The 65,899-nt window shown below is 45.5% G+C and overlaps 1 protein-coding gene and 1 pseudogene across 2 annotated transcripts; one reads left to right on the forward strand and one right to left on the reverse strand.

Moving 5' to 3' along the window:
• The first annotated feature begins 1,255 nt into the window (after positions 1 to 1,255).
• NR1D2 (nuclear receptor subfamily 1 group D member 2) lies at positions 1,256 to 30,659 on the forward strand. 2 transcript variants are annotated; one of them, XM_040963615.1, is made up of 8 exons: positions 1,256 to 1,460; positions 11,166 to 11,429; positions 12,041 to 12,129; positions 14,240 to 14,384; positions 16,868 to 17,493; positions 20,257 to 20,442; positions 22,551 to 22,761; positions 27,368 to 30,659. In XM_040963615.1, exons 2-8 carry the CDS (start codon positions 11,372 to 11,374, stop codon positions 27,562 to 27,564), a joined length of 1,512 nt encoding a protein of 503 aa, XP_040819549.1. In that variant the 5' UTR covers positions 1,256 to 1,460; positions 11,166 to 11,371; the 3' UTR covers positions 27,565 to 30,659. The 2 variants fall into 2 exon arrangements, with proteins under 2 accessions (XP_040819549.1, XP_040819543.1); XM_040963609.1 differs by lacking the exon at positions 1,256 to 1,460 and adding an exon at positions 1,879 to 1,944.
• Positions 19,138 to 19,700, reverse strand: LOC121144995 (annotated as a pseudogene).
• Positions 30,660 to 65,899: the final 35,240 nt, after the last annotated feature.

The raw sequence follows: 65,899 nt of genomic DNA on the forward strand, positions 1-65,899 counted from the left end.
AGGCCTTGTCAAGGAAGGAGGGGAAGGGAATCTTACCTCCTTTGCAGTGTCCTTTCCACTTACATTCTTTTAGGATCTGCGTTGGTGGTAACAGTCTATTCATAGATTCTATTCTTTTTGTTGTTGTTGTTATTCGCTTTGTTTTTACAGCAGCTCAGAGCAAAACTGGATGTGAAGTCCACAATTCTAATGATCTCCTCTCCTACACCATCAGCACCCTGCCCCAGGGTGGTACTTGGTTATCCTCCAGGGGCCTACACTAACGCATCATTGTCACCCCAAGCCCACGGTTTACAGTAGAGTTCACGCCTGGTCTTGACAAATTACACTGAAAACAACCTTCTGTGCATGCACGCATTCCTCCCTCCCCCTCTGCCCCGGGGCGCCCATTGATCTCTTTACAGTCTCCACGGTTTCGGATTTTTCCTTTTGCACAATGCCATGTCCCTGGAATCATGTAGAGCACAGCCGTTTCAGAGCGCTAGCCTCTTCTATGATTTCCTTTCTGCCTTCTAGACCATTGCCATTAACCTCAATTTACCTTTGAAGAAGTGGCTGACACATAACAATGAAAAAGCAAACTACAAAGTGGCCCGGGGAGCTCCGGCATCAGCATCAGAGAGTGGTGAAAAAGCCCTGAGGCAGGGAAGAAAAGAGGTCTAAGGTGGTTAGAGAACCGTGCTGGGGGGCGGGAGGGAGGGGGGAAAGAGACGCTGGGTCCAGGGTCCACACAGCGCTGTGCAGCGAGGGCAAGCTGACGGATGTTTTTCAAAGTCGAACAGGAAGCCAGCAAAGGGTTTGAGCAGTTATCAGATCTCCTCTCTCTTAAAAACACCGCAGAACCGCTAGGGAGAAATGACTGCGGGTGGACCTGAGGAGCTAGTTCTAGTTAGGGAACTGCTGCAGCAGCCCAGCCAGGAGAAAGTGAATCGCTTTAGAATAGGACTGATGTGGGTGCTGAGACCACAAGCGTTGCAGGTGGACCATCTTGTGCGTGAGCCTGGGGGAGAGGAGGTCCCACGTAGCTGTGTGTTTCATACACTCCCCCCACCAATATTCCAAAGAACACTGGAAAGAAAATGTCAGTAAATACGTGCATATCCACCATCTAAATCGCACATGTTAACTACACTTAGGTTTATCTGTGCACGGTCTCTTCCTCCAGTCCAGCTCATGTTTAGAAAGGATACAAACTGCAGACTTGGCTTTGAAGCCTCCTCAGTACAGCAGTGTTTCCGTTCCTCCCTACCCCCTTGGGTTCTAACATCTACACCCAAGGTGAAATGCACAGAGATCTAAAGTGCTGCCAGTCGTGTCCGGACACATCCACCTAGCCACTTAGCCACCCCTTCCATCTGACAGGCAAGGGCTGACCATCCATCACCACGCCGGCTGCTGCTGCTGCTGCTGCTGCTGCTGCTGCTGGGACTCATGCTCCAAACACAGGCTTTGCTTGGAATGTGAGTGTTTGCAGGGACCCGGCCCGGGTGTGCTTCGGCGGCGGTTGCCGGTGGGCCGCGGTCACCCAGGGGCGGCGGTGGCGGGGCCCCGGGCGGGCGGGTCCCGGGCGGCGGGAGGGCGGAGCCGCTGCGGCGGGCGGCGGGCGGCCGGGGCGGGCCGAGGGAGGGGGTGTGTGCGCGGGTCACATGGTCGCGCTGCCCTCCCCGTCAGCGCCCTCGCCGCCGCCGCCGCCGCGGTGCGCTGGCTGCAGGCAAAAAAAAAAAAAAAAGAAAAAAAAAAAGCCTCCGCCGCTTTTGTTGTCGCGGTGGGGAGAGAGCCGGCGAGCAGCGGCCGCAGCCCCGGGGCGGCTCGGGGGGCCCTCGGCCTTTGCCCATGAGGGGGCTCGGCGATCCCCGCCGCCGCCTGCTGCCCGGGCCGGCGCGGCGCTGAGGCGGCCGCCCCTGTGCGGGCCCCTCCCGGAGGGCGCCATGGAGGTGAATGCGGGTAAGAGCCGGGCTGCGGCGGCGGGTGGGGGCGGCGGCGGGGCGCGGGCTGGGGCGGCGGCGGGCGCGGGCTGGGCCGGCGGGGTGAGGGAGGGTCCCGGGCCGTGTCCCCCCCCGGCTCCCCGCCTCGCCGCCGCAGCAGCCCGGCCGCCTCCGGCCCGGCCCCCCCCTCACATGGCCGGGCCGCGCGAGCCACGTGCGCGCTGTGTTTACGTTCGGCGGCGCGCGGGCGCCGGTTGGCTGGGCGGCCGCGTGACGCGGCATTACATAATGGGAGCCGAGGCGGCGGCGGCGGGCGGGGACACGTGAGGCCGCCCGGCTCGGTGACCCACATTCCCCGGGGCCGCAGGGACGCGTGGGGGCGGGCGCGCGCGCGCGCGTGCGTGTGCGTGCGTCCGTCCGTGCGCGTTCGCCCGAGCCCGCGGGGGGGCGCGCGCCGGCGGGGAAGCGCCGCGGCCTTCCCCCCCGCCCCCCGGAGACCCCGCCCCCTCGGAACCCTCGGGCTGTGACGTGGCCGCGGGGTTGCACACTGCGGAGGAGGCCGCGCGTGCGCGCCCGCACCACGCTCTCCCGCGCCGGGGCGTCCCCGGGGCGCTCCCGGCCGCCGCACTGCAGCGACTGACACCCGCACGACCGCGGCGTGACCCCGGCGGCCGCAGGGCTCGCTGCTGCTGAGGAGGGTGATGCACGGGCGCCAGGGGTGCCCGGAGGAAGCCGCACGGCTCCCCTGACACGGTTGGGGGGACCCTTCTCGCAGGAGTTCTGGGGGCGCCCAGGGGCGCTTCCTGCCCTTGAGACGGGGTCACGTGGCTGTGGACAAACGCTGTGTGCTCTGGCACGAGACGAATGTATTTACAGACACAGTTTTTCTGGAAAGAGCTCTAGGATGCCCCTTGGCTGACACGTTACACATACCAGGTCACACCGTAGCTCATCGTTAAGTCAGCTAGGGGAAGGAAGATTCTAGTCATCTTTATAGAAAGACTGGCCGCTTTTGATTAAGGAATTACTTAGAAACAAAACCAAACCTGTGTGTGACCCTTGCTGAACCTGATCAAGAGAGTTTGGCTTTATCTTTGTCTTGATAACCTTGCCCAGGAACGATACCGTGCCCCTTTCTCCGCTTTTGTCCGCCTGTGTGAGTCCTTTACCTGAAGCAAGGGAGATTCCAGGAGCAGCTCGGTGCAGTGGGAAGTGCAGCTCTGAGGAGGAGCTTGTCTGTTTTCAGTGTTTAGGGGACTACCTGCCAGCCTCTGAAGGTATTCTTAAGTCAGCCACTCTAGCCAGGCATTAGGCTTTGACATAATGCAAGTTGAAAGGCTACCCGGTTCACCGGCTCACTCTGCGTGCGGCGTGCAGTGGGAATTTTTCCAGCCTTGCAGCCTGAGAAGGTGAGCTGGCTCAGGTGGATAGGAAGTTACTCTGCTCTGAGCCTTTCTGGTTGGGGATGGCTGTGGCTTCATCCTGCCTGGTGGAGGCAGAGGTTATAAAAATGCTTCTGTTGATCCTTAGCTGTTTCGTTTCCTGGCTCTGTCCCTTGGTCCTTGCTCTGTTGTCCTGCCCGGTCACTCATCGTCCCTGTAGCACCCACTGGTGCACAGGCTTCTGTGGAAGTGCCTGGGTGATTTCCAGGTTCCAGGTTGCCCTCTGTCTTGGACCCACTTGCAAAAACAATTGCTTGGCAGGCTTAGCGCTTAGCTTTTCTTTTTTTGCAGTTGGCTTTGCTGACTCACAGTAACCTTGCACGCACTGGGGACCTTTTCATGTGAATTGTGTAGAAGCCAGAGGCCAGCCATCATGCTGATAATTGTCGCAGTGTAGGAAGTTGAGGTTGCTCCTGAGTTTTCGCTTGTTTACTTGTCCCCAGTTAGGAGCTGGGACGTCAGTCATTTTTTCGCCGTGGGTGATGTCTGTCAGTGGGAGCTTTAGTAAGAATTCCCCCAAACTTTCTTCAGATGGTAGTAAACGTGGCCCCAGGGTGGGGTCAGATGCAGTGCTGCATGGCTCACAGCTGGCCCTGCCCTCTGGGTAGGTGGTTATCGGCGGGTACACATTGAGTCAGGAACCATTTCCTCTTACTGCCCTACAGTGCGTGACACAGTTCTGGTCTTGTTAACTAAGTGAAACGAGAAAAATGATCGCATTTTGGTCATTGAACACATTGGATTGTGCCAACTTCCTTGAGATACCAGGTAACTGATTCCACACACTTTGTTCACAACCATGGCTGTCTGTAAGAATTAGGAAAGCATTCCACACCGTTATAAACCAGTTATCTTGCTATGTTTTTTCCCCCAGTTGGCAAAGTGTCAGAGGGATATAAAGGGAAACAAACTTAGAGCGAGGAGTAGTGAGTCGTGGGAACAGTTAGAAGTGAAGTAGGCAGTTGTTTGACTAGTTATTGGAGTTGTGGAGTTCAGAAGGATGTGTGGGGATAAACCAGAGAGACACGGGGTCCGGAGGGTACAAGAGCTGCTGTTGACCATGTTGGTTCCGATGTCCTTGTCCTGGTTCTTGCTTCCTGCTGACCTACACGAGCACAGACAGCCCTGTGTTTCCCGTGGTCACAGCTGCCGCCCGGGTGGGACACCTGCACCCAGCTCTTGTTTTCAGTGCTCTGTAGGTGTTTGCGGAGGGAACCTGCATGGAGGAGTGCAGTCTTTCTCTGACTTTTTTCCTCTTAATTTTTTTTTTAACATGATGGCAATATAAGAGGATCAATTTGAACTATTTTGATTCAACACCCTAGTATAATGGTGTCTACTGGACCATTATATGTACTTCTGAGATTCTTTTTTTTTTTAATTTGCCTTTTATTGGAAATGCAGATTTACAGAGAGAAGGAGAGACAGATTTTCCATCTGCTGGTTCACTCTGCAAATGGTTGGAACTGTTGGGGCCAAGCTGATCTGAAGCCAGGAGCCAGGAGCTTTTTCCAAGTTGGCCACGTGGGTACAGAGTCTCAAGGGTTTGGGCCATCCTGCGTTGGTTTCCCAGGCCATAACAGAGAGCTAGAAGGGAAATGGAGCAGCTGGGACATGAACTGACTTTCTTATGGGTCGCTGGCACTTGGGAGTGGAGGATTAGCTGATTGAGCCATCATGCTGGCCCCTTCTTGCATTACATCTGTGGTGGAAGTTACTCTTGCGCCATCCTTGAGGTAAGGGATTAATTTAGGGGCAGTTGTTTGGCCCAGGTACAACCATAGAGGAGGAAACAGTCTTAAAATGGCTGCCTTTTTGGGCCCGATGTGCTAGCCTAGTGGCTAAATCCTCACCTTGCATGTGTCAGGATCCCATTATAGGCACTAGTTCTAATCCTGGCTGCTCCACTTCCCATCCAGCACCCTGCTTGTGACCTGGGAAAACAATCAAGGGCGGCCCAAGGCTTTGGGACCCAGCACCTACATGAGGGACCTGGAGGAGGCTCCTGGCTCCTGGCTTTGGATTGGCTGAGCTCTGTAGCCACTTGAGGAGTGAACCAGTAGATGTAACATTCTTCTCTCTCTATCTCCTTCACTCTGTATCTCTGGCTTTCCAGTAAAATAATTTTTTTTAAGGCTGATTTTAAAAGTGGTGCAAGGGCAGGTTTGTGGCCTCTCCATCAGTATGCCTGGCTTGGAGTCTTGGCTCCGCCTTTGGTTCCAGCTTCCTGCGAATGTGTACATTAGGAGGCAGCACGCAGTGGTCCCCGCGTGGGAGAGCCAGATTGAGTTGCTGCAGTGTTTGGGATGCAAAGCGGTAGAGGCAGGATCTGTCTCTGTCTCTGCAAACAAGTGAACACGGGTGGTGAGGGGTTGAGCACGGCGATGCTGTGCAGCTTACGGAGAACAGTGTTGGAGCCAGGCGGTGACGCCCTCACGCCGTCTGGGGTGTGCAGACTGCTTACCTTCGGAGCTGTGAGGGGCAGGTCGGTTATGGACAGTGAGGGAGGCGTGTTTGTGTAAGGGCACAGGAGACGGGCCTCTCCTTTGTTTACCATGCTGTAAGGTCAGAGCTGCTGTGCCATCTGCAGCTCCTCTGAGTTTCAGAATTGGTGTTTTTTTTTTTTTTTTTTTTAACGTCTTGTGGCTAATGAGATTGGCTTTCCCCCTCAAACACTGGATTACATCTGTATTTGATCTCTTGACCCCTCTTTTCCAGCAGTTGATTTTGGGACAGAAACACTAGACCCATTTTTGTCATTCCCATTTAAAAAGTTGTCTTGTTATGCAGTGCATCTTTTAGTATCTTAGCGGTTCCCAAAGGACTCCCTCACTTTTTGTGTTGTTGCCTTGACAGCCTTTGCCCTCCTCGGGCTCTTACTGCTCCCACAGCCGCAGCTGAGTCTTCGCAGGTCTCTGGTATAAGCCATTGCTCACACCAGTTTCCCTGCCGGCCTGTTAGGCTTTTAAGGACAGGCGCATGCTGTTCCCTGGAGCCCTTCCACTTAGGACACAATGGGAACTTCAGTACTTTAATCCCAGCTGCTCTACTACCCCGAGGGTAGGAATTGTTATCAATGACCTGCTTTTGAGCAGAGAAGGCTAAAGCTTGTTGGAGCTGAAATGTTTTATTTTCAATCAAGAAGCAGAAAAAAATACATTCAGTCAGGTGGATTTTCTAGGACTGTGAACAGTCCTGGGAAAGGGCTAGGAGAACCCCAATATTTGCAGAAACAGAAGAGCTAGCCAGCAGTACCACATTGGGTGCTGGCTTCTTGCTGGTCTGAGGTTGGCTGCTGGGTAAGTCCTACCCCGAGGCACTGGCCCTGCTCCAGGGCCCTTCCAGCTGAAAATAGAGAAGACTGCCTCAGCTAATTTTAGCACAAGGCGTCTGGAAGTAGCATCAGCCTGTTTCTGGAGGTGCTGGGACTTGCTGGTTTGGGGATTTTTCCTTTCTTGCCTTATCCAAAGCTGTGTGCAGAGAGCACCTTAATAAGCCTTTCTGTGAACGTCGTCTCAGTGCCCACCTACAGTAATTCTGACCAATACTTGTTTTTGATGGGAAATGGCTTGTATGCCAGGTCTTCTCACTAGGAAATAATAGCCTGGACTTGGGCAGCCTTGACTTTTCACTCCCTCCCTGCCACTTAGTGACTGTGTTACTAAGTCCCCCTGAACTCCAAGTTCCTCATCACCTACAAAACTGGGTGATCAGAATCCTTGGGAGATTCAGTTGTGATGTGAAATTGTTACTGTTGTATGCTTGGATTTTTATTAGAGACTTGGTAACTTAATTTCACTTCCCTTTCTCTCAGGTTGAGGAACTGCTTAGATGTACCTTCTAGGAAATTAAAATGCAGCCTGTTTGTGTTGTGGCCCCTAAGGTTGATGAATTGATGTTAGTAGTTAAGAGTAGATGCTAAGACAACTCAGTGGCAAAGTTTTTCTGGGAGAATATAGCTGCTTCTAGATTCTAGTTGGGTTATCTTTGTTTCTGTGGTGCCTGGAGCAACTGCTTGGCCTCTGGAGGATGAGAATTGTTTATTTTTAATTTTTAAAGATTTATTTATTTGCAAGGCAGAGTTACAGGGAGGGAGGCGTCTGACCTGCTGGTTCACTCCCCCTAAATGGATGCAACAGCCAGGGCTGTGCCAGTCCAAAGGCAGGATCCAGGAGCTTCATCTGGGTCTCCCACATGGGTGCTGTGGCCCAAAGATTTGGTCTGCCTCCCGCCGTTTTCCCAGGCACGTTAGCAGGAAGCTGGATTGAAGTGGAGCAGCCAGAACTTGGTACTGGCATCTCAGGTGGCAGCCTTAATTGCTGTGCCCGAACACTGGCTCCAGGAATTGGATCTTAACTGGATTGAAGCCCAGTAATTTTTCCTAGGTTGGGTTTTGGAATTATTGCTGATACATGACCACTTCAGCCAGGGCTGGCCTGGGCCAGCATCAGGGGCCTTGAACTCTGGGTCTCTAAGACATCTTCGACTCCTTGACACATTGGCAGGGAGCTGGATCAGAAGTGAAGCAGCCAGGACTTGAACCAGCTCTGTTACAGAATGCCAGCCCTTTTAGTTAATCCTTGAACTACCTGGTTAGTCCTGATTTCTGTTTCCTTCCTTCCTTCTTTTTTTTTTTTTTTTTTTTTTGGTAAAGACTTACTCATTTTTATTGGAAAGGTAGATGTACAGAGAGGAGAGACAGAGGGATAAGATCTCCATCTGCTGATTCATTCCCTAAGTGGCCACAATGGTCGCAGCTGAGCCAATCTGAAGCTAGCGGCACGGAGTTTCTTCCAGGTCTCCCACCAGGTGCAGGGTCCCAAGGCTTTGGGTCATCCTTGACCGCTTTCCCCGGACACAAGCAGGGAGCTGGATGGGAAGTGGGGCAGCTGGGGCACATACCATCACCCATATAGGATCTTGGCACATGCAAGGCGAGAATTTATCTATTAGGCCTTCATGGTGGGCCCTGCAAGTTTATTTGTAAGCTAAGGTGGTCAGAGACCTGTCGGGGGGAGAAATGACTGTCTTAAAATTCTTGTTCTAGAAAAGTCTTATTTCCAAGGAAAAAGCATGAGTTTCTTATCTCTTGCCCACCTGATGTTGGGAATGGATTAGTGCCCAAGGCACTGATTGAGAGAGTACCAATAGCTCAGAGACCTTCCTAAGGGAGTTCATTGAGTGTTTGCTAACACCTGTGATGGCCAAAGTGAACTTCAGAGCTCTAAAGTTTTATGAGGCAGATGCACAGTGGTTTTTACTCAGTAATATCACAATAGGGTTCAATGTTTTCTGTTTAGATTCATGCAAGATTGAAGAGATTAAGGTAGTCATGTCATTGAAAATACAGGCCTTTAAAACTGCCCTCATTTCGTGAACCCTGGGAGTGGGGGAATCTGGTGGGGTCCGGATTGCCTGACGGGGTCCTTGGGCCTGCATGTGTGGTGGGTGCCAGGTCCATGAGCTTCCCGGGCAGGAGGGAGGTCTGGCGGGATCTGGGTCGCCTGGGCCCTTGGGCCCACCTGTGAGAACTGGTCCTCCTCAGTAAAAACGGCGGAATAGTGGACGGCTGGCTTGGACCCACACAGAGGTCATTGTGGCCCATGGAGGCCTGCAGAAGACATCTGTTACCATAGCAGAGGAAGGAGAACAGAACAAATTGGACACCTGTTTCAGCCCGATGATGACAGCAAATATCCACAAATGGAGACTCTAAGGTCACCCAGTGGACACTGAAAGTGTTTCCTCATCCTTGGATTGATGAGATCAGCAACATTTCAGAACTATTGAAACCACCTGGGCTGAACCCTTGGCGTGTTCGCCACATTGGGACCCCGGGTGCTGAAGTGGGTGGGTAGCTCTCCCCTTGTCTCTCCCCAGATACAGGAAAAAGAAATAGAAAACCTGGAAACAATGATCACATCCACTTTTCCCCACCACTTGATCCCCCCGCCCCATAGCTATGTAAGCATCATTTAAAATAACAAACAAACAAACAAAACTACCCTCATTTGTGTTTCAGTTCACTGCTTGCAGCCTCCCGCCCTCCCCCTCTTCCCCCGCCCCCACACCCCTGAGAAGATTGCTTATTTATTTGAAAAGGAGTGTTGGAGAGACACACAGAGAGAAGAGACACAGAGGGAGATCTTCCATATATTTCTCTACTTCCCAGATGGCTGCAGCGGCTAGGAGTGGGCCAGGTCAAAGTCAGAAGCCAAGAACTTCATTCATGTGTAGTGCATTGGTTGCAGCAGCCCAAGCACTTGGGCCATCTGCTGCTTTCTCAGGCACATTAGCACGGAGCTGGATTGGAAGTGGAACAGCAGGAACTTGAGCTAGCTCTCACATGGAATGCTGGTGTCACAGGTGGCAGCTTAAATTGCTGTGCCACAACACTGGCCTCATGTTGCCATTGTTAAGCTTCAGACTACAAAGAATTGCCTGGACAACTTCTGAAAAAATGCACATTTCTGGGGCAGGCATTTGACACAGGTTCAAGTCCCTGCTTGGGACTCATGTGTCCCATATTGAAGTGCCTGGTTCAAGTCCCAGCTGTTCCCTTTTTGATTCAGGTTCCTGCTAAAGCACATCCTGGAAGGCCACAGGTGATTAAAGTGCTTGTACCCTTGCCACTCAGATGGGAGACTGCATGGAGCTCCTGGCTCCTGGCTCCAGCCAGGCCTATGGGGGCTCTTGTAGGCATCTGAGGAATAAACCAACAGCTTGAAGATCTCTCTGCCTTTCAGATAAAATAAGAAACTTCATTCCAGAGGGGATCCTTCTCTAATCTGGATGGGGTCCTTGAAATAGGTATTTTAAAGAGCAACAGGGGCCACACAGTGGGTCAACAGACTAATCTTCCACCTGCAAGTGCCAGCATCCAAAATGGGTGCAGTTCATGTCCTGGTTTCTCTACTTCTAGTCCAGCTACCTGTCTGTGGCCTGGGAAAGCAGTGGAGGCTGGATCAAGTCCTTGGGACCCTGCACTCGAGAAGGAGACCTGGGAGAAGCTCCTAGTTCCAGATTGGTTCTGTGTTTAATAGGCAGGGAGAGGAAAATAGACAGAGTTAGGTCTCCTGTCTGTTGGCTCACTCTCCCAAATAGCCGCACTGGACAGGCTGGGCCGGTGCTGAAGCTGGAATCTGAAGCTGCCTGGGTGATGGGGTCCCAGTGTTTGAGCCCAGGGTACATGTTAGTGGAAAGCTAGGGTCTGGAGTCAGACCAGGAGTTGATCCCAGGTATTCTGACATAGGATGGAGGTATCTGAACCTGTGTCTTAATGTCTAGGACAGCCATCTTCCCTGTCTCACTTTTTAAATCAGTGAGAGTTGGGTGCATCTTGAATTTCTGGAGCAGAAAGAAAACCAGGAAATTCGGGCCCGGTGCGGTGGCGCAAGTGGTTAAAGGTCCTCGCCTTGCACGCCCAGGATCCCATATGGGCGCCAGTTCTAATCCCGGCAGCCCCACTTCCCTTCCAGCTCCCTGCCTGTGGCCTGGGAAAGCAGTCGAGGACGGCCCAAAGCTTTGGGACCCTGCACCTGCGTGGGAGACCCGGAAGAGGCTCCTGGCTTCGGATCGGCGTAGTATCGGCCCGTTGCGCTCACTTGGGGAGTGAATCATCGGACGGAAGATCTTCCTCTCTGTCTCTCCTCTGTGTATATCTGCCTTTCCAATGAAAAAATAATAAAAATAAATCTTTAAAAAAAAAGAAAACCAGGAAATTCGTTATTATTTTTGTCTATAAACTAACAATGTCAGTAGCCTTTTCTAAGGCTGTGTGTGATTCCCTTCGTTCCAGGAGGCGTGATTGCCTACATCAGTTCTTCCAGCTCAGCCTCCAGCCCTGCCTCCTGCCACAGTGAGGGCTCCGAGAATAGTCTCCAGTCCTCCTCTTCTGTTCCATCTTCGCCAAACAGCTCCAACTCTGACGCCAATGGCAATCCCAAGAACGGCGAGCTCCCCAGTATTGAAGGCATCCTGAAGAATGATCGGATAGATTGTTCCATGAAAGCAAGCAAGTCAAATGCACCAGGGGTAACAAAGAGTCACAGTGGTGTGACAAGTAAGGCATTTTACTATTTGAGGTGGGCTTATTTTTTGGGGTTTTGGATTGGGAACCAGTGTATTTCTGGGTTTAGTTTTTAGTAATGGTTTTACAGTACAGCTCAGGGACTGCCTTGTGTAGTTACGTCCCCTTTGGGGACCTAGTATACTTCACTTTAAGTTATCTTTTTTTTTTTTTGTGGGAAGGGGTTTACTTTTATGAATCTGAATGGGGATATTTGGGACTAGGAAAGCAAGCAGGATTAATAAAGGTAGAATAGTGAGATTTGGGTTCCTGAATGAATGTGGACATAACAGTGGCTGGGGCAAGACTTTGTCAGTGGGTTGAACTGGCACAGCTGCCTGCAGAGGCAGCTTATAGACCTGATGGCTGTCGTGGCCATTTGGGGATGGAAGATCTCTCATTTTCTCTCTGTCTCTTCCTCTCTCTCTGTAACTCTATCTTTCAAATTAATGAAATTAATATTTTATCTTGTATATTACGAAGTAGGTATCTGTCCTGTTAAAGCACCTGTATGTTGAAGGAAATAAAATAATTCAGTTTGGAAAGAAAGTTGAAGAGCCGAGATGCTTCCCTGAGTTTTTAATTTATGTTTGTTTTCCCCTTAGAGTTCAGTGGCATGGTTCTACTGTGCAAAGTCTGTGGGGATGTGGCGTCAGGATTCCACTATGGAGTGCATGCGTGTGAAGGCTGCAAGGTAAATCATGTTTTTCTTTCTTGAATCTACTGATTCTGGGCTTTAGGAAAGTGGCGTCAGGCTTGCCACTGTCTGCAGTTGTTAATCAGGGATGGAGACTAGAAGTCAGCTGTTCCCTGTTAGGTTTATTTTTAAGTCATTTAAAGAGGTGTGTAAACATAACTTGAATATTCTCAATTCTTTGTAATATCAGTCTCGATTGGACTGATATTATCATGAGACACTAAATGCTCAGGTGTGGTTCTCTGTGATGGGAAAATGGCAAGAAAACACCCTTATAGGAACTTATGCTAAACCTGGCTTTGATGAGGCCCTGGTTCACTTTGTGCTACTATACACAGTAACAGAATAATATAGACTGTGTGATTGATGGATGAAAGAAGCTTATTTGATGCAGAGTTCTGGATGCTGGGAAGTGTTGGTCCTGAGGGCTGTGTTTAATGAGAAGCTCTTCTCACTATGTCATAACATGGTGGAAGGCGTTGTGTGGTAAGACACCTGCAGACACACAAGAAGGGGCTCCCTTACCAGGGAGGCATGCTAACATTTGTCCATGTGTGAGGACAAAGCCCTGCCTGGTGGCCTTGTCACCTCTGCAAGGTCCTACCTCTTCACGCTGGTGCCCTGGGGGCTAGGGTGCCAGCACATTGGCTTTGAGGAGACAGCTCAGCCATAGCTGGTCTGACAAGTCAGGTACTTGGTGCTGGGAATACTTCTCAGATAACTTGTAAAATTGGGATGTCTGAAGAAATAAAGTCAAATAAGTGAAATAATCTTGTCTATAAAAATTTAACACTTGGGAAGCTACATTTAATTTGTAAGTTTTGGTGCATATTTCCCAGCTAGTGCTAACATGAAATGATCTCTACTTTTCTGCTTGTTTCTAAAAAATCAGTCCATCTCTCTCTCTGCCCCTCCCTGGTATAATTGTTTCTCCTGAATATTAAACATTGATGTGGCAGAGGCTCATGTTCTTGCTATTTTCCCAGTTAAGGCCAGAAACAAGGAAAATATGGTGGATCAACATGATAATGACTAGAGATGATGAAAGAAGAAATAATTTCTAGGATGCTTGTGAATAGATTGTGACTTTAGTATCTTTTGGTTGGCAGGGTCACTTCACAAAGACTAGTCGGTAGAACAATTGAATAGCTGTTGCACTTTCCTACTGTTTTTAACAGTTCAATGAACGCTGGGTATTTTTGCTTTCTTTATAAAATGTGAAGTAATTGGGGGGTAGGCATCATTCTTTATTGCTAAATAATAAAGGAAAACATGAAATGAATTGAATTGTATGTTAAAATATACTTATCTCTCCAATACCTCTTAGTAATATGTCTAACTTTGCTTTTGTAATGTCCAAGTCAAGCATATTTGAAATATAAAAGTGTTGTGTCCTACAGCCACTTAATACAGAGTTATGACATGTGTGGTTATGAAAGTCCAGAAAAATGAATTTAAAATAATTTGGGTAATTATGTGATTGAAGTCTCTGCTGTCCCTGAAAGCATTAAGCTAGAGAGCCTTGAGCCTGGCTGCGGAGTGTGGACTTACACTGTTTGTGGCTATCTGTCCAGCAGCTGTCTTTCCTTAGGTCGTTAGCTGCTTGGTGGGTGTGTGCTGTGATGCCTAGCCCGCTGTTGACATGTTTCTGTGACCTGTGCCACATGTGAGCGGTCCTTGTCAGTGTCAGCCACAATGACCAAACTCTCCTAAATATAGTTCAGACTTTGAGTTAGTCAGTTAGAGGTATTAAATGCAGTATTGGCAGTCTTTTAGCAATCAGTCCTTCATATTACAGGAGTTTTGCAGTTTGAATGTGGTTTAAAGTATGAGCTAGGAAATGTGGCTGCGGGCAGAGTATGGTGACAGGGTTCAGGATAGTTAAAGGGGTGCTTCTGTAAAGCACAGACTGTCCAAAAGAAAGAAAGAGTTTTGTATGACTAACGGATGCAGTTTCTTCCCAGAACCAGTAAGAATCCTGTTAGGTTGTGGACATCAATATTGTATTTCCAAGGTATTTCCACGGATATCTAAGTATTGAGATGGCTTTAGAAGGGGTTCATTTGGATGCTTGTAAATGGATGGGTTCATCTTCCTTTGTTATTAGGGTTTCTTCCGGAGAAGTATTCAACAAAACATCCAGTACAAGAAGTGCCTGAAGAATGAAAACTGTTCCATAATGAGAATGAACAGGAACAGATGTCAGCAGTGTCGCTTCAAGAAGTGTCTGTCTGTTGGAATGTCGAGAGATGGTAGGGCCCTGTTAGAGATGGTAGGCGTGTGGAGTTCTGCCCAGACTAAACCCTTTGTACTTAGAACGAAGCAGGTTTCAGGGAACACGTTTTGAAGCCTTGGGGACATGAGGTTAATTAAAGTAAAATTTTAGCAACTTCCCTGATAGTGTTTGACTCTGTTTCTTTTGTTGTTGTTTTTACTTCTTGTAAAAAGACATATATTTTACAGATTTGTTTATTTGAAAGGCAGAGTTACAGAGAGAAGGGTTGGTCTTCAGTCTGCTGGCTAACCCCCTGGAGTTCCACAATGGTGAGGGTTGGTCCAGGAGGCAGGAGCTTCACCTGGGTCTGCCATTCAGACAGTTAGCAGGCAGCTGGATCAGAAGTGGAGCAGTTAGGACACAAACCAGTGCCCATATGAGATGCTGGCATTGCAGGATGGCGGCCTTATCCACTACCCCACAACACTGACCCAAAAGACCTATTTTAAAAATATACTCTGATTACTGTGTCCTTAAAAACATTGTTATCGCTGATATACAGGAGGCTTTGGTTTCTTAGCATTACTGAGGAACCACTTAGGTGAGTTCTTCTTACCGTCTTTAGCCCTGAGATGATGATGTGCGTTTGGGACAGATTCTGAATGTCTGGGAAGGAGATAGGAAATAAAAGTATCGTGAGCTGCTGGAGTGGAGGTGGTTGTTCAGCTGTGGCCTGATCCAGTTTCATAAAAAATAGAAAAACTGTAATTTCTGGCTTCGTTAGTGTTAACCTGTGGATGATGTCATTGGAAGACCTGATTAGTGTGGCTAGAAAAGTCATGTTCTGGTGCAGTTTCTCTCTGTTTGAAGTAACAACAAATATGTGGTTTCCATAGGGATTAGGTTATAAAGTAGTTAAAAATTGCTAGGCATGAACTTCATGTTTAAAGCAAGGTCATTTAAGCAGCGTCCTGTGTTACTCTTCTACTATCTTACTGATACAGATATAGAACATTGTAATAAGGCATTTCTTGAATAACAGATTTCAGCAGCTGAAGTTTTGTGTTTTTAATTGCCTGAAAATTTTGCAGAATAGCATTTCTGTAAAAGTGATGAATGTTTTCATTGCCCCACAAGGAGTAATGCAATGAGCAGTCCTTTGTGAAAGTAGGGGTGAAGAAGGAGACATGACAAAACTGTCTGTCTTTGATAATATTGGAGATTGCAGTCAGACCAGCGAGTTTTGCTTGCTGGGTGGGTATATTGAATTTGTGTTATCTCACTATAAATATTGGACTGGAAGGAAGCCTAGCTTTTCTTTTCTTCAGAAATAGGATTATTAGAGACAGGATACTTTGCAAGACTCGTGTCCAAAAGAATGGAAGACAATTGATTCATTCTGAATTCATTGATGTGAATTAAAATCCATCAAATTTATTTTCTAATAAATGCGTTTCTATTGATTGTGGTACTTTTTTTTTTTTTTTTTTTCAAAAAAAGATCTTCTTAAGCAAGATGGCAGATCATTTAATGGGGTCATAAGAGTAGAGTTACAAGAATGGTTTGACACCAGGGTCTGATGTTCAGGGACTGATTGATGTGGAAGATGTGGGTAGCTGAGTCTGGAAGACCTGCTTGAGAAGGGAGCCCCCAATCTTGTTAATATAGAGGTGGGTGGTAGTGCTGGTCTGCTTCAAACTGTGCTTTTCATTAGTTATTTTAGTAATTCTTTCTTGGCTTTTATCTGTACAATGTCTAGGATTCTCCTTAGTTTTGTTTTGGAAGAAAATTGGAAAATTTCACCTCCTTTGTCTCTTTCTCTGGTACATTACATCTATCAGGTTTAGAAAAATTGACCCAGAGGTGCTGGCACTGTGGCATAGTGGATAAAGGTGGTAACACAGGCACCATAGGGGCATTGGTTTCAGTTCCCACGGCTCCACTTTTGATCCTGCTCCCTGCCTGTGGCTTGGGAAAGCAGAGAAGGATGGCCCAAGTCCTTGGGCCTCCCTGCACCCACATGGGAGATCCAAAAGAAGCTGCTGGCTCCTGGCTTTGGACGAACCCAGTTCCGGCTGTCCTAGATGTTTAGGAAGTGAATCAGTGGATGGAAACTTTATCCTGTGTTTCTCTCTCTGTAACTCTGCCTTTTAAATAAACAAGTGAATTTTATTCTTACAAAATGTATTTCAAATTGCTCAAATATAAAAAACCAACACTGTGAAGTAATGCAGAGCTCCCTTCTGCCTCTCCCCATCTACTGCTGCCAACATTCTATATTATACAATCTATTTGTATAATGAATCATATCCAACTCCTCTCCCTTCCCTCCTTTTTAAGTAAATCCTTTAAAAAATAAAAACTCTTTAAGAAAAAAAAAAGAATAAGAAAATTTGAGCCGGAGATCTGTTGGTATCCATTACTTGCATACAGGCCACAGCTGTCAGAAAAAGTCTGTGCTACTTTTGTATGGCAGGTCTTATTTAGACAACGAATGTTAACTATCTTTTTCTTTAATAGCTGTTAGGTTTGGTCGCATTCCTAAGCGTGAGAAACAAAGGATGCTAATTGAAATGCAAAGTGCGATGAAGACCATGATGAACAGCCAGTTCAGTGGTCACTTGCAGAATGACACATTAGTAGAACACCGGGAACAGACGGCCTTACCACCCCAGGAACAGCTGCGACCCAAGCCCCAGCTGGAGCAAGAAAACCTGAAAAGCTCTCCTCCTCCCTCTTCTGATTTTGCAAAGGAAGAAGTCATTGGCATGGTGACCCGAGCCCACAAGGATACCTTTATGTATAATCAAGAGCAGCGAGAAAATTCAGCGGAGAGCATGCAGCTCCAGAGAGAACGGATGCCCAAGAACATCGAGCCATATAATTTAAATCATGACCATTGTGGCAGTGGGCTTAGCAGTCATTTTCCCTGTAGTGAGAGCCAGCAGCATCTCAATGGACAGTATAAAGGGAGGAACATAATGCATTACCCAAATGGTCATGCCATTTGTATTGCAAATGGACATTGTATGAACTTCTCCAATGCTTATACTCAAAGAGTATGTGATAGAGTTCCAATAGATGGATTTTCTCAGAATGAGAACAAGAATAGTTACCTGTGCAACACTGGAGGGAGGATGCATCTGGTATAGTGAAATCAATTTTTTGCTCACCTTGTATCAAGGAAAGCTTTGAAGGTTTTCTTTTATTTGGGGGTTATTCCAGCTTTGGGAAGGCAGTAAGAAGACCTAAGATATCTATAAAAATATTTTTGAACAGTACTTTGGGTCAAGTAGTTTTAATAAACGTCCTTATTGAGTGACCTTTTCACACTAACTAGGTACCAACGTATGATTGATTGTTCCTGTGCTGGGGAGTAGGATTTTGTGTATTGCATGTGATTCATATGACATTGATCCTGTAATTTTTGAAAATTCCTTTGACAATGTGAGCATTCTGATTAATTAATACCTTATTAGCTTTGGGAGTTTTTCAAAAAGCTGACTACTTTGCTTACTGTAGTCTGGAAAGTCTTTGATTTCTGAGGAAAGAGGCTTTCTTTTTAAAATCATCACAGTGGCAAAAGGTCTTTGGATATAGAACAAAGATGTTTGATTGTTTTGAGATTTAGGAATATTTTAATTTAATAGGCTAGTATCTGAGAATTTTCCTAGATCCCTTCCTATGCAGTAAGCTAATGTTCCTCATTCAAGTTTTTTTTCATCAAACACAACATTCTACATGAAAGTACAAAGCTCATATTCAGCCAGAATTTCATCAAAAACAGCATTTCCAGTTTAAACCATGGGGTCTTTGATAGTGCTTGATATTTTCTACCAACAGGTAATTACTGCCTTCTTTCTTCATTTTCAATACAGTAAACTCTGCTACAGTCTTCATGTTTGATTTTTGTACCCCTTGCAAGTATTCGATTTGGGAACTGCAAGGTGACCTTGTATTTTGTTAGGCTTGGTGACTTCCTTAAGCGTTTAGGTTCTGATTGAATGATGATAATCTCCAAGGTTTTGAAATCACCTGGTTCCTGGCCCTCATGGTAGATTTGATGAACTCCCCATGGAGTATGGGGTGCGTTTTCACAGTGTTCATCGGTGATTGATGCATGCCTTGTTTGATTGCCTCTTTCCCCTCCTCTGGTCCTCAGTGAGTGGGTAGAGGTCAATGGTCCCTCCGTTGTTCATGAACTAAAAAATGCCAATGACCTTTATAAAAACTGACATGTCTTAGTCTCTTCCTCTTGGAAATCACAACATTGTGTTTCTGCCTATTTAGTGATAAGTGCATTTTTGAAATAGAGCCTAAACATAGCTTTGGATCCTAGGCCAGGGACTTGTATTTTTGGCTAAGTCACTGGATCTCTCAGATCTAAAGAAATACCATTGTTATAGTTCCTGAGAAAGGCAGTGTATGCTAGCATAAGGTCGCAGCAATGTTACAAAATAGTCTTAAACCTCTGTAGCAGGTTTTTGAAGTAGCTTGATGATGACATTTTTGCTTAGGTTACTTCTTTTATGGTAATTTGCTGTTTAAATTAGATTGCCACAAGGCTTCATTTTTTAATGAAAAGATTATATAATTAAAAAATATATATACCAATTTATTTGAAAGGCAGAGTTGGAGCATGAAGGCACTTCCATCTGCTGGTTCACTCCCCAAGTGGCCACAATGGCCCAGAGAGATGGAGCTGATCTGGAAGCAGGAGCCAGGAGCTTCTTCCAGTCTCCCACATAGTGCAGGTGCCCAAGCAGGTGGGCTGTCTCTGCATTAGCAGAGGGCTGGATTGAAAGTAGAGTAGCTGAGGCTTTTACCAGCACCCTAACGGAATGCCAGTGCCACAGATGTTGGCTTTATCCACTCTATATTTTTCTTTTTCTTTTTTTTAAGTCTTGAATGAGTGGAGCAAAAAAAAAAAAATATATATATATATCTAAAGCCACAGCTTCTGGAAGAACCATTTATTCTTGCTGGTCTTGTACCTCTCTTCACACTTGACTCTGGCCTCATGCCGGACTTTGAGGTTCAGAGTAGAGTCTGTGAAGGCACCCCTTGTTGAGTACAGTTTTGTCTGAGGGAGCATCCACAGACCACCTGGTGGGCATGAGGTGGTTGCAGTTATAAACCTTCACAAATGACTTGATCTTGGACTGCTTGGCAATCCTCAAGCCTGTGGTGGCTGTTGCTTTGCAGGGATAGTGGTCCATGCTGGCCACCAGAATGTGGCTGGGTGCTCCGAGGTGCTGACATTGATGTTCTTCACGATGATAGCTTGGCGTCCCAAGTAGCATCCATCCAGGACCAGCACCACTTTCCAGGGTTTCATGAACTTACCCATTTTGATGAGCACTTCTCGAGGCTACAGCAAAAACAGTTTTATATGTATATATATTTTCAAGTGTGAAATATTCCAGAATTTTCTGATGAGATCCAAAAATAATATAAAAGTATCTGCCATCACTGCATATTTAAAAAAATTTTATTTTTCATGATACAGTTCAATAGGCTAAGGGATTTCCCGTTCCACTCTCTCCAATTCCTCCCCCCCCCCCCCGATTTACAGGATATTATTACAACAGTATAGTCCTTCAACAACAGTCACAAATCTGTCATTCTGCTGTTGCAGTGTATCATGACATCTGTGGGGATAGGCTTCCTTTACATCGACTAGAATTTGTTCACTTATTTTTTTTTAATATAAATTGACAGTTCTTAATTGCATACATTTAAGCTGTGAGACTTTCTGTAGTAAGGCCAGCAGCTAGTGGAAAGAGAGGCAGTATCAGCAGATTTCAGTCAAGTTGGAGTGTTAACTAATTTTCATGATGGAGTTGCTGCTTTTGGAGTTTCTTCCTTATCTCTCACATTTTAAGAACTTCTCTGTTTGTGTATACCAGGTTTGTCCAATGAGTAAATCTCCATATGTGGATCCACATAAATCGGGGCATGAAATCTGGGAAGAATTTTCGATGAGCTTCACACCAGCAGTGAAAGAAGTGGTGGAATTTGCAAAGCGCATTCCTGGGTTCCGAGATCTCTCTCAGCATGACCAGGTCAGCCTGCTGAAGGCTGGAACTTTTGAGGTAGGTTTCCTGTATCTGAATGTGGATGCACAGGCCATACAGTGTTTTATTTTCATTGTTTCGCTAAGGAAGTACAGATTGGGCATTCCTAATTTGAAAATCCCAAGTCCAAATTGTTCTACAGTCTGAAACGTTTTGAGGGAAAACTTGATGCCACAAGTGGACCATTCCACACCTGATTTCATATGGGCATACTAAAAGCATGCTGTAAAATTACCTTCAGGTGGTATATATAAGATATATGAAGGATAAATGAATTTCCTGTGTATGATTGGGTTTCATTACCCAAGATAATTTCATTGTGTATATGCAGATATTCCAAAATCTGAAACATCTCTCATCCCAGCATTTCAGATAAGTGATACTTGTCTTCTTTGTATAGCTTTGAGTCTGACACTACCAGCCAGTGAATAACCATCTCAGGATATGGGGAAGAGTGCAGGTCACCCCACAGTTACTTAGGACTTGAAATATGGGGCTGTCTACCCCCAGCATGTGAACTCTGAGTCCTAGTGTTGTCTTCTGGTGTGGACTTGGACACCTACTGGCATCCTTGCCTGGCGTTTACTGTATTCAGTACAGAGTAAGAAGTAGAGGTGGACTGTGGATCCTTAGACTGTCTTCTAGTGATCACAGAGGGTAGATCAGCTACCTCTCATGTGGCGTCTCCCATCTCGGATTTGTGGCTGCTGTTTCTGCTTGCAGCTTCTCCCAGAGCCGCATCCTGCTTGGACTTGGGATAGCTGCTGCGGCCTTCACTTGAGCAGGACACGATCACATGGTGCCTTGCCTGGTGCTGACTGTGGCTGCTTTGCTGTCACTGCATGTGAGAGCCTTGGAAGTGCTTGGAGCTCACCTCAGTGTAACTCCAGTATTTGGGGTGATTTGGGGGTTGTTGATGTCTGGTGGGCTAAATCTTTGAGCTTTGGATCCATATAGTATCATCGCTTTGCCCTGGATGGTTCTACAAGTTGGAAGTGTGAGTTAATTTTGATATTGATGCTGGCCAGCTTAGTAATGTGTTCCAGTTCTTGCTCACTCTCCTTGCCTGTTGCGTGTCCTTTCTGCTCGCTACTGCTGCCCATGCACACTTTTTGTGTCAGCTTCTGTTTTCTGGAGGACCTGGACAGGAGCAGAGCAAAAGTCATAGTTAGTGCTGGGATAGCAAAGGCCAAATCCCAGATGAATGCTTCACCACGTAGGCCTTCAGCAGACAGCAAGAGTAGGCCTGCGACTTAGATCCAGAAGAACTGGAGGAGCGGTAACCATGACCTAGACATGTATGGAGGCTTTTCAGTTGCTGGTGAGTTGACAGCACAGCCAGAACTGAACACACTGTGTACTCCTGAAGCTTGTATTGTTTTTTCTGCCTTGTAAGTGAGCTTGTGTACCAAAGTTAGCACCATTTTCATGTAAGACTCACTCTGGGGTAAAACAAGTCGCTGCTTGGGAGCGTTGCAAAGGGAAGGTGTTTATTCAGTGCTCCTGTGGCTGTCAGAGAAATGTGTGACAGGAATGCATGCTATGTTCAGTGCAATGGAAGGAAGAGGTAAGTAATGTGAAAATTAACTGATTTGGTTTGGCGTCTATAACTTGGTAGTTAGAACACCTTGATTGTGATTCGGGCTGTGGTTTCTTAGAATAGTCTGATTAGAATTTGCCTGCTGTGTTGGTCTTGGCTGCATTGGGTGTTTTGATATTTCCAAGTTTTTCTGCACTGAAATGTTGTTTTTTGTACTTCAGGCATAGAGACATGTAATATACACGTGGTATCCTGCAGTTTCTTTAATGCTTTGATTGTGGCTGCTTTAAGCTTCTTGGCACTGTCCTTTGCTTCAATTTCATGTTTACCTTTCAGAGTCTTAGTAGAGTTTAAGAGTATCATAGGATTCAAATACTTTGGGGCTGTGTGGCTGGGATTTCTTTTGATATTTCTGGAATATTTATTGTTTTGGAAGAGACTTTGCCTCAAGAAAGTGATTCTGGGTAGAAAGAGCTTTTCTTTTACAACTTTTATATGTAGAATGCTTTCTTAACTGACTTCAATACTGAGTTATCTTCTAGCACATTGTTATTCTCCAAGTACGTAAGTCTTTTTCTTTTTCCAGGTTTTAATGGTACGATTTGCATCACTGTTTGATGCCAAGGAGCGTACTGTCACCTTTTTAAGCGGGAAGAGGTACAGTGTGGACGATTTACACTCCATGGGAGCAGGGGAGCTGCTCAACTCCATGTTTGAATTTAGCGAGAAGCTGAATGCCCTCCAACTCAGTGACGAAGAGATGAGTTTGTTTACAGCAGTTGTCCTCGTCTCTGCAGGTGAGGAAGCTGGTTCAGAATGGTGCCATGTCTAGCATACAGTGACCGGCTAGGCAGCACACGGCAGCCGACAGGGCCCCAGCAGGTGTTCCTGGGAGAAGGCCTTAATCAAGAAGATGCTAAACTGCATGCACTTGTATCAGTTTTTTCATCATGTCAGTATTAAGGTCAAAATAAAAGAATGTAATAAAAGAATGTTGAGATCTGCACCTCACATTTACTGTCTTGTTGCAAGTCAGCTTCTTTATTTCATGAGTTTATTTTTTGAAACGTAGTGTATCTCTAGGCACATAGGTGGTTCTAAATTGCTTGTGTCCTGTATCGGAGCACCTAGATATGAGTCTTGGCTCTGCTTCTGATCCCGCCTTCCTGCTGGTACACTTTTTGGGAGGTGATGGCTCAGCTAGTAACCTGTGTGGGAAAGCCAGAGTGCATTCCAAGCTCCTGGCAGTGTTGGTCTGACCTGAGTCTGTCGCAGGCATTTGAGGAGTGAGGCAGTGGATGGAGACTTTCTGTTTGTCTCTTTCTCTCTCTCAGATAACACAATTTAATACATTAAAGTATTTCTATTCTGTTATATGACTGACTGTTTCTCATGCTTCATATATCAGTTGATTCTTGAAACTGAAAAGTCAGAACCCAGGGGAGCCAGTATTGTGTCCCAGCAGGTGGAGTCACTGGTTGTGATGCTGGCATCCCGTATCAGAGCTCCGCAGCTGCTGTGCGTCTGCTCCCGCTTCCTGCTGATGCTCTCGGCAAGGCAGCAGGTAGTGGTGCAAGTGTTTAGGGTGGAGTTCCTGGCTGCTCCTGTTTTGGCATGGCCCATCCCTGGCTATTGTAGTCACAGTGGGCGAAAGATCTGTCTCTGCCCTCCTGCCTTTCAAATCAATTAATCTTTTAAAAAGTTAACAAGTGGGGTTGACATACTAGAGCGGGTCCTGCAAGGCTCTGCAGCCTGAAGAGGGAGCGTTCCAGCTGCAGGCAGCAGAGGGATCGCTTCTATTTTCTGTCAATTGGTTAGAATGAAGCAACATTGTAAATTGGTTTTATCTTTTAAATGAATTTTTGTTTTCCTTAGAAACTGACATTTGCCCTCAGTACTATGTATTTATTTTCTGCCTTTAAAGGAGAGGTTGTTTAGCAGATGTCACTTAGTTTCTGCATTTCATTATCCTTGCAGCAGGCCTCTGAAGTGAGCTACATGGGAGCCATTTTCAGTTACAGAAGGCAGAGGGCTGAGTAACTTCCTCAATGCTGCATTTTGAGTCATTGGTTAAGTAGGTCCCCTTAGGGTGGCTTCAAAGCCTTTCCACTGTACTACTTGGTTGTTTTTTTCCCCCACTATTATTTATTTATTCCAGTTCTGCCACGCCTTGGTGACAAGTGGCATCCACCACAGCCCCACTGTGGGCTGGTCCTTCATGCAGCTGTGGCTGGGAGCTGGCTGCCCCCTGGGGTCTCCTCAGGCTGGGGAACCAGGGGCCGCGCACTCCTGCCCCAGGCCAGCTGCCCTCCTGTAGTCACGGAGTACACAAGTCAGGTCCTCACCCGAGGGGGACGCCTAGGAGCGCTTCCACTTGGACACTGGACTCCCATAGCGTCCCGGGGGGCACAGTGAACACTCCTGGCCGGGTCAGCGCGGCTGGAGAGCAGGGGACCACGCGTCCATCACCGCACGCCGCCATGGCCGTCCGAAAGCTCCACTGTACTACTTGTTAACAGAATAGCTGTAGCTGCTAAGGGAGAGCGAAATGTCAACATGATATTTGCCTGTGAGATTGGAAGATTCCCGATGCCACGGAGGGGGACTTACAACGGGGAGGGAAGTTGTTTTTTCTGGGCCGTAGAGTGGCAGCAGTTGCCCACAGTAGGCGTAGAGACTGGAGTGTAGGCGTGAGGCAAAGCTCGTCTTGATAAAAGGTTGCACTTGTCTTCCTAGAGGTTTCGGCTTCCACCTGTGGGAAGTGGGAAGCCTTGGTGCAGAGTGCGGACTTGGGAGCCGGTGAAGGGAGTGGAAGCTATGATTAACAAATGCAAGCGGTAGTGTAGTCCTTAGCGCACCATCTAGAAGGTGAATTTCCATCGCAGTCTGTGCATTCAAATGTTTCAGGATCCAGAGATTGTTCTTGATGATCCAGGGCTTTGTAATTGAGTTTTTGACCGTGAAGCCGTAACAACCCTGGATGTAGAAATTGAACCATTAGCAAAATGTAGTGCAGTTGTATTTGTAGGTATCCATGTTTCCCGAAGCTCTGAGTTGTGTAAGGAAGTCTAGGTCGTCGTCTCAACATACTCACTGAGGGTCCAACGACTGATGCTCTCAGTTCCTCCGAGATAGCCTGTGCTGCTCCGCATTTGGGTCACTCTGTGGGCGTCACTGTCAGCCTCCGATGTTGGAGTTTCACAGTACTGTTGGTAACAGTCCAGATGGAAGCACCTGAAAGGAAGGGATTTTGGCTGATTTTATTCATAGCCAATTCCTAACATGTAGAAGCATTATTGAAAGATTCAAGTGTTTTTACAGAAGTAATCCTGGAGACTGACCAAAGTTAAATGAGGGAACAGGTCCTTTGTCTAAGTTTTGTCTGAAAAAGCATGACCGTTGAGTTGGTTGTCAACATCCAGGTTTATTTTTTCCTGTGTAAAATTAGCACAGTTTTAATAATTCATGTTTTTGTTAAATATAAAAAAAAGCTTACTTTTATCTATTTTGCCTGCAGCTACTCATGCTTTTGCCTTCAGTTTTAGTCCTTGTTTTAAGTGCACTGCAAATAGGCTTTTGCAGCTTTCAGTCCTAATGAGGATGTCTTCAGCATCCCTGTAATCAGCCGCGGGATAGGAACGGCCAGAAGTTTGCTTCCTCCCCAAGTCTTTCTGGTTGATGACAGCCTCCCTAAACCTGGGCCTGAGTATTTCTTGTGTGCTACTGCCGCCTGTGGTCAAGGGAGGAAGAGAGCCTTGCTGGTGAAGCCCATGGGCACGCCGTAGCAGGGGCGGGGACTGGTGTGGAGAAGCCCACCTAAGGCGTTTGCTAAATCACCAGGATCTTTTTTTTATTGGAAAGTCAGATATACGGAGAGGAGGAGAGACAGAGGAAGATCCTTTGTCTGATGATTCACCTCCCAAGTGACTGCAATAGCTGAGCCGATCTGAAGCCGGGAGCCGGGAGCTCTTCTTCCAGATCTCCCATGCAGGTGGAGGATCCCAAGGCTTTGGGTGGTTCCCAACTGCTTTCCCAGGCCACAATCAGGGAGCTGGATGAGAAGCAGGGCCACTGGGATTAGAACCGTGCAAGGCGAGGACTTTAACCACTATGCTATTGCGCTAGACCCAATCACCAAGATGTTAAATGCAGTATACCAAATGGAAATGGAAGCAGGGTAACAAAACTGGTAGACGTGACATAGTGTGTTACTTATTACCATCTAACAAAGCACTCCAAAACTTAGTGGCTGAATAATGTCAACATTATCTCACAGGTTTCGAAGGTTGGGAAACTGGGGGGGTGTAGTTATGCACCTGTGGTGCAGGGTTTTCTAGAAGGTTCCAGGTGGGTTGTGGGCAGGGCTGAGACCTCAGGCAAAGGCTGGGATAGGGCAGGGAGGATCTGCTTGCAGGCACAGTTGGTTATTGGCAGGGTTCACTTCCTTACCAGGTGTTGGACCCTTGCTGGCTGTTGGGCGGAGATCAAGTTGAGTTACTTACCATGTGGGCTTCTCCGTAGGGCAGCTGCCAACATGGCTGCTGACTTTAATCTTACAGTGAGTACCTAGGGTGAGAGCCTCAGCTTTTTGTTAAAACATTAGAAAGTATTTGGTTAAAAAAAGAAGTTAAAAACATTTTTAGAATAATTTACATATTTCCATTTTATTTGAAAGGTAGATTGGCTCCCCAACTCCATTGCCCCCAAACAGTCGGAGTTGGGCCAGGTCAAAGCCAGGAGCCTTGAATGCCATCCACATCTCCCACATGGTGTGGCAGGGACCCAAGTACTTGATCCATCACCCCCAGCCTCTGGGGTGTGCGGTAGCTGGAAACTGGAACGGAAGCCCAGGAGCTGGGGTTTGAATCTGATACTTCGATATGTAATGCAGGTGTCTTAGGTGGCAACTCAACCATGCCCCCAAATGTCTGTGCCCTTTGGTGACCTGATTCCAGAAGTGACGTTCTGTCACTTTTTCTGTGTTTTCTTCCTTAGATGTGACTTGGGATTATACAAGGGTGTGGATATCAGGATGAGGGGCTCATCAGAGGCCATTTGAAAGATTTCTTGTCACACACAAGAGCATTGCAAATGAGAAAGTATTCCATGTGTAGAAAGAATACATTTCTATGCTACATGATTCTCTGCCAGTTGAAGTCAGAATGTATTTTTTTAAATAAAAGAATTAGAATCTATAGGATTTTGTGAACAAAAATTCCTATATACGTTACAACAAATAGCTAGACAATTTGCTATTGGGATTTAAACTCTTTCAATTGGCCTTTGCCCTTGTTCCAATTATAGGACTTTGTTTTGAATTTATTAACTAGATTGATGAGCAAGTATTGTACTTCGTGCTAATAATTTGTGCTCTGCTTAATTCTCTTGCTTACTTCCCCTTAGATCGATCTGGAATAGAAAACGCCAACTCTGTGGAGGCTTTGCAGGAGACCCTTATCCGTGCACTAAGGACCTTAATAATGAAAAACCATCCAAATGAGGCCTCTATTTTTACAAAGCTACTTCTCAAGTTGCCAGATCTTCGATCTTTAAACAACATGCATTCTGAGGAGCTGCTGGCCTTTAAAGTGCACCCTTAAGGCCTTTGTGCATCGAAACATGAGCTGAAGCTGACTGTGCATTTGTGCCACAGTGCTTATTTCTGTGTGTGTACCGTTCGTGGAGATGATGCAGGGTTGTAGGCTGCCTTGTCAGATTGCAGCGGCTATTGGATTGAGAACTCTTCAGCCATGACTTGGCACCGACCACATCTCCCCGATAGACCAATCAGCTGTGTTGCACTTCAACTGGAGAAGTTACACTGAATTATACTCACATTGAATGTTTAGACTTTCATCTGCCAAAACCAAAAACCATTTTGATCTCCCTGTGGTGTAACTACATAACGCACAATCATAGGTCCATGAGGACTTAGACCTTATTTCTTTGTAGAAGTTCTGTTTGAGTGGTGGCTGACTTGGTATTACCCCGAGACCATTTGCTCTGGTAATTAGAGACCCTGGGGGGTAGGAGATCCACGTGTCTGTGTTTTGGTTTGCCACTGGTAACATTTGGCCCCTGACAGGTTACTGGGTTGTGGAAAATGAAAAGTCACAGTGTCCCTGATTGCCCTGGGTCACACACTAAACCATATTTATAAAGCATACTTACCTCTTGGGAGATAGGCACTATGTAAATAAGGTGAAATTTTTGTTATAATTATTCATAATTTTTTTCTAATTTCTAAGCATTTCTGGGGAATCATTTCACAGTTCACACCAGTCTATTATTCAGGGTTCCTGCATATGTGTGGGTATCCTGTTGATACACACATATTCAAAGTTTATGAGTACATCAAGTATGTAGTATTTGTACATAATATGTATGTGAATATAGCTATACATAAATATATGTTCTTCACAATATTTTAAACTGTGAAGAACTCTATCATAAGACAAACTTAAAGCGAGAGGTGTCAGGAGACCAAGTTAGGTGCATTTTACTTATTGATGATGACAAAACCATTGCGTTAAAATGTTTGGACGGTAGGATATTGAGTTTGTACTGTTTTTGTTTACTTAAGCAACAGTTAATGTAAAAGTGCAGCACGCCGTTGAGTCCAGTTTCAAGTGCGTGTCTCAGTTCCGCGTGGGTGCCATCGTTGGTTCAAGGTACTAGTCATTTACAGGTTCCTTCAGATTCTTACGTCGCTGCCCCTTACGCGGATGCTGCAGCTTCACGATGACCTGATTCTTTCTGGAAAACTGATGTTTAAGGAACCTGTTTATTGTATCGTGTGTGTGCGTGTGTGTGTGCGTGTGTGTGTGCGTGTGTGTGTGCCTGTGTGTTCTGAGTCAATTTTTTTTTTTTGGTTGTTGCTTTGTTTGTTTCTAAGTAACACCACAGGGATTTTGTCAAATTGGATTTAATGTATAATTTGAAAAATCATTTAGCTTGTGACCTCCAGGCTTAGGTGTGGCATAGTTGGAGACATTTCATCCATATTGCTTAGAGGGCTCAGTCTGTCTACAGCAGTAGGAGAAATAGCCAAAATTGAGGAGTTTATGTATGTTTTTCTGTTCCCCTAGAAAATAGCAATTATTTTATTTTGCATAAAGATTGCCTTCTATATAGTACTTAGATTGTATTAAATGGTGAAAGAACAGCCCACTTTACCAAGCCTGTGACGCGAGAGCAGAATGCCTTATCTTGTAATCTTGTTTAACTTGTTGCCACTGGGACTTGAATTTCTGTGGCACTAGTTAAGTAAGTTAAAAAGTTAAACCCTCTCATTATTAAAGAGGAAAGGCAATGGTGACGTCTATAATACAATGAAAACATAATTGCAATTTACCTTACGTAGGTATGACTTTCATGGGATATACAGTATAGTTTTTGTGAATTCTTTACATGATAGCATTATCTTTTTATATTTTTTTTCCTAAGATAACCAAATGCATAGTTTTCTTCTGTAGGGGATAGAAACAGCTTTCTGAAGTAATACTGAAAACCTCAAAGACCATATTCTTAATTTTTGCCTTTTGCATAACATGTATCTTTATAACATGTATCTTTAAAACAATTAAGTCTTCAGAAACGTGTAACCAGAACTATGATAGAATCGCTTATGAAACTTTAGTTAGATTCAATATAAAATACATGTATACATCTATATATAGGTATATAGAGTCACATTTTGTCTTGTAAAATTTCATTTGAATATTCTTCCCTTAGGTAATGGGAGACAAAATGAATGGTTCATATGCCACTTGTAGCATTTCTGTATTTGCAGATAGCCCATTATGAAACTCCTAATTCTAAAATTAAACCAGCAGCCTATTGAAGCACATTGTTGACTGAGTCTGGTTATAAACCTGTCGGATGCAGAGGAGATGAGCAGTTGGGGACAGTGTTGATCGATGAATCCTGTACTGTATGAATTCCGTGATGCTTTAACTCTGATTTTATACTTCCAAGTTGAAATACGGGCATTATGTTAGCAAACTTAAGGGCATTATGTGAGCAAGCTGAAACTGTTGTTCTCTTCCCCCTGTGTTTTCAGTGTGTCTCTACATGGTCTGAGAGAGGATGTAAGCTGATAGAGCTGAGGGGAAGACGCGCCCCGTGGGGTGAACTCTGCCTGGAGGTGGTGATTCTGTTGCACACTGCGAAGCGAGGAGGGAATGTCAGTGCAGAACATGTGTGCTTTCATATCTGTATTTCAAAAAATCACCATTGTAACTTGATAAGAGATGATTTATTTTATGTAAACAGCATTGCAAAGCAACGTGTAGAAGCTCGGCTAGACTTACTGTGCACGAGAGTAAACACCTATCCGAAATATTCTTGTTTTTCCAATATAAAGTTTGCTGAATGTACAAGAAGAGTTTATCACTTAGGATATAGAATTTTTTTAGGGGTTGGGGGGAGGGCTCTGTGAGAAAAACTGTTGCCTAGAAACAAAGCTTGTCTTGATTTGATCCAAAACATCAAACTTGAATCTATTCTTGCATTAACATGGAAAGATAAATGGCTATTGCTTTAAAAAAAAAAAAGGCTAGAAATAGATTGTTAATAGGTCCTGAGTTAAGTTTATTTTCTACAGACTGTAAATGTTGAGGACTTGGACAATATCTTCTTGTTTCCAAGAAATAACCTGTACACAGGGGGCAAGTATAATAAATACTATTTCTAACCACGTATGGTGTCTGTCCACCGTGATGTTCTTGTAAAAACCTTTGGTAATTTACTGCAAGTAGCCTTTCCCTTGAGCTTAGCAAGATCTCTTACATACATCTCTTATCAGGACACAGAAATGTGTACATGCAGAGCTTTTAGAAAAGATTTTAGAGTGTGTTGAGACTCTGCCAAGCACTCTGTCCTCCATTGTACCACCTGAATGATGGTATGTGGTAGGTGATGAGGGGGCACCGGGGGGGGGGCAGCCTTGGCCATGAGTCGGGCACGGGGCTCAGTAAGGCTGCTTCCTTCACCCTGCTCCAGCTGTGCCCAGGCTGCCACAGTTACTGTAGTGACTTAGACCTGTACCACCTGCCGTGCTGCCCTAGTTTGTGCATATTCATTAACATCGGATGGGAGCAATGGGCTCTTGGAGCAAATATCTATGGACGTGTGGGGTGAAACGAGGCTACTGGGATATCCTGATGCAATTCTGTTCTCTCTTGTGCACGGTGCACCCACTGAGGAAATGTTGGTTGGAATGCCGGTTGCCCCACAACTTCCTCCACAAACCTCTCCTTTTGATTCTGTCCTCAGTGCATGTTGGGGCCCCTGGGAAAGCAGGCTTTCAGAGAAGAAGGTCTCGTTAGCTTTGTACTGACTTCGTGTGTTGACCAGACTCAACGAATTGTTGCACACTTTTAAAATTTTATTCTTTTTGCTCTTTTTTTTTTTTGGGTGGGGGGGCAGTCCAATAGGATCTGGTTTTAGTTTTTACACTCACCAGGGCCTGTAGTGAACTCTGAGTTAGCACATCTGGCTGAATGTTTCGAAACAGGTCTGGTGTGTGTCTAAATTGGCACATCAGGGTTGGTCTTCACTCTGCAAGAATTGGGTGCTGCGTGATTTCCAGGTGCCAGTGCATTATGAGGGTACTGGATGGCACAGACATCCAAGCTGCAGGGTGGGCTGGAGAGAGGCGCAGCCCTTCTCCCAAGACTGAACTCCATGGAGTATCCGCAGAAGGTAATGTGCCCTCCGAAGCAGCACATCCCACACATGGAAGTTACTGAATGGGTGGAGGGTTGGGTGTTTCTAAGACTCCTTCCGAATCCACAGGTGTGTATGGTGTCCTTGGCGTCTTGGCGTGGTTTCTCTTGCTGCAGTCTGTGGAGTGGAGTCAGATCTTCCATAGCGTTCGAGGGATAATTTGTCCTTCGCGTTGTCTTTTCCTCTGAAGGGATGGTCTTTAACCTCCAACATGTTCTGAGATACTGGGGTTAGGATTTCCACTGACTAGTCTGGGAGGCCACAATTGCACTACTGCAGTGGGGGATCCTGGCCGAAGAATGACTCAAGGTCTGTCTCAACACCAGTCCCCACTGGCGAGCAGGGGAGAAGAGACCTCCTTGTCTTCATAGCTTTAGTCTCTCTCTCTCTCTTTTTAAAGATTTATTTATTTTTATTGGAAAAGCAGATATACAGAGAGGAGGGGAGACAGAAAGATCTTGCGTCCAATGGTTCACTCCCCAAGTGACCGCTACGGCTGGAGCTGAGCCAATCTGAAGCTGGAGCCTGGAGCCTCTTCCAGGTCTCCCATGCGGGTGCAGGGCCCCAAGGCTTTGGACTGTCCTCGACTGCTTTCCCAGGCCACAAGCAGGGAGCTGGATGGGAAGTGGAGCTGCTGGGATTACAACCGGTTCCCATTTGGGATCCCGGCAAGATCAAGGCGAGGACTTTAGCTGCTATGCTGTCGCACCAGGCCTGCTTTCGTGTCTGTTAAGACTCTTGCTCAATACATTTTACTGAAATTGATGATGGAAGAACTTATGAATATCTTACTGTAGATATACATATATATTAAAAGCATCTATTTAGAAGTTACAATGACAGAGGAGAGATGAGATCTTTGATTTGCTAGTTCAGTCTCCAAATGGCTACAATGATTAAAGCTAGGCTATAATGAAGCCAGGAGCCTGGAGCTCCATTTGGGTCTGTAGCATGCATGCAGGTGCCCAAGCACCTGGGCCATCCTTTGCTGCTTTCCCAAGGGTATTAGCAGGGAGCTGAACCGGAAGTGAAGCAGCTGGGAATCAAACTGGTACTCATGTGGGATGCTAGCATTCCAGGCACAGCTGCACCCCAACAGGAATCCCTAGAGAAGTCATTAAAAAATTTGTGTGTGTGTGTTAATGGGTCTGGTGTGGTAGCCTAGTGGCTTGCATGCACTGGGAATCCATAGGGGTGCCCACTCATGTCCTGGCTGCTCCACTTCTCGTGCAGCTCCCTGCTTGTGGCCTGGGAAAGCAGTCAAGGACCGCCCAAAGCCTTGGGACCCTGCACCTGCTTGGGAGACCTGAAAGAAGCTCCTGGTTTTGGATTGGTTCAACTCTGGCCGTCGCGGCTACTTGGGAGTGAAGCAGCAGATGGATCTTTCTCTCTGTAAACCTGTTTTTCCAATAGAAATAAATAAATCTTTTGAAATTATTTTATTTTTAAAGTTGTGTGTGTGTGTGTGTGTGTGTGTGTGTGTGTGTGTGTGTGTGTAAGGAACGCATACCCAGACTCACTGTGGTCCTGGCCCTTGAGAAGTGGATCTGGCATAGGATGCTGCCCATCTCCTGTTGGGACAGATTTACGAACCACTTGCTCCTAGCTGCTTTCCTGCGCTGTGTGTGGATGGTGGGACAATTCTTCCAGGGCCACAGAACTACCTCACCAGTCTGTGAATTGCAAAACTCTGTGAAGGGCCAAAAAAAAAAAAAAAAAAAAAAAGCAAACTCTAAAGTTTTAGCCTCAGAACAATTGGTCCTTGAAATAATTCTTGCAAACGAGGATTGGAGGGCTGCGTGATGTAAAGTGCTGTTATGAATGGATCATGAGTCCATGCAATAGTACGTGGATTTCATGTGTTGCTTAGCCTGCCATTGGGTTTAGAGATGGAGGACAAAATCCTTAGGAAAATATTTTGGGTTTTACAAATGTATGCGATGAGTTAAAAGGCATTTCGAAGTTCCAACCTTTGCAGGCACTCAATAAGCACAAACTCCTGTCATTTATCTATTTCCAGTTATGCCTCCTAACACCGATCCTGAGAGCTGATGTTACCTGCATATTGCAGGATACTAAATCCCTCTTTCTGGGAGGGAGAATCTAAGATGAATATAGGAGAGCTGATGGTTTTCTTGGATTATGAATGCAATCATAGATGATGCATAGGTAGGGAGATCATTAAAGCTTTTATGGATTTGTTTTTGTTTCATTTACAAATGAGAGAGAGATAGAGAGAGGGAGAAAGAGAGAGAGGGAGAGAAAGAGAACTGATGATTTCTTTTCCAAATTCCTGCAACATCTAGAGCCAGCGCAGGTTTGAAATCAGGAGCTGGCAGCTCCATCCAGGACTCCCAGCTGGGTGACTAGACCCAGCTGCTGGAGGGATCGCTCACAGCCTCTCGGGGTATGCGTGAGCAGGAGTCTGGAAGGGAAGTAGAGCAGCCAGGACACGAGCAGGCGCCCGTATGGAATCCTGGTGCATGCAAGGCGAGGACTTTAGCTACTAGGCTACTGTGCCAGACCCTTTTCCAGATCACTTTATTACAACTTTTAGAGGCCGGGATTGCCTTTTTTACAATGCAAAGTCATGCACAAACTCATGCTTTAAATGCTTCTTCGTTTATGAGGGGGTGTGAATTTTGTTTTGGATGTTTATGGGCTATTATAACCCATTTCACATACCTGAAGGGCCCTTGGGTGGTGCACTGTAGGAAAGATATCAGACATTGTAGATCAAAGCTATAAAACTCGGAAAGCTGCCTTTAGTACAGGCACACCCTGGGTTCACTTCCAGACTTCTGCAATAAAGCAAGTGTTGCAATAAAGTGCATCATGGGGATTTTATTCCTCCAGCACACAGAAAAGTTATTTGTTTTACAACAATCTATTCAGTGTGTAACACTATTATATCTAAAACAATAACGCAGAGCTCTCAGTTTAAACACACTCAGTTTTTAGGGCAGGTGTTTGGTGCAGTACCACTTATGATGCCTCATCCCACATCAGAGGGCCTGGGGCTGCTAACACCCTGCCAACGTGCACCTGGCATGTAGCAGGTGATGGTTCCAATACTGAGGTCCCTGCCATCCATGTGGGAGACCCAGTTTGGGTTTGGAGCTCTTGACTTCAGCTCCCCCAGCCTCCGCTGCTGTGGGCATTTGGGGAGTAAACCAGTGACTTGAAATATGGTTGTCTATCTGTGCCTTTAGAATAAAACAAAACTTAAAAAATATGTCTAGGGTCTAGTGGCTTAAGCCCTTGCCTTGCACGCGCTGGGATCCCATATGGGTGCTGGTTCGTATCCCGGCTGCTCTGCTTCCCATCCAGCTCCCTGATTGTGACCTGGGAAGCAGTCAAGGACGGCCCAAAGCCTTGGGACGTGGGAGACCCAGAAGAGTTCCTGGCTCCTGGCTTTGGATCGGCTCAGCTCTGGCTGTTGTGGCCACTTAGGGAGGGAACCAGCAGACGGAAGATCTCCCTTTCTGTCTTTCGTCCTCTCTATAAATCTGCCTTTCCAATTAAAATAAATAAATCTTTTTTAAAAAAATAAAAAAATGTGTCTAAAATTGCCCTGTGTTGGTGAGCCTTTGCAGAGTGGAGCACAGCCCATGTGTGATGTGTGCCATGCCAGGGCAGGTGCCACACCAGGGCAGATCCCAAGTGGAGTTTTCACACAATCTTCATGTCTGCATGCCCAAGACAACGGGATCCCTCATCGGGGAAGTGCCAGCCGCCAGAAGGAGGGAGGCGCTAGTCCCGGCTCTGGGGTGAGAAGTCAGCTTGCACGTTGGCTTGTGATAGCACTTAGTGGTATCCCCCTGGTGCCCAGACCCCAAATCCCGACTCCCCGGCCAAGGTCGAGGACGGCTATCCCCCGCGGATCCAGCAGGCGGCGCTGCAGCCCCAGGGATCGCATCGCAAGTTCCACCTGCGATGGGGAAACAAGGACGCTGGTTCGTGTTTGTTTTTCAGGCGAGAAGGGAAAGCTGTGAAGCGAAATAAACAGTTTATCAGGCATCGCGACAAAGACACTGGAGGGCAAAGGCAAGCTGTCGTTTCAAGGACAGGAAAAAAAGTCCTCGAATCTGTTGAAGCGCCAGACTCATGTGAGCGCCTTGTTTTTTTAAAAAAAAAAAAAAGTGGAAGGAAGGAAAAGCATTGGGGTTAAAAGGAGATGGAGAGATGGAGAAGCCGTGGAGATATGCGCAGGCGAGGAGGAGGGAGTGCAGCCTGGGGAGCGGTGTGGAGCAGTGCACCTCGCACCTCTGTGGGACTGCTCTGCCCTTGCACGTCTGTGGGAGCAGCAGGGGCCCTGGGGTAACGTCCCAGGAGCTCAGGGTGTGCCTGCTGGGGCCAGATGAACCTGTGTGGATTCATACGATCCCACCTTCCTTCGGAGTTCTTTGGCTTCTTTCTGATTCTTTCTACCAACTTTTTCATACTTACGCAGAAAGAGGAAAATACACATGCTCTTAATCATCAGACAACTCACACAAATCTGAATCCTTTCACTTTTCTCTCTTAGGCTTTCATATTTTTTTTCTTTTTCTCTGTAGTTCTGGAATTTCCCTAGCATGTGGCTGAGGTGTGGCTGTTTCCACTGAGCCACATTAACACATGAAGTCTTCAAATAAGGTTGGTCTTTTTTTTCTTTTTTTTTTTTTTTAACTCTGAGAATTTTATTTGTTTCTATTTATTTATTTAATATTATAAAGCTTTCCACAATTTCTGTCTTCTTTTTTTCTAAATTCCTTTTTATGTAGCTGCTGGGGGTTTTAGTGCTGGTTAGTTTTTCTTCACTGCATTTAATCTTTCTTGTTCTGGAACCCCTCTGCCCTTTCGGCTACTAATTCAGGCTGCCAAATTTCTACTGTGGAGTCTGTCAAAATGTAAATGTGAAACAGTATTTCACGTTCTAGCTATTTTTGATGGCTAATATCAAATATTTCTGAATGAAAGGTTAATTCTATTTATTGGAGTTTTCTTGATTCCCTTGGAGATTAATTCTATTATTTTTTCATACGGTATTTCTTCTTTCGCAGTGCTAATTTTCCAGCCTGTACATATTTGTGATGCATCTTAGCTGCAAGTGGATTGAATTCCTACAGCCCAGGGATGTGCAGCTGTGCTTGGAGGAGGGGGAGAGATGGGGAGAGGGGTCGAGTGGCTTGACGGAGCGTTCTTTGCTTTCAGTTGATTGCATATTTGGGCTGTCTCTTTGGGGTGTGAATTTCTGGGTGCAAAGCTGTTTTTCTGGATCTTACCCCATTCCCACTGTTGCTCCGTTGACTTTGACCGGTTCCAGTTCTCTTCCAGAAGCAGCCCCTGGAGCCTTCTCCTGTGGTTACCAGCATTGGCCCATGGGTCTGTATCTCGAGGGGGACTCTGGCTGCTAACGCCTCAGCACGCAGCAGGATGATGGACCCCACACGGCTGGGCTTGTGCTGATCCTTGTTTTTATTACCCCATGACAGGCACTAGACCTTCCTTCCCCTTTTTTTTCCCTTGAAGTTTATGTTAATGTTAGCATCAACAAGGAGTGTTTTTCTGGTCATTCTAACACCTGCTGTTCTCCCCATTGCGAACTTAGTGACTTTGTTCTTATCTTCTGCGATGAGATGTGCTGCCCATGTTTAGGAGGGCAGAGTTAATAGCAAAATAATATTTCATATCCACTAGAACATCACTGATGTCTTTGCACCTGTGTTTTTGTGTTTTGTGATTCCCCTTCTCTCATTTAGACTTTTAACTCAGATACAATACACTTTTATATGTTCATATATATATGTAAGACATATATATATGCATATATATATATTTACGAGAGAAATCATGCAAGTACAGAATGAAGAAAACCCAGTTTGGTTAGCATGAGAAAAAAAAAAGATCAAGAGCCTTGGATATGCCATACAGTTTCAAAGGTGTGATACGGGCCTGTGGATGGCTCTGCTCAAAAACGCAATGAACTTCAGTGCTGCTGCTGAGACATCTTCCCCACGTTCACCGATGTCTGTCTCGTGCTGAGAGTCGTGTGTGCGAAGCCTTCGCTCTCATCTTGCAGGTTTGACATTGAGCTGTTTCATGTTGATTTGTAAGAGCCTGCAGGGGGCGCTCCCTTAGGTGTTACAGAGTGTATACTTTGCTCCTTTGTCATCTGAAGTTTTGTTGATGATAACTTTTGCCTGTTTGATTTTCAACATTTGGACTTGTCAAATCTTGGAATATTTCTTGTCATCTTTTGCAAAGCCTTGCTGTACCAGGGTTATAAATGATCTTTTTTATGTTTTCTTCAAGCCGTTTTTTTTTTTTTTAAATTTCAGGGTTTCCTAGCGTTAATTTCTCTTTTTGCTGATATGTGGGGTGATGTCCTGTCTGTCCTTTCCGAGGTGGGTAATGAGCCCTCCATGGGCTAGTGGAGGTTTATGTCTGTCCCATTTCCTTGTTCTTCTGTCCTTCCTGCTCATGTGCCACCTTTGTTAGGGAATGGGAACAGGACCAAGCTGGTCTTGAATGGGAAGGAATTTTATGGAATTGATGCTCCTTGGAATGGAGTGAGTGATGGAAACTGCTCAAGCCTTTCCTTTGCTTAAAATAGACTGCAGTGGTATTTTTCATGGCCTCAGTATGAGCCAGAATTTCCCGGCTGGCTTCCAAGATCTTTCTTATCTGGCCCTGTCTGCCCTCTGGCCTTCTCTCTCTCTGTCCCTCCCCTTGCTTCTTGCTTCGCACGAGCAGCGTGAGGGTCAGCAAGGCGAGCGTGGTGAAGGCAGCACTGTGCTTTGTGCTCTCGCAGCCCACCAGCACTGAGAACCATGCCTGGTGCTGCGTAGGTGCGAGCTGATGTCTGTCTCAGAAACAACTGGCAGTGCTTGGAAAGCGCGCTCTCTTCTCCAGACTTCCGTGGCATTCTTTTCTTTTGCTGGCACCGTCTTCTGACATCGTGCTTAGACAAAACTATTTGTTCCTTAGGATCCAACTAGGATGCCACTTCGTCTAGGGAAACCCTCCCAATATGGGTTAGTTATCCACAGCTCATCTCTATTGTTGTGCTTGTTAAGCTCTGTGTGTGTGTGTGTGTGTGTGTGTGTGTGAAGACATGCTTATTTGAAAGGTAGAGTGACTAAGAGAGGGCGAAGAGAAAGGAGAGAGGAGGAGGAAGAGAGAGATACTTTCCATCTCCCCAAATGCCCCCAACAACTAGAGCTGGGCTAGGCCAGGCCAAGCCCCGGAGTCAGACTCCTGGTGAGTGCAGGAACCCAAGCACTCGGGCCGTCTCTACTGCCACTCATCAGTAGGAAGCTGCATTCGCAGCAGAGGCAGGCCTTGATCCCGGGTATTCCTATATAGGATGCAGGAATCCCTAGTGATGGCTTACACAACCTCCACCCCTCTGTTGTGTTTTAAAACATTGTTTATTCACATAACAGGAAGTTGAGAGGTACTTCCGGCTGAGAATATTTTAAAAAAAAATTTATTTGAAAGGAAAGCTTTTACAGAGAGAGGAGAGACAGAGTGAGAGAGGTCTTCTATCTGCTGTTCCCTCCTCAAATGTCTGCAATGGCCAGAGCTGCGCTGATCTGAAGCCAGGAGCCAGGAGTATCTTCTGGGTCTCCCACATGGGTGCAGGGTCCCAAGGACTTGGGCCATCCTCTTTTGCTTTTCCCTAGGGAGCTGGCTGGGAAGTGAAGCAACTGGGATATGAACTGGCAACCATGTGAGATTGCCGATGCTTGCAGGTGCCAACCCCTTGTCGAGAGCTTTCATGGTGGCCAGTGCAGGCTTGCAAACCATGCTGTTCCTCACTGTGTCTCTTCACCCCAGGAGAGCTGCCTTGAGGCCACTGCAGGGCTTTCTGAGGGAGCGTTGACTTGGAAATGGTACTGCCAAGCGCTGCTTCTGGGTGAAGACTGGGAAGGGTTGAGGGTTCATTTTCAGAGTCGCAGGTTCTTACCTGATGGAGAGGGCTGTGGCCTTTCCCACCTCCCTAAGCTGGGGGAACATGCTGCTCCCCAGAGTGAAATACAGAGTTTGGCAGTAGCTGTGAGAGTGGGAGCCTAGAACCCCTGCTCCTATCCCAAATAAGATTGTCTAAGGCAGTGGACTGGGGTTTATTGGTGAGCCATTTGCCTTTCAAACAAGCAAACAAAGTTAATATATCTTTAAAACAATTTGTTGAATGAGTGATAAATAAATGAATGCATGGGTGAATATCATACCATGAGCAGGGGAAGTGAGTCATCCTGTATAATGAATTATTTTAGATAATGATATGCTAAAACTTATTATATTGTGAAAGTCATTCAGCAGTTTGAACAGGGAACGTTTAATATAAATGATTATTAACTATCACAGGGGATAGTGTAATGAAGGATTAGCCAATAAGGGGCAAAGAGATCTCTAAGTCATGCAAGAACGACCCAGAGAAGGAGAACGGCCCTCTCCCTTCGGGCTGGCAGGAGCTCCCTGCTCCCCACCCAGGACCTGGCTCCAGGCTTTGTTGGAGAGGGCAGGGTCCCTGGCTCACTGGGTCCTGCTCGGTGAAACCTGCTGGAAATCCACCTTCCCAGGGATGAGGGAAAGCTGTTCATGGGCATGTTTCCCCCCCCAGAGGCCTCCCAGCTTCCAAACTGCTGGGACAGACACAGTGTCCTCTGGACGCTGGGCGCGGTGGCGAGGGGGTGAGAGTTGGTGCAGCGGGACCCAGATGCTTTGCTGAAGAACCTGTCCGTGCTGCGAAGGCAGACACCGGAGTCTTCCGGGAGATAAGCAGGACCAGGACCAGGAAGCTGTTTAATTGAGTCTAAAGGTCAGAGTGGCAGTCCTCAGTGACTCACAGCCGAATAGCAGCTCACATACAGCACATCCGTTAGCCCGGCTGAGCCGAGCAGAGGGGGCAGGCTGATGGGTGGAGGAGGCAACGGAAGAGCCAGCTCTCAGAGCAGCTTTGCTCACAGCGCTGAAGTGCAGGAGCTGGCTTAGTCCCCAGGGCCCAGCTGGACTGGACTCCTTCAGCGTGCTTGCTTTTACTTTGCTGGGCTGTGTGTGTGTGTGTGTGTGTGTACCCTACACCTGTTTTCAAGCTTGGTTTAATTATGTGGCATTTGGCTGGAGTGACTCCATTCTGGTGTGGTCTCATGTCTTGGAGAGAAGCAGATGGTGAGCTCCCAGAAATTTTATTTAACAAAGCAAAACTCTTTCTTCTGCAATCTCTCCAGTGCTCTATACTGACAAAATTTACTATCTTGTCTGGGGGCAAAGGAAGACATTTAAAGCATGTAATTCATCTTCACAGAGTAAGCAGTGAAGAGTAACAAACTGACCCAAAGCCTAAGAGGCATCAAGTACTATTATCTATCTATCTATCTATCTATCTATCTATCTATCTATCTATCTATCTATCAATCATCTATCTATCTTTTTTTTATCATTTCTATCTTCAGTGTCATCTGTCTACCAATTGTGCTGGCTTCCCTTTAAAGCAGAAGTTTATGAATGCAATTTTACTTTTGTCAATAGTTTAGGACCATTTGGGCAATAATAAGTTGTCTGGTTATTTTTGGTATCTGCTGGTTTACTTCCTAAATGCCTGCAACAGCCAGGGTAAGGCCAAGGTGAAGCTAGGAGCTGGGCACTCAGCTGGGTCTTCTACCTGCATGTGGGGACATGCCTGCTTGAGCCATCACCTGCTACCATCCAGAGAGTCCACACCAGCACGGCGCTGGATTGCGAGCAGGAGCGACCTGGCACAGCCACATGCGATGTGGGTGCCCCAAGCAGCCCCTTAACCCACTGAGTTCCAATGTCTGCTCCATGTTTTCCATTTTCCTGAAGGTCTGGCTACCAGCCATCTCATCTCCTGTCTTGAAAAGTGCTTGCCACCTTCTTCCTATGAAATCACAAGAGTTCAATGAGCTTTTCTGAAACACTTAGAATGAAGGACTTCCAGATAGGTTATCTCATTTGATCTTCAAAACAGCATCTGACTGAGGCAGGAAGGGAATCAATCATGAGTCCACCCGTCTGTCTGTTTACTCAATGTTAGTGATTGAGTGCTGTGACCTGTGTTGGGGTTATAGATGTGAAGGGGTTGCGTAGTGGAAGCTGGATATACAGATACAAGCTGATGAACAGGGAAATGTGTTCTATCGGCCTCTTGAACAGAGACTCATTCTGTGTGCATCTTCAGCCACAAATGGGCCACGGCTGGATATAGGTGTGGACATTTGTTTTGCACATGGGTATTAGACCTTCTTCAAGTAAATTTTCAGCATAGTTCATGAAACCTGACATGGGAGAAATTGAACTGTTTTATAAAGCCTTTGGACTGGCTAAAAAAGAATCATGACCCTGTGTGCTGGGCATTGTGGCCCTGGTTTCATAGTTGGGTAAACTGAGGCTCCAGAGTGCTTAGTTCACAGATGTAGCCAGGACTAAGTGGCAAGGCCTGGGTTACAGCTGGCCTCCCTCCAGGCCTTGAAGGGGAGTTAAGTGACACTGTAACGCCTTGAAAATGTCCCAAAGCATTACCTTAGTGAGAGGGAAAACGTGTTTTCTGGTCATAACGATTGCTTTCACATGGTTCCTTAAAGATTAAAAATCATACGAAGGTCGGAATGACGCAGAGAGAGGGACGGGGGAAAGAGATGATCTGTCCACTGGTTCGTTTCCCAAAGGGCCACGGTAGCCAAGGCTGGGCCAGTCTGAATCGGGAGCCTGGAATTCCAACTCTCTGAGTGCAGGTGGCCCAAGCACTTGAGCCGTCTTCTGTTGCTTTCCCAGGCGCATGAGCAGGGAGCTGGAGCAGAAGCAGAGCAGTGGGGCTTGAATCGGTTCTCACATGTAGGACGCTGATATCAAACGCAGCAGTTTAATCTACCGCATCACAACACTGCCCTTCCCGCATTTTTCTTTTTGTCTTAAAAACCACTTGATAGGGCCCGGCGCGGTGGCGCAGTGGTTAAGGTCCTTGCCTTGCACGCCCGGGATCCCATATGGGCGCCGGTTCTACCCCGGCAGCCCCGCTTCCCTTCTAGCTCCCTGCCTGTGGCCCGGGAAAGCAGTCGAGGACAGCCCAAAGCTTTGGGACCCTGCACCCGTGTGTGAGATCCTGAAGAGGCTCCTGGCTTTGGATTGGCATAGCATCGGCCGTTGCGCTCACTTGGGGAGTGAATCATCGGATGGAAGATCTTCCTCTTTGTCTCTCCTCTCTGTATATCCGCCTTTCCAATAAAAAAAATAATAAAAATAAATCTTTAAAAAAAAACCACTTGATAAAGTTATGATTCACATACAAAGTTGAACACATCTAATGGCTACCACACTGAATGCGGTGTTTGGAAGCTGCCTGCTCAGGTACTGTGCACCAGGGTGGAGAAGAGGTTATTATTGACTTGTCCTGATTTGGCCTAACTGGATGGTGCTGCTGCCTCGTCAGATGGCAGCCCGATACACACCTGCCTACTTAGATACCTAGGATCCTCCTCCTCCTTCTTTTTCTTCTTAACATTTATTTATTTTTACTGGAAAAGCAGATTTACAGAGAGAAGGAGAGAACAGAAAGATCTTCTATTGCTGGTTCAATCCCCCAAAATGCCCACAACGGCCAGGAACTTCATTGATCCAAAGCCAGGAACTTCTTTCTGGTATCCCATATGGGTGCAGGGTCTCAGGAGATTGGGCCATCCTTTGCCTCTTTCCCAGTTCATAAGCAGGGACTTGGATAAAAAGTGGAGCAGCTGGGACACAAACCAGCACCCTGTGGTACTTGCAGGCAGAGGATTAGTCAATTGAGCTGTTGTGCCAACCCCCCCCCCCCCCCCAGGATCCTCTTTGCTCAAGAAACTAGGAAGGCCTGAACTCATATTTGGATGTGAACTTTTGGAAACACATGCATAGATTTTTCCCAACATGCGTTTTCCATGTAATTTCAACCCATTTACTTGAGAGGCAGAGAGCTTTTGTCTACTGGTCCAGTGTCCACATGTCCCCAGTGGCTGGTACTGGGCTGATGCTGATGTCAGGAGCTGAGAATGCAATCCAGGTCTCCTTCAGGAATGGCAGGAACCCTGTTACTTGACCCATCACTCCTGCCACCTGGTTCTACATCCATGCTAAGCTGGAGCCAGTCACCACTGCTGGTTGTTGGAAGCACTGCCTTAGCTGCTAGGCCAAATGCCCACTCCACACTTTTTTCTTTTAATAAGGATTTATTTATTTATCGGAAAGACACATTTACAGAGAGGAGAGACAGAGAAAGACCTTCCATCCGCTGGTTCCCTCCCAAGCAGCCCAAATGGCCATAGCTGAGCCAATCCGAAGCTAGGTGCCAGACGCTTCCTCCAGGTCTCTCATGTGGGTGTAGGGTCTCAAGGACGTGGGTCATCTTCTGCTGCTTTCTCAGGCCACAAGCAGGGAGCTGGATGGGAAGTGGAGCAGCTGGGATGTGAACCGGCGCTCAGCTGGAATCCTGGTGCATGCAAGGTAGGATGTAGCCATTGAGTCATTGTGCCAGGCCCTCCACGAACGTGTTGAAAAGTTTACATATACAGAAATGAGTACATGCATGGAGATAACTTCTGTGTCAATCTACTGAAACCAAGAAGCCAAGTTGTCTCCTTGGTGTTCAGCAGATACCCAGTGCATTCCTTTCCTTTAAACATTTCTCACTTTCTCATGGAATACAAAGTCTACAGAATGGAATTCTGCCCAACCAGCCTCGCTTTGTAAGCTTTCGCCCAATCAGCACTGTTGGCTTGTTCTGAGGCCTCGTTTTAAAATTCGTGTATTTCTGAAAAGCTGAAGCTTTGCCCAGACTGATAAACGTTAGTTTATTTCTTACTTTGGGTTGACTATTTCCAAACACAGACCATTTTTTCTGTGCTGCTTGTCTTCATATAAGAGCTTATAATTCTCTCTTAAAGGGTTTTATGAAGAATGTCCATATGTTATTGCTTTAGAAAAAATTGTTGGAGCAGTGAGATGCAAATGGGTTAGATTCAAGTCCTGTTGCCATTGGATAATTCTACTTTTAAAATGTAACTGTTGGGGGTTGTACGGTAGAGTGGCTAGAAGTGTGGGGTCTGTTGTCAAGCTGACTGGAGCTGGAATCCCATTTTTGCTGATTGCTTTGTGTTCATCTTCTCTAGGTTGCTTGTCTTCCATGCGAAAAAAAAAAAGGACAAAGGCATTATCTACTATGAACATTATTGATCCAGGTTTTAAGCGGAGGTAGAAGTGATTTTTACAGATTAAATGCAGATTTTTGAAGATTTGTTTTTATCAGAAAGGCAGGTCAGATTTATGTGCGGAAGGAGAGACAGATCTTCTGCCCACTGGTTAGCATCTCTAGTGGCCACAATGGCTGAAGCTGAGCCAATCTGAAGCCAGGATCCAGGAGCTTCTTCTGGGTCTCCTATGCAGGTGCGGGGTCTCAAGGCTTTGCGCCATCCTCCACTGCTTCCCCAGACCACCAGCTGGAAGGGAAGCAGAGCATCTGGGACATGAGTTTGTGCCCATATGAGATCCCAGTACTTGCAAGGTGAGGATTTAGTCACTGAGTCATCATACTGGGCTCATTTAGAATTAAATATCTTTTTGCACCGTTTTTTCTTCTTCCTGTAAAAAAATACCCTTGGTTACCCTTTACCATCTAAGAATATTTTAAACCACTTTAATTAATATCTAATAATTGTTCACATCGATGGGGCACAGTGTGGTTTCAATACTTGTATACACTGTCTTGGGAAATAGCATGTACGGTACCTCAAGCATTTTGCTTGTGTGTGTGTGTGTGTGTGTGTGTGTGTGTGTGTGTGTGTGGTTTGCATTCAAACTCCTCTCTGCTGTGGCTGGCATCATGGCATAATGGGTTAAGTCGCTGCTTTAATGCTGGAGTTTTATATATGAGAGCTAGTTTAATTCCTGACGGCTCCACCTCCGATCTTGTTTCCTGCTAAGGCACCTGGGAAAATAGTGGATGATTATTCAATATTTAGGCTTCAGCCATCCCTGTGGAGACTTGGATGGAGTTCCTGGCCTTAGTCTTGCCCAGTCCCGATTGGTTTTGGCTATTTGGGGAGTGAACCAGCAGATGGAAGATATCTCTCTCAGGTATTCTCTCTCCTCTTTCTCTCTCCCTTTCAAATAAGTAAGTAAATAAACAACCCTCTAAACCCCAATCCTCTATACTAGCTGTTTTGAAATATACAATTAACTGTTGCTAACTCTAGTTATTTCCCAGTGCAACCGGGCCTTGGGGTTTAAACCCCCATCTGCTCTGTCTGCCTTCTCAGACTCTCCATTGCTTCCTTCCTGCTCTGCCTGTGAGGCTGAGCTCTGAGCAACACGGGCTTTGGCGAGGTCCAGCCGATGCAAGAACGGAGAGACTTGCAGGGAGTTGGGGAATGAGGTCAAGTGTCTTCTCAGCCTCTGTTGGGACCCCTTATCTGGTCTCTCTCTTTGCTGCTGCGGGTGGGAAGGGCTAATACATTCCACTAACCAAGGCTGCTTAACTTTTCTTAGTTACCCTTACACCTATCTGCATCCCTTGACATATTGCCTTTATCTAACTCTGCTGTCACTCCGCTGAGGTGCCTACTGAGGTGTCCTCCCCGTGCTGTCTCAGGGATGCCTCGGAATGCATCCACCAGTGCAGGGGCTAGTGCTGCCCGCTGGTGCTTGCTGAGTGCGCAGCTTTACTGGCTGTTGGCTCTAGTCTGTTCCCTAAGGATCTGGGGTGATTGCATCCAGTCTATGTCTTGATCCTAAACTAGTCACTCAACTCATTCTCTCTCTCACCCTCTTTTTCTCTCTCCTTCAATCATAACCATTTACCCAATGCAAGCCTGCAAGGCCAGCTGATTGAGTAGCAAATGGCAATCCCAAGCTTTGTGTGTAACTGACTCTGCTATGTGAGTCTGTGGAATCCACGGCTAGATTCAATAAAGTTGATTTCCTTGTAACATTACCTATTTTATTTTATGGATTTAAAAATAAAAGGGAACTATAGATTTCACATGACTCCCAAAGGAGCCATGGCATGATAAAAAGATTAAGGACCTACTTGTTTGGCTGGCTGCATCCCACAGAGCATATGATGTAGGTATCTGAGCAGTCACTCCACAGGTGAGAAATGGAAAGTGCTAGATTTCCTCCTTTGTTACTATAACTTGATTTTGTGCTGTTATCATCCCACTATCCTATCAAAACCACGGAGATGTTAGGTTTCCCGCTTTAAAAAAACGATAACCTCATAATGTCATAAAAATGGAGCAAATCCCTCCTCTTTCCAATTTTCCCTGTGGTTTTGGGTCTAGTTACAATAATCCTGTTGGCATCTGTGTCTAGGAGCAAGATGGTTCATATCTTCTTTTCACAATCCCAACATATTCAGAAGACGATTAGTTAATAGGCAAAGATGAGGAAGAAGAGTGAATTTTTATTTTAACTTTAAAAAAAGATTTACTTACGCTTATTGGAAAGTCATATTTACAGACAAAAGGAGACAGAAAGATCTTCCATCCATTGCCTCACTTGCCAAGTGGCCAGGAGCCAGGATCTTCTTCTGGGCTCCTGTGCAGGGTCCCAAGTCTCTGGGCCGTCCTTGACTGTTTTCCCAGGCTACAAGCAGGGAGCTGGAGGGGAAGTGGAGCTGCCGGGGTATGAATCGGTACCTATATTGGATGCTGGCTCATTCAAGGTGAGGACTTTAACCGCTAGGCTATTGGATTGGGCCCCAGGAGGGTGAATTTGTTTCAATCTAAGTTAGACAATGGATAGAAGAAACATGTTTTGAACTTTGAGTAAGTTCATTTTGGTCTGGCTAGAATGTTTAATGTTTTTATATTAATCGGTTTGTTGAGTTTTATTTCCTAAAAGTTAAAGGGTAGAGTGAGTGATGTGGGTTAAGAAAATGAAAATCAAGTATTTTTGGACAGTTGATATTTAGTAAGCTGATTTTTGTTGTTTTAAACTTTGCCTGAAGTACAGTTTTACAGATAAATGATACTGGTTGGGACTGATGGAAAATATTTCCAAAGCACTGTGTTCTCAGAGCAAAACTTTTTTTTTTTTTTTCTATTGGGAGCGAGAATAGCATTAGCGTTCATCAGTGCAAGCCTCTGGTTTAAACCCAGTAACTTAACATTGGCCCAAGACTCCATCCTGTTAAAATCTCCAGTTACATTTATATGAAGAATATTGGATTGAAGAAACTTTTTAACAAACCAGGCGACATCCAGAGATGGAGAAATGCTGCGTGGGTTTTTGACTGTTCTCCCAGGAATCCTGGACACACTTAACCCCTCAAGTCATTTCCAATGTGTAATACAAGTTGTGTGTGTGTGTGTGTGTGCTTCACACTGAACTGCAAAGTGTAGTGTTTCTGTGTGGGTGAGGCTTATGAATTGGTTTAAGGTGATGATCCAGTTTTATTTCTTTTGCCTTAATTTATTTCCAGCGGTGTTTATTAACGAGATCCAGCTTTTCCTTGCCCTCCTGCATGAGCCTAACTTCCTTCCTATTCCGTGGGTCTATAGTCCATTTTTTTTTCCATAAAAGATAAAGTCAGGCAAATTCATATTACATTGACTCCGGGTTAACAAAGTATTATTCATTTGGATAATTATCTACAGATACATATGGAAACTGAATTTTGTTGGATACTTTTCATACCTCCAGTGTGAAATCCGTATCGCATTTCTTCTTTCATATTTCCACATGGTAAGTTATATTATTTGATTTTCTGTGATTAAGCTAATTAAACATCCTAGGCAGTATCTAATTTGACCATTTTTGCTGGCCTTCCCTATACATGAATATATTTGAATGATTAATATTTTACCTAGTGTTTTGGCAACTTCTTTCATAACAGTGTTCTTTATTGGTTTTTTTTTTATTATTTTTTAATTGGAAAGGCGGATATACAGAGAGGAGAGACAGAGAGGAAGATCTTCCATCCGATGATTCACTCCCCAAGTGAGCGCAACAGCTGATGCTATGCCGATCTGAAGCCAGGAGCCTCTTCCGGGTCTCCCACATGGGTGCAGGGTCCCAAAGCTTTGGGCTGTCCTCGACTGCTTTCCCGGGCCACAGGCAGGGAGCTGGAAGGGAAGCGGGGCTGCCGGGGTAGAACCGGCGCCCATATGGGATCCCGGGCGTGCAAGGCGAGGACTTAACCACTGCGCCACCGCGCCGGGCCCTTTATTGGTTTTTCTTACCAGCAGTCACGAGTATGCTAGTCTTCAAAATGAATGCACCATATTCCCTCTTTGTAGAAGAGTTCGTGTTAGTTTTTAGTGACCTATTCCTTGAAACATTATGGACTTGTCAAAGAGATTTTCTTTTATGGGACAGGTTCCAGTTGCAGATGTCGAAGCAGCCAGTGAAACAAAGCAAAACATCTCTCATCGAGCTTACACAGGAGTGATGTGTGCTATGGGCGAGCAATAAAGGAAGGAGAAGGGAGTGGGAGTGTGGGCGGAGGTGAGGAAGGTTGTAGCAGGGCCTCATTGAGAAGGTCAGGAGTGGAGCTTCAGGGAGATCTTTTATTCCATTTTTCCATGAATAGAGTGTTCATATTTATTGTCATTTTCTCATACTTCTACATAAAATAGCTCCTTTTTTCCCCCTCAGTCTCCATGGTCTTTCTGTTAAGCTGCATTTCTGCCTTGCCACCAAAGTGGTCTTTCAAAAGAGAAAATGGATCATATGCCCATCACAGAGTCAGAGAGGGACATATGGTTTGCAAGGGACTTCATAAATGTAGTTTGCACCTGAGGTCCCAGCTCATAGCAAAACCTGCAGCCACATCTTCTACCATGGCTGTTGTCTAGTTAGGCTACACACGATTACCCATCGTTTCTGAACTTTTCATGTGTATTGCCAGTTTCTTTTTCTGCCTTTGCACATGCGCTAGTCCCACGTTGGAAGCCTCTGAAGCTCATGGCGGGGCTAGGGTTGGGCCAAGTGTCCAGGCATAGAACTTAAGGAGAATTTGTGCTCAGTGTCCTGCAGGTACAGCTTTGGCTCCAGGAAATGCGAATGCAATGGTTCAAGCCACCGTCCTGTGTCACCTGCATCCTGTAATGCAGTAGAATGACAGTAGCTGGTGACAGTTACATCTTTCCAACTTGCTGGCAGGATGATTTTGAATGTTCCCCACATAAAGTTCGAAGGTTTGGTGTGATAGGAACACCAGTTACTCTTATTATGAAGCATCATTTCCACACATTGGAATATGATAACCCATAAATATGTACGCTAATCATGTGTTATTAAAAATAAAAATTTAAAAAATGCTTAGGAATAAATCTGAAAAAAGAGAGAGGAATTTAAGTTGTGCTGATACCATAAGCAGGAGGACAGAAGCTGCTCAGCTTCTAGAATAGTACCCAGCACTTGGCAGGTGTTCCACAAACATGAACAAACGTACTCACCAAATTTCCTGATGGGAGAGAGTAAATCACGCTCTTCCATTGCTTCCATCTTATACATTACTCATATTAGATCCTTAAAAAGTTTTTGTTGAGTAAATGGAAGGGGGCTGTTCAGTTCTGTCCAGGACCTGGGAAGGTTTTGGGTGAGCCTTCCTTTTGAGATTCATATGCTGCTTGTTTGTGTCCAGTCCTCCCTCCCAAGGTTTCTTCACAGGTTGTGGCTACAGTTGGACTGAAAGTACGGAAGCCAGCTGGCTCATCTTCTCACATGCGCCCGAATTCTTCAGCCCCCATCCCCGATGCCCTGACTCCTTCCTCCTCCCAAGAGGAAATCCTTGGCTGGTTCTGGCAGCCCGTGACGTTTAGCAACCAATCACTACAGCACCAACAATCTGCTTACACTTTTCTGGATACGCACATGAATTTCTCAAGAACAGTGACTGGGCAGTTAATGTTTAGGTGAGCTGGAATCTTGGTATCACTGTAATGTGATGCTACTTCTTGAACTGTTCGAGTGTGGCCTTGTCTCTTTAACTGTTATTTTGGTTATGCCCACCTTCCCAGAATGCCCCAGGACTAGGGTCTCACCTTATTTCCATATCCAGTTGGGGTATTACCTCCTTTCTTATAAAAAGAGATGGAAGACAGAGGGCAGCTCTCTCCTGAAGCACACTCCTGCCCTTGCTCTCTTTCTACTACAGAATGACTTGCAAGTACTGTGCTTTGCTCCAAAACAGTCTCAGCTGGGCCTTCCCACTGGCCTTCTCTGCCACTGTCCAGAGGACCCTCCGAGTTACAGGTACCAGCTATGGTTTTCCTTTCTCCCAAGTTTATGGACTGTACTTTGGCCCACTCGTGCTCAGTATTTCTCAGTGAGGGGTGTCCCACACTTGTGCATGAATGTGTGTTGATTGTCTCACTGCTGAAAAACCTCTGTCCCTGTTTGCACATGATATAAATTTCTGCTGAAGATTTCTGTCCCAGTGGGAAGCAAGAACCAGGACTAGGGCTGGTGATGTGCCAGACCCCCTATCTTGAGTGCTGATTTGAATTCCACTTGCTCTACTTCCCCAATAATGTGCCTAGGGGAGCAGCAGTATATGGCCTAAGTGCCTGGGTTCCTGTGGCCCTTTGACCCAGTTGGGAGCGCTGAATGAAATTCTTGCTCCTAGTTCTGGTCTGGCTTAGCTGCCCTCTGTTGCAGCCATTTGAGGAGTGATCCAGTGGGTGAAAAAGTCTGTCACTCAGCCTTTCAAATAAAAACATTTTTAAAAGAAAGAATCTGAATTAAAAATGAATATATTCGGGGGCTGATTCTGTGATGGTAGAAAGGAAAGCCACCATGTGCAGATCTGGCATCTCACAGGTCCACTAGTTCCAACTGTTCTCCGTCCAATCCAGCTACATGTTAATGTGCTTGGGAAGGCAGTGGCAGATAGCCCAAATCCTTGCGACTCTGAACCCACCTTGGAGATCCGAGCGAGGCTCCTGGCTGCTGGTTGTGGACTGTCCCAGCTCCAGCTATTGGCGACCCTTTGGGGAGTGAACCAGTAGATGGAAGAGCTTTCTCTCTGTCTCTCCCCACTTCCTGTAACTTGGCTTTTCCAATCAATAAATAAGTCATTAAAATTAATATATTCATTATCCATATCAATTGTCATTAAGATTTTGAGATCCTGAGTATTTTAAAAATACTTACACAACTGCAAATATTTTTTTAGTCTTGCCACAAAATATCCTGACAGTGTGGAGTTGCAAGATAAGAGTCTTTCATTTTCTGTTTCCTAGAAGATTTGAACACCATCTCAGAGATGACTGTTCTAAATGATGGACTGGAAAGAGAGCCAAAAGGAGGGAAAAATTCAAACCTGCATTAATTCCAGTCTCTCCAGAAAATGACATGCTCATCAGAGAATGAACTCTGAAAGTAACTGGGCTAGCTGATGGGATGAAGGAGATGCGTACACGTTTACTGTGAGTCTCAAACTATTCCTCAGTCCTTCAGTGACTTGACCAGCTGAGCGGCACAACGTAGGCTTTTGGAAATAACGGGTGTCCTGCAGACAGTATGTTCACAGACATTCAAAATAAACCACTTCCTTGGCAACAAACTCCTACCTTAAACCATCAGGAATGCTCAGTGAGAGACAGAAATAGTCCCTGCGGCCCGCTGCTCTTTAATGTCTATTCCTCCCATTTCGGTTCCCTCTGTGTATTTCTTTCCAGTGTGACGCCAGGCGGCAGGCAGAGCCCCAGCTCTCCATCGCGCGCAGAGCCCGTTCCGCCCCCAGAACCAGGAATTACATAACTTGTTTTCAATTGTGCAGACTGAGGACAAGTCACATGTTGGGTTTGGGAAACTTCCAGGAAATAATTTTAAAATGTTTATCTCAAGTTTCTCCAGACTTTCTCGATGGAGAAGTTAGCAAACGTAGTGGCGGACGGAGAGGAGGCTGGCTCTGGAGAGAGGGCGCTCTCTGTGCAGATGGTTCGGCAAGGATTGTGGACACCCCCCTAGAATTCAACCCTGGGGAAGCTAAAGGGCTGGAGCTCACGTGATGCAGATGCCACATTCCCGTTACTATTGGCTACGATTTGCTGCTCCCTGCGTTTCCACTTCCTGCTCCTGTGTAACAGCTGCTACAGTGTGCTCAGGGTAGACACTGTTTTATTTGGCTCACAATTTTGTGGGTTAGGAATGTGCCAAGTGCTTGCTGCTTTGGTTGCAGTGAGAGGTCCAGTGGTGGGCATCTTGGGATGGGCGTCCTATCTGGACTGTGCAGGTCACTCGCAGTTTTTGGGAGAGTCCAGTTGGGGGTCTTTGCCTGGACCATCACCATGGGGCCTTTCCTTGATGGTCTCTAATTAGGTTACCTTGATTTCTGCCTGGATACTGCTGACTTCTCCCAGAGCAAACATCACAGGGGGATTGGGAATTATTGACCTGTAAAGAAAGCCAAAGGAGGGCCCTTTTTTTTTTTTTTTTTTTTTTTTTTTTACCTAGCCTCAGAGACCAGTTATGCCGTAGTCTATTGATTGACACAGCACAAGCTCACCCAAACTCAAAGCGATAAAACACAGTCTACCTTTCAGTGGGTAGAGTATAGAGGAACTAGGGCCATGAAAAATTCCCCCCAAACCCGTGATACTGAGCTCATACTAGATACTGAATAAAATAAACCTCTTACTCAGTCCTTACAAGAGCTCCGTAGAGTAGGTATTATTATTACTCATGCTTTAACGGATGATGGAACTTCAATTCAGTGCAGCTCAGTAACTTACCCAGGTCACGTGGCTAATCAGGATTGAGGCGATGTGTGGATTTACAACTACCTGTTTCTGAATGGGTATCGTTTCCATTCTGTAGCCCAGTGTATAAAAGGCTTCCGTGTTGTTTCAGATCATCGTCATTGCTGCTGTTCTAGGCTGTGGGCAGCTCTGGCAGAAAAGAATGCCAGCACGTGAAATGCCAGCTGTGGTACCCTTCAAGGCAAGCAGCTTTGTCTGAGGAGGTGGTCCTTTCCCTTGAGGTAGGGAAGTGTTTTTTTTTTGTTTGTTTTTGGTTTTTTTTTTTGTGCAGGACAAGTTTTAGGTCTTTATGTAGAAGTGACATTTGGGCTGATCCTACTGAGAAACCCCAGGCAAAATTAGAATCCCACATGGTAATGAGAAGGTCCTGGTAATGACACTAAGGGCTGAGGAGATAGGCAACAGGTGTGATCATTTGATGATGAGGTCCTACAATCAGGAGAGTCCACAGGCCATTGGCCAGGCCTCATGAGCAATGCCGAGTGACCTCAGGGACATGGGGAACTACCTGGGGAGGTGAGAATGGATATTGTCTTTGGGACCCGGAGGCAGGAAGTCTCTGGCAGGGAGGAGAGGGGCACAGAGCTGGAGTCAGCCCCCATGGAAGTCAGGGCAGGCCTTTCCAGAGCTCCCAACGGGGCTAGCCCAGGGGTGGGAGGATAGAGATTGGGCTTGGGGAGGGTTTCTCTTGTGCTTCTTCAATTCCTCCCTCTCTTCTTTGCACACATTATGAAATGTTTTCAGAAAGACCCCAGACCCTGGAGATGGAGGGGAGTGCTGGCTCCTTATCCCTGTCCTGGAGGAGCATTTGGTGTGCAGTGAGGGGCAGTGGTTGAATACTTACCTGGTTAGTGTTGCAGTGGGCTGGTGCAATGACTGCTAATTGTCTCCTCGCCAGCCCCACTCCCCTTCTTGTCAATAAGGAGTTCGCTTTAGGAGGAGCAGGGCACTTGGCTGGATAGTGTGTTACCTAGTCCTCCTTGAAAGTCAGCTTGGCCAACAGGAGTGCTGGGTGCTTCCAGAACCCATGCTTAGAATGAAACTGGTCAGGCCCGTCGCAATGGCTCAGTGGCGAAACATTTGTCTTGCACATGCTGGGATCCCATATGGGCTCCAGTTTGAGACTTGGCTGTTCTACATCCCATCCAACTCCCTGTTTGTGGCCTGGGAAAGCAGTAGAGGATGGCTCAAAGCCTCAGGACCCTGCACCTGCATTGGAGATTCCGAAGAAGCTCCTGGCTCCTGGCTTTGGACCAGCTCAGGTCTGGCCATTGTGTCCACTTGGAGATTGAACTAATAGAAGGAAGATCTTTCTGTATCTCCTTCTCTCTGTATATCTGCCTTTCCAAAAAAAAAAAAATAGAATGAAACTGGCCACTCCTTCATTTTCATTTCATCCTGGAAGGTTAATGATAGTAATTTTAATTTATTTTTAATATGTTGGTGATATTTTAAAAATTATTTATTTACTTGAGAGAGAGATTGATTTTCCATCCACTGGTTCACTCTCCAATGCCTCCAACAGTAGGGTTGGGCCAGGCTGGGATTTCCATTTGGATCTCCCGCATGGGTGGCAGGGACCTGAGGTTTTGGGCCATCACCTGCTGCTTCTCAGCATGTGCACCAGCAGGCAGCTGGACTGGAGGCCGAGCTGGACTCAAACCCAGGCTCTATGGGTTACAGATGTCCTAAGTGATATCTTAACTTCTGTATCCAAACTCCCACCCAAAGGGCAGCAATTTAGGCAGGCACCTCGGCTGGATATAGAGGCAGAAGTTGCTCATTGAGAATAGCTTGCCAGGCTCCCTGCCATTTGATGTTATGACATTAACTTTTTAAAACAATTTTTAAAGATTTGTTTATTTTTATTGGAAAGTCAGTTATACAGAGAGGAGGAGAGACAGAGAGAGAGAGATCTTCCATGTGGTGATTCACTTCCCAAGAGGCCGCAATGGCTGGAGCTGAGCTGATCCAAAGCCAGGAGCCAGGAGTTTCTACTAGGTCTCCCATGTGGGAGCAGGGTCCCACCGCTTCGGGCCGTCCTCCACTACTTTCCCAGGCCACAAACAGGGAGCTGGATGGGAAGTGGGGCCACTGGTATTAGAACCGGTGCCCATGTAGGATTCTGCTGTGTGTATGGTGAGGACTTTAGCCACTGGGTTACTGTGCTGGGCCCTATGACATTAACTTTTACCCCGAGTGAATAAAACAGTATCCACATCAAAGGACAATACGAACAGAGAGGTTTACTGGAATCAGGGTTAGTTAAAATGAATGGGTCAGCTAGGATGGCTGAAATAAATTAAAAGAGATTGCCAAATAAGGAAATTCCTTATTTTATTGCTTGCTTTCAAGATGTCTTCTGGCCACTGTTGTGGAATAGCAAGGTAAGCTGCTATTTGCAATGCTGCAATCCTGTGTCAGAGCACTGATTCAAGTCCTGGCTGCTCTGCTTCCCATCTGGCTACCTGCTAAAGCAGGGAAAGCCGCAGATGGCAGCCCAAGTGCTTAGGCCCCAGTCATCCACAAAAGCGACCCTGATGGAGTTCCTGGCTCCTGGCTTCTCTTTGTCTGTCATTCATTCTTTTCAATAAATAAATAAATCTTTTAAAACCAAAGCAAACCAAGAAAACCAAAACAAAAGAGACAACTAAAATGTTTTCTTGCTACTTGTAGGCAAAAAAAGACCTAGGTTTGGGCTGCCAGAAAAAATATAGAACACCCAGTTACCTTCAAATTTCAGATAAACAGCAAAGATTTTTTTTTTCTTTTAGTATAAATGTTCCATGTGATATTTGGGACATACTTTATCTGATTTTCAATTTAACCAGGCATCCTGTGTTTTATTTGCCAAGTCTGGCAACTTCAGCCTGAATTCTAGTCTCAGGAGGACTCAAGGAGCTAAATTCTTTCTTCTTAAGATTTATTTGTCTGTATTCTCACAATGTCTGGCCCGTGGTAGGAACATGATAAAAATTAATGTAAGCCACTGAGATAAACAATGACAAGGCACCCGATCATTTGATATGCAAAACCAAAAATGGTCAACAGTCCTAACTGACCAGGATGAACCAGAGTTGGAGTTTTGATCCCTCCACACATTGGGTGGGAAGTAGCACCCAATACGTCTATGAGCTGGGCTAACTCAGAAGGAAGGCAGGAGACACACTTTCCAACCCAGGGCCCTTGCTGGTGCTCTTGGAGGCTCATTAGTGACCAGAGGGGAAGGCTGACTGGGGAAGGGAGAGTTAGAAGTCTGCCCCATCCCACTGCAGTGCTAACAATGTAAAAATCTGTGCAGTCACTCACAACTGCCCTGGACCATCCAGACTGAAGGCTTCATGAAGGTGGGGATATGCAATATTAATTCTCTTTCTAAAATATGCACACCCAGGGGGGGCAGCCAGGGACAACTAAAGGACTTGGGTCCCTGCCACGCCTAGAGGGAAACTGGATCGAGTTTCTGGCTCCTGAGTTTATCCTGGCCCAATCGCTGATGTCGTGGGCGTTTGGAGAGTGAGCAAGCAAAAGGAAGCTCTCCATCTCTCTCTAGCTCTGCTTTTTGTACATAGACAAATAGACAAAAGTAAAGAAGATTATGACTAAATCAATTCTAAGTGATTATAAAACTTTTCCGTCAATGAAAGGCTGAGATTTTAGTTTGTGGAGTTCGGGATTACATTTTTGGTTTCTCATAGAAGTTGGGGGACTTTCCTTTTGAAGCAGTTGAGCAGTTGAGGTTTCTAATTGAGTCACTCATCTCTAAAGAAAGAGTGTAATTCCTTAGTATGCTTTTTATATTTTAGTCTTGATGATGTTTACATAGTTGATAAGGATGCATGCTCATGTCAGCCCACTGATTAGGGTGGGAAGGCTTGAGGAATGCAGGCAAGTGGATGAGATCATTGTTTCCAATTTTTTTTTCTTTTTCCTGTGTCTAGAGGAAGGCGGAAGAGAAGGGGAGAAGCTGCCCCCAGCATCCTAACCATATCAGTACCCAGGGATGGGGGACAGCCAATGGGTGCCATTCCAGGGTCCCTGATGTGGAACATGCTCTGAGGTTACTGCTCAAGTGGTTTTAATAGTTCTGAAATGTTGATTTTATTGTTCCAAGAATGAGGAAATCCTTTTAAAGTCCATTGACTGATATAGTCCATGTTTGAGTCTCCATTCACCCAAATACTTGCTGTCAATGCTTGGCTGGGACAGTTGTCCAATTTGTTCTATCCTCCGTGGTATTAGATGCTTTCTGCAGGTTTCAATGAACTGGTTGTTATGTCCTCCATGTGCATCTGGGCATGCTGTCCACTGCACCATCTTCAGCAAACGGGGAGGCCCAGGTCTGATACATGCACTCCATGGTCAGACCACAGATCCTGCAATTCTCCCCATGGTTGGAGTTCTGAGTCCAGCGGTTCAATTGGGGCAGGGAGGTCCCCCGAAGAAACCTCATCTGAAGTGACCCCAGACCTGACTCCTGTGTATGTTAGCCAGAGGCAGGGTCCAGCTCAGTTTGTTGCCCAAGTCAGCCTAAACACATACTGGTTACAGTTGCTACATCAATTCTGTTTCCAGCCCCTTCTCTTACATAAACCAGTGGCTGCTGTGGCCCAGTCCACACACTTGGCCCTCATGTACACCAGTGGGAACTGCAGCCAGGTTGTAGTGACCCCTAATGACTCACACCAGACCTGTCCCCAGCCCTGGTTCCTGTGCATGCTGGTAAGTGCGGCAAGCTAGTCTGGTCTGTCCCATATTCTATTTGGTTTTTGAGTGCACAGCCTAGCTCAGCCTCACAGACCCCACTGTCCAGCCCACACTTATGCTGGGGGTGGGGGTGGAATTCAAGACATCCATTCCTGCCTGTCTAAGACTGCCTTCTCATTCACAGCTAGAGACATGGTCGCTGGCAGTGCCATGCTGTACTGTGTTATAGCATCATCTCCAGTTGTAAAGGCCTCTCTTTCTCTGGCCCAATTGGAACAATCCCTTATTAACCTTGTGGAAATCATGTCCACCCATCCCGGACCAATCATCATGTTCTATCAGTGGTAGCCCACACTAAAAGCTCATGGTCAGAGCTGGAAGAGGAGCACCTTCCTGACAGAAAGAGGAGGTGGTGCCCATACAAGGGAAGTATTTGAATCTCAGATACACTACAGTGTAGCAAAGTCTGTGATTAACCCATGCGATCGCATCCGTCACTCACTACCTCTGGATCCTTAGTCCCTTGCGTTTATACAGCAGTTAACAGTTTCTGGAGGTTTTTTTTTCACAACTTCATCTCATTTGAATCTATACCATTCTCTAAAATAGGGCAGGCACCTAGGGATTTGGGTTTAATGGAGGAGAAGTGGCCAATCTAAGGTCATTTGTTGAAATACTTAGGATGATTCTTGCTAATGGTGATCTATTCATTTAGAGAAAATAAACATTCTAGGAATTTATTCTGTGTCAATTCTCACAAATATACAGTACTTTTCATTGTAGCAAAGATCATCGTCACCTTTAGCTTACTCACTAATACGAGAACAGCAAAGGAATTTATGGTGCGTCCATTTGATGGAGCACTATGCATATACACAGATAAGGCAAAAAATCAACAAGATATTGAAAGTGAAAAAGCAAGTTGTGAAATAATGAATAGAGCATAGTATTATTTATGTGGAATAAAAAAAATCCCCTTATAGATGTAAAAGTGTATTGAAAAAGACAAAGAAGACACTTTAAATAGTGACTCATGTTGGGGAGATAAGGAAGAAAGAGAAGGAATCTTGGAGGGTCTTCCTATTGTACTCTGTTTAGATATGTATTGCCTGAATGTCTTACATGGATGAAACCACGTGCAACTTTTGACATAAACACAAATAAAATGAATCCACAGCACCAGCCCAGACTGGTGTTTTCTATAAGGACTAAGACGTTGTGAATGGACATTCAGTAAGCAACAGATATGAATTATTTTTATTGTTAAGACTGCTGTAGTGTAGCAACACAGAGTAATCTTGCTTTAGCAAGTGTATTGAAGTTTTGGTTCTTTTATCTGTGATGTGGAGTCTGTAGGGATAGCTGGAAGACCACCCAAGGAATGTCTGCCCCCTGGAGAATCCTCTCTGGCCTTTTGTCCTCAAAGGCTCTTCCCCCTTTGTGAGCCCTGAACTTTGCCATGATCCTTGCCATAATTGTGACTACATGACTATGTGTATCATTATTTGTTAATGTATCAATTTAAAGTTTTAAAAAATATTTTTAAAAACATTTTTTTTCCATTCAAATATAGAGTAAGTACTTAGCAAACATTTATCCTACTCAGGAAATTTGTAGCAATGGTTAGGCTGGTTCAAAGAGCAGTTGTCAATTGGGGAAGCTGTGTTGAAGCAAGTTTGCTACTGTACAGGCATAACTTATATACTGTAAGTTAACGTTCTATAACAACTAATTCTGGAACTATCTTTTGTTCCAGACAGCATTCTTTAACCTCTCCATCAGATGAAAGCCTATCGTGTTTGTCAGTTGATCACTTAAGAGAAACTGTTTATGAGGGAAGGGGGTATATTTTGGCTCATGATTTTGAAGGCTCACAGCCCAAGATGGACCCCATTGGCTCTGGTGCAGAATTACTCAAATTCTGTCACTATTTCCTTTAAAAGCTTGTGTGTCCCTTAAGGGTATGAATGCCCCTTTTAGCTCAGAGCTAGTCTTCATTGGCAGAAGGTCCTATAGGTTATCCATGGTTCCATTCATCCATGCTTCCAAAAGCATACTTCAATACATAGACAATATGTAGCAAATAAAGTCCAGAAGGGCTTCTGTAGTAGGGCGTCTGTTATCAATGAGCATGTACCTGGGACGGCAAAGTATGCAATGCAAGTTAAATATTAAGAAACTCAGTGGAGTCTTAGTGCTGGGACTTTAGCAGATGTAGCATTCCACTCTGTCAGACAGACATTGGGCTAGATTGTCACTTAGGGAACTTACTTTGCATATTTTGACAATCTGCTCAAGATGGAAAAAAGTCATGAGGAGCCATGGTTAGTATTAGATCCTAAGCCACAGGGAATATGAAGTATTAGAAATCAGCCAAGATAGTACTAACATAACTTTGGGTGTCTTGGAAATACTTATCTAAAGACAAGGTATACTATATGAGACTATTTCAAAAGATTCATGGGGAAACGGGATTAAACGAAAAGCTTATTTGTCAAAATGTTTCAAAAACCCATACATAGTTTTCTTGTAATATGAATTTTCTATGAAGTTTTTGAAGACCCCTTCTGTGCATGGTTTGAAAAAATATCTGCACCTAAATAAACTTATCTTTTAGTTTCACTTTCCATGAATTTTTGAGGTGTCCCATAGATTCTTTTTTGAAATGGAATAAAAATAGAGGAAGGTGGTTGGAAAATCAGTTTTACACAAACCTCTGCTTAAAAGGAGGATTTAGCAATGGGAAATCAGTAAGTGAGCTCTGGAAAGCTTACCTGGAAGCAGAACAGATGGCTCCTCTCCGCACAATGGGGCTCTCAACCCTTGGCTAAACAGTCAGTCTGAGAACCAGTGGCAAAGTAAGTGGTGGAGAAGGCGTTGTGCCCACTTCACTGGGCTAAAAGCCTCTGGGCTTGTGCTTCATGGCTTACAGAACAGACAAAGGCAACAGAGGGGGTTGTGGTGGGGAGTCGTTAAAAGCAGAGGCGTGCAGTAACCAGGGTTTTCAACAGGACAGTCCTTAAGGGTGAAGAGCCATTCTGAGCAAACCCTGTTTTTCACTTCCAAATTGCTGCAGCGGGGGAAGCTTCAGAAAATGAACAGGGCCAGAAATGTTAACATGGAAGAAGAAAACTCCCTCTATATACGTCACCCTCTTTCTTGTGATGATTTTTTCAGTTTACAAAGGATATGTTAACAAATGAAGTTTATGTGCCTCTTCTGCATTATAAAATGGTACAAATTTGTAAGTAACACATTTGGAAGGAAGTCAGGCATGTGACCGAAGTCTGTGGAGACAACAATGGAGTCAGCATGATAGGATTGTCATGAGGATGAAATAGGCTAATTCATTTCCAGTATCTTATTCAAGGCCTAGAACATTGCTAGCAAACATTCAGTATCTGTTATTGAAATGCAGTAAAGATGATTGCCATGATTATTTTTTGATAGTTAATGTCAGCTTGGTTATTTTTTCTTTCGGGAAATACAAATGAATGACTGCAAAAGTTTTCTAGGATTATAGACTGTATGATAACTTAAAAAGAGAAATTGGTAAGAACAAATGATTAGCCCATTCTACACTTTTTCAGTTTCTCTTAGGTAGCAGTATAAACAATTGCGTTAAATAATGCTTCAAGTGTCAGCTTCTCAGATCTGCATGTTGTGCTGGATAAAACAAATTTTACTTAGAATATAATAAGAAGCTCTTGGATATGCTCTAGGGTGCAGTAAACCTAGTTTGGGAGTTGCTGGTGAATGGTTTCTTTTCAGTCATCACTTCCTAATTTTAATCATTCTCTCCTTGTCTTGCATTTTTTTTAAAAAAAATATTTATTTATTTGAAAGTCAAGTTACAGAGAGAATCTTCCATTATCTGTTTAATGATAAGCTCATCAAACAGCTGCAAGGGTCAGGGCTGGACCATGCAAAAGCCAGGTGCAAGGAGTTTCTAGGGCTGCCAAGAGAGTAGCAAGGGCTGAAGCACTTGGGCCATCTTCTGTTGCTCTTCCCATGTCATTAGCAGGAAGCTGACTCAGAAGTGGGGCAGCCAGGACACAAACATGGTGCCCACATGGGATGCCAGCATTGCATGAGGCAGATTTTACCGCACATGTCACAATGCTTTACGGTAAAAAAAAGTTTAAATTTTTTTCTTCTAGTTTTCTTCAGCGAAATCTAGAGTCTATTTTGATGACTTATTACTGTGCAGAACTTCTTTGTCTGAACTGCAGCTTGGGGTCTGTCCATCAGTTTTGTGCCCAGCTGCTAGTAACCGCTGCTGTCCCTCACAACTTGGGCTTGCCTCTTGTTGTGGGGATTTACCCATGGGAAGATGAAGGTGACCTCGTTTCTTGTCTCACATGGAGAAAAAAGACAATTGTCATGCGGACAATTCCAGTAAACAGAGCAAGATTTATTCGATGTAATAAAGATGGGAACCTCCTGCCACAGCAGGAAGGGTGCTGTTTCAAGAGAAAAAAAGACCTGAGAAAGTGGTGGAACTGGTGTCTTTTTTTTAGCAGTTCTGAGAGAGATAACTCCCCCTCTCCCATTCCCAAACAGCAGTTAACAGTCAAAGGCTAGAATTCTAATCCTGTCTGGCTTATTCCAAACAGAAAAGCTACCGGGAAGGCAGGACTGGTGGCCTCCTCTTTCCATATTCATGAAAAGCTGAAATTCCACCAGCATCTCCTTGGTTCCTCACGACAAAAATCCAAAGAGATGGGAATGGACACTGGGTCAGATGGGATCTGGTTAAAGCTAGCCTTTTGGGGAGGCCCTGTGTGGTTCCTCAATGGGACTTCTTGACCCCAACCTTTTTTATTTCCCGATAAAACTGGAACTCAGAGAGGTGGAACTCACATTCCAATAAGGGCTCCACCTAACCACTCATTTGCTATTTTTATGATAAAATCAGGCACCAGAAAGAACTTGCCTTTCAGAGGAGCACAAGGGGGAGGGATGCGGGGGGAGAGCAAGATTTTACATTTTTGAAGAAAAATGTCCCCAGGAACCATGTCCCTAACTATCCTTACATTGGAGGTTCCATGATCATGGAATGATTTCAGATCATATGGTACTGTTGTGCTCCAAGTTCGGGCTGAATATTTATTTCCTAGGTTCTTACCTCTCACTTAAAAATCATCTTAAGCACAGGCAGGAAACAGACACATGTGGGTCATTTCACGGTGAGTGGTCCAGGAAGGAAATAAGGGAGGGGACATTGCTATCTTTGTCCTCAGAGTCTGTCCATGGGAAGCAGGAGAGCCAGCACATACACTTGTGCGAGAAACAAGAGACCATTAGTCTCTCCTCAGCGTGTTTTTTTTTAAAGGGGCTTGAAAGGGAGTGGTTAGGCAACACCAACCCCCTCAGGTCCTAGGTAATGACAGGACTCACAGGCGGGCAGAAAGGATTACATAGGTTGCGGAGATGTGGCTTCCAAATAGATGACCCTGAACTGGCTGCCTGCCCAAGTCCGTATGATTGCCTGTCTTTCTGAGTTAGCTTATTTTACTTATCATAGTGACCTCCAGTTTCATCCATGTTGTTGCAAACGACAAGATTTTATTCTTTGTGGTTGAGCAATATTCCATTGTATACATTTTATTTATTCATTAATTATGTTCATGTCATGGCTAGTATGAATAGTGTTGCCATAAACATGGGAATGCAGGTGTCTCCACAGGTTGCTTCATTTCTCTTGGTTATCAACCCAATAGGATTGCTGGATCATATGGTTGTTGTAGTGTTTTGAGGACCCACCCCCACTGTTTTCTATAATAGTTACACGAATGTGCACTCCCACCAACAGTATGCATGGGTTCCTGTTTTCTTTTTTAAAGATTTATTTATTTTTATTGGAAAGGCGGATAAACAGAGAGGAGAGACAGAGAGGAAGATCTTCCATCCGATGATTCACTCCCCAAGCAGCCACAACAGCTGGAGCTGAGCCAATCCGAAGCTGCATGGGTTCCTTTTATCCACATTCCTCATTAGCAGTGTCCTCTTTTGTCTTTTTAATAATAAGCTGGAATGAGGTGATACTGCATTGTATGTGCTTATGTGTCTTTTGAAGATTTACTTATTTGAATGACAGTTGCAGGGAGAGAGATAGGGAGAGAAATAATACTCTATCTGTGGGTTCACTCCCCAAATGGTCATAATGGCTAGAGCTGGGCCAGACAGAAGCTAGGAGCCAGGATCTTCTGGGTCTCACACGTGGGTGCAGGAGTCCAAACACTTGGGCCATTTTCCCAAGCACATTAGCAGGGAGCTGCATCAGAGGTAGAGCAGCTATAACTTGGATTAGTACCCATATAGAATGCAGTCATCAAGAGCAGTGACTTAACCTGCTAACCCACATCACCAGTCCCCCATTGTGAGTTGGATTTGCATTTCCTTGATGTTGAATATTTTTTTATGTACCTGTAGGCCATTTATATATCGCCCATTGAGAAATGCTGGTTTGGATGTACTGCCCATTTTTAATTGAATTATTATTGTTATTTTGTGATTGAGTGAGGACATAACTACTTCTGTGACTCATGGTGTCCATTGGTCTATTTATATCCATTGTTTTGTGATGACTCAGTTTATTATTTCAGATGTTAATAGCTATTCATCGAGGATTGGCAATGATAATCATCAACACATTTAGAAAATAATCTCTATTTCAAAATGGCCTGTTTCTGTTAGCAGTAACTTTTCCTCACCCTGATTTTTTCTGTTCTTAATAAATGTGTTCATTTTACCTCTAAAATATCTGCTTATTCATTTTTATGTCTTGAAAGGCAGAGTGACAGAAGAGAGAGAGAAAGGGGAGAGAATGAATGAAAATGAATGTGATTTTCCATTTGATGACTGGCTTCCTGCTCCCTGAATGCCTATAACAGCATGAGACAGGCTGAACCCAGGAGTCAGGAACTTCCTCCTGATCCCACGTTTGGGTGGAAGGGACTCAGGGGCTTGAAATCATCTGTTGCCTCCCAGTCACATTAGCAGGAAGCTGGATCAGAAGCAGAGGGGGACTTGATCCCAGGAATATCACATGGGGTGGTGGTCATCCAAGTGGAAATGCAACCTTCTGTGCACAACACTTGTCCCAATTTTCCTTGCTGGTGAACTGGGCGTGTCATCAACTTCAGGAGTCAACCGATAGATTTATGCGGAGAGAGAGAAATATTCTACTGCTGGCTCACTCCTTATTGGCTATAAAATCCAGGGTGAGCTGGGTTGAAGTCAGCATCCAGGAGCTTCATCAAGGTTGCCAACATTGCTGTCAGGGGACCAAGCACTTGGGCCATGTCCTATTTTCCTAGGCATCGAAGCACAGAGCTGGGTTGCGGTGCTGCAGCAGGGCCTCAGACTGGCTATGCCATTACGGTATGCTGGCACTGTAGACTAAAGCTTAATGCATGGTGCCATAGCAGCAGTACCAATATTTTCTTTTTAAAAATACTTTGAATTACATAATTTTTAGAAGATTTGCAGTAGTTAATAACAGATATGTTCGAAAATGCATTTTGCTTGGATGGGGAGAAGATTAGAACTGATTGAATTCAGGCACTGACCCTGGAATATCTAAAGTGAAGTATTTTCTGAGTATTTTAATCTTAATGAGTTGTCTTCGGTATTATTGTGAGCCATGTAATCAGCCAAGAGCCTCAAATGCCTGGAAATGAGCCAGTAGCCAGTTGGTTATGTACTTACACTGTGCCAGCATAGTACCAATAACCTATGGACATGGTCT

The sequence above is a fragment of the Ochotona curzoniae genome, unplaced genomic scaffold (assembly GCF_017591425.1).
Source record: "Ochotona curzoniae isolate NIBS_2020 unplaced genomic scaffold, NIBS_Ocur_1.0 contig_1302, whole genome shotgun sequence".
Taxonomy (NCBI): domain Eukaryota; kingdom Metazoa; phylum Chordata; class Mammalia; order Lagomorpha; family Ochotonidae; genus Ochotona; species Ochotona curzoniae.

What these genes read in the sequence shown, in the direction of transcription:
- NR1D2 (XM_040963609.1), top strand. An exon ending in ATGCGTGTGAAGGCTGCAAG is followed by an intron (nt 12,130 to 14,239) that starts GTAAATCATGTT and finishes CTTTGTTATTAG; the next exon opens with GGTTTCTTCCGGAGAAGTAT. An exon ending in TGTTGGAATGTCGAGAGATG is followed by an intron (nt 14,385 to 16,867) that starts GTAGGGCCCTGT and finishes TTTCTTTAATAG; the next exon opens with CTGTTAGGTTTGGTCGCATT.